The 72,089-nt window shown below is 37.6% G+C and overlaps 4 protein-coding genes across 5 annotated transcripts; all 4 read right to left on the minus strand.

Annotated features, from left to right (window-relative positions):
* Positions 1 to 18,935: 18,935 nt before the first annotated feature.
* On the minus strand, positions 18,936 to 26,477 carry LOC104219290 (uncharacterized). Its single transcript, XM_009769946.2, has 9 exons — positions 25,924 to 26,477; positions 25,199 to 25,246; positions 25,023 to 25,082; positions 23,538 to 23,621; positions 23,267 to 23,371; positions 21,535 to 21,648; positions 21,326 to 21,426; positions 19,488 to 19,599; positions 18,936 to 19,311 (listed from the first exon to the last, which is right to left on the minus strand). The coding sequence occupies exons 1-9, from the start codon at positions 26,422 to 26,424 to the stop codon at positions 19,183 to 19,185; spliced, it is 1,254 nt and encodes a 417-aa protein (XP_009768248.1). The 5' UTR covers positions 26,425 to 26,477; the 3' UTR covers positions 18,936 to 19,182.
* Positions 26,478 to 26,961: 484 nt separating this feature from the next.
* LOC104219291 (histone-lysine N-methyltransferase ATXR2) lies at positions 26,962 to 34,794 on the minus strand. Of its 2 annotated transcripts, none has more exons than XM_009769948.2 (15): positions 34,592 to 34,794; positions 34,421 to 34,496; positions 33,784 to 33,869; positions 33,318 to 33,667; positions 32,399 to 32,511; positions 32,261 to 32,292; positions 31,877 to 32,019; positions 30,683 to 30,770; positions 29,795 to 29,843; positions 29,641 to 29,695; positions 29,099 to 29,168; positions 28,946 to 29,015; positions 28,070 to 28,146; positions 27,516 to 27,572; positions 26,962 to 27,393 (listed from the first exon to the last, which is right to left on the minus strand). In XM_009769948.2, the coding sequence occupies exons 1-15, from the start codon at positions 34,673 to 34,675 to the stop codon at positions 27,286 to 27,288; spliced, it is 1,458 nt and encodes a 485-aa protein (XP_009768250.1). In that variant the 5' UTR covers positions 34,676 to 34,794; the 3' UTR covers positions 26,962 to 27,285. The 2 variants fall into 2 exon arrangements, with proteins under 2 accessions (XP_009768250.1, XP_009768249.1); XM_009769947.2 differs by having other exon boundaries at positions 27,096 to 27,393; positions 29,795 to 29,857; positions 30,670 to 30,770; positions 34,592 to 34,767.
* Positions 34,795 to 35,243: 449 nt separating this feature from the next.
* LOC104219292 (pentatricopeptide repeat-containing protein At1g71460, chloroplastic) lies at positions 35,244 to 37,841 on the minus strand. The gene has a single exon (XM_009769951.2). It carries the CDS (start codon positions 37,673 to 37,675, stop codon positions 35,645 to 35,647), a length of 2,031 nt encoding a protein of 676 aa, XP_009768253.1. The 5' UTR covers positions 37,676 to 37,841; the 3' UTR covers positions 35,244 to 35,644.
* Positions 37,842 to 38,208: 367 nt separating this feature from the next.
* Positions 38,209 to 48,123, minus strand: LOC104219293 (peroxisome biogenesis protein 22). The gene is made up of 8 exons (XM_009769952.2): positions 47,810 to 48,123; positions 44,311 to 44,547; positions 44,179 to 44,226; positions 43,148 to 43,204; positions 42,970 to 43,071; positions 41,806 to 41,871; positions 40,241 to 40,342; positions 38,209 to 38,564 (listed from the first exon to the last, which is right to left on the minus strand). Exons 1-8 carry the CDS (start codon positions 47,894 to 47,896, stop codon positions 38,460 to 38,462), a joined length of 804 nt encoding a protein of 267 aa, XP_009768254.1. The 5' UTR covers positions 47,897 to 48,123; the 3' UTR covers positions 38,209 to 38,459.
* Between the last annotated feature and the right edge of the window lie 23,966 nt (positions 48,124 to 72,089).

Consider the following 72,089-nt stretch of genomic DNA (forward strand, 5'->3'; position numbering starts at 1 on the left):
TAACTGGCCTGCCTCACTCAACATCTCTTCACGAACGCGAAGAGCAAAACTCTGCAAACACTGATCTGAAGAAATCTACAACTTTCAAAACAAGAATTTGATCCGTTTAACCACCCGAAACTCACCTGAGGCCCTCGGGACCTCAACCAAACATGCCAACATATCCCATAACTTCATTCAAACTTGTTCCAACCTTCGGAACGCTCAAAACAACACTAAACACCAAAATCACATCAGATTCAAGCCTAAGAATTCCAAGAACTTTCAAATTCTGCTTTCGTTCAAAAGGTCTACCAAACCTCGTCTGAATGACCTGAAATTTTGCAAACACATCACAAATGATACAACAGACCTACTTCAACTTCCAGAATTCCATTCCGACCCCTATATCAAAATCTCACCTATCAACCGAAAAAGGCCAAAATTCCAATTTCGCCAATTCAAGCCTAACTCTATTCCGGACCTTCAAAACACATTCCGACCATGCTCCTATGTCCCAAATCACCTAATGGAGCTAACCAAATCATAAAAATTCCAATCCGAGGTCATCTACTAACAAGTCAAATATTGGTCAAACATTTCAAATTTTAAGCTTCAAACTGAGAATTGTTCTTTAAAATTCATTATGGTTACCTTGAAAACCAAAACCGACGATTTACATAAGTCATAATACATCACACGAGGATAGACATGCCCGAGAACTGGCGAGCGAAGTGCAAAAGCTCAAAACGACCGATCGGGTCATTACATCCTCCCCCACTTAAACATACGTTCGTCCTCGAACGTGCCCATAGTTGTTCCAAAAGCCAACAAGTCATTATATAACCTTACCATGAAGATACCCGGGGGTGATATCACGTCACTCTATCTCATATAGGTCCGATAACACAATGTAACTGAAATTTCACAATCCAACCTAGCCCATAAACCTTAGAATAACATTTCTACTTCTGAAACCATCTACAAGATCAGAATCTCACATTTATACTCTCGGTAAGCCCGAACCAGCAGTAATAACCCATACCTGCAACCTCAGGTGCAATTACATGACGTACCACATAACTCAAACACTTATAGCGACAACTTCTAATTACAGCAGTTGCTTAAAACATTCGAATTTCGATAATAAGCCTTTTATCACATAAAGATTCATTCCAACACTTCCGTATGCTGCCAATGATAAATGAAACACATAGGAAGTCATAACGACTCCTCAGATCAACCATTCTGGAAGCCACTTCTCCTTTAGTAAGGACCATAGCAAATTTCTGAGCCGAACATCGATATTATCCCTCCAACACACTGAAACTGAATTCGTTTGTATTCATTCTAGATCCCAACAATCTCATCTAATACCAACACAACTATTATGGTGACATGACACATTAATACAATCTAAAGCCACAACTTGTGCAATTCGCGCACCAATAAGCAACGATCCGAACGTACTCGAATCATGAGAATGACTCCAATGATAGAGCTATATCGCAAGCTCACCAGTACCACCACACACAATGCTGAGAACCCATCACACATCATAGAACTAGAACACACGAATCTAACCCGAAGGTCATACCTCCACATAATTTCGCTGCAATATGCGACCCTATCCAAACACTATTCCATATGAAACACCTCCAGTCGCTATGCTCAAACCGACAACCACGTGCAATTAGATGTCTAGAACCAAAGTAAATCATCATAACCAATGCGAAGCAATTGACATAAAATTACACAAACCCGAAAGGACACAACCGATACACCATCAGTCGAGCAATACCCAATACTCCTCCCCCTCGAATTCCACTGAGAGACCCCAAATAAAACCGCACCACATGTGCCTATAACCAACAATTCCCAATGCCTCGCAAAATGGAAAGGTAACTCATAGATCTCCCTAGGGCACTAATAAGTTCAATAAAAATTGAATCAACACATCCCTTAACAATACAACTCGGAGTCAACCAAGCCGACTCGATGCTGAACACACATCCATATAGGTCTACCAATAAACCCCTTATCAAGGAGTCCCTGAAGCCGTTCCTTCAACTCTTTTAACTCCATCAGTTCCATACACTACGGTACCCGGCACCAAATCAATACCAATATCAACAACCCCGTCTAGCGACATGCCCAACAGCAGGAAACATATACGAAAAACCCCTCATCACGGGAACTAAATCAATGGTAGGAGTCTCTGCAATGACATCCACCACGAAGGCCAAATAAGAAAGACAACTCTTCCCAACCATCAGCTGGGTATTCAACAATGAAATCACCCTACTGAGAACATAACCCGTTGAAGCTCGCCACTCCGTCTGTGGCATCCCCGGCATAGCCAACATCTCCATCTTGGCACAATAGTCCAGAATAATACGACACGGAGGCAACCAGTCTATACCCAATATCACATCCAAAATCTAACATACCAAGCCACAAAGGATCCACTCGGTCCTCCAAACCTCCAATAGTTACCACACAAGATCGATATACGCGGTCCACAACCATGACCTACCCTGTTTATGAGAACTCCCAGTCTCCAAATCCATACAGAACGCGAATCACCATATCCGATCCCAACTCCACCGTCCAAATATACAACACACCTCTAATACCCAATCATTCCACGAGAGGTACTCCTAAAATTCTTATGTGCCACCAAGCAAACTCAAATATCAGCAGTCGATCCAACAAGAGAGTGCCGTAATACTAATGAAGTATCATCAACTCAATCACATTGCCCTTTTTCTGAAGTGTATACCCTCATCAAGCTACACTACTTAGTAATATCGTTTTCTCAATCATCTGAAGCTGCCCGTGCTATTTAAGAATTTATGACTTTTCCTTTCAGAACTGAACTGTGACCTTACACATGCAAATTTCAACCCTACACAACATACAGCATATACTATGCCATCCTATGATAAATATAATGACTTCATAACCCCTTATGAGCCACAAGAAGCTACGTACTCAACTACTCGAGAACTTTCCATTTGACCCTATCTAGAAGAAAATCACTATACATCACATGCTTCTCATGCTCGTAGAAAATATACATCTCTAACCGTGGTAGAAACCATCAAGAATTCTTTGAATTCCATTTGCACAAAACTAAACCGTCAGGACTGAATCCTTCTAACTCGACCAAGCTACGCAGGCCACTAAAACCCAAGAGCATTGCTGTGAAACACTTGTATAAACTCATTACCTCATAAGCATCCAAAGAACTAATCATATCCTTACCATGCCGATCCGGCCTACTACCAAGTTATCCCATCTATCCGAGTTTCCTTCTGATTTACCTTCAAATTGATACTCCTTCTTGCTCCACAATTCCTCAACCCAAACTCATCACACGAGACCCAAGCATAAAATCACACTGTCTAAGGCTCATAAGCCACTGAATATTCTCTGAAATATTTCCAAAAGCACAACATTCAAAATACCTACCATGACGAAACTTCCTATGAATCTAAAGTCATTACCTTCGCCTTCCTGATACTGATATATAGAATTCCCTAATTGATATAGAAATACCACAAGTCTTGACACCCTCCAATGCAAACCTCAGTTTCTAACCAACTACACTACCTGAAAATCTCCAATTATTACATGTAAAATCTTGAACCTATTAGAACCATTTCCGAGAGCCCTCCACTCTACTCAAACTGCAATTAGACCGATCAAACGGACCAGACGACCTATGCTCCATTAGCACTCCAACACCGCAAAATGTAACCTCACCATAATACAACCAAGTAACTTCTTGTTCTATACACCATACACCCTTTACTCATAAAAACTCTTCTTATATAACCATAAAGCATAACATAACCTTTATTGAAGTTTCCTTTACTCGAGACATCCTCGGTCTCAACCTCCTTAAGCCATAACTGATTCATCAGTACGCCTCAAACTGGAACCAATATAGCACATAACCGTGCAATCAACTAATCAATAGCAGACTCCCCCACTTGACTCAAATCCATAGATCAAAACACGCAATAACTCATAATGCATATACTCTATTACTGCCATAATACCATAGTGAGATTAAACTCAATCCTTCATAAGTTCGTGAAACACAGACCATCTAGTACTTTAAATCTTCTGCAATCCTCGCCTTCACCCTCATAACAGTCAAGTCCACTCTCTTAGGCAACCCAAATTCAAATTGCAACACATATATTTCCCTGGTAATAGAGATCTTCCAATAAACGACATAAAAGATCACACAAACTTCAGAACAATTCGCAGGAGATAGCCCACCTGCCTCGCCTCAAACTAACATGAACTCATATCACAACGTGAAATCCACTTCACTTCCCAACTAGGTAACATGAAAAGGTCATTCAACACGCCCACAACTCGGGCTAAACATTAAATCATGATGGAAACCAAGCACCGGATAGTTCTTACTACCCCCAAGCAGACTCTTCTTTTCTCGTTCAAATCATATGCACACATCTCGCAGTCACATCATACTCATTACGTAGCTATCCAGCCATCACTCCCGCCAATAGGGACACTATCAGACATACAAATCCAAAAGCACATGCTCATATAACCAACTCCTCCCCGCTCAACCTATAGGCAAAACCTGGCCTCAAGTCCTCCCGACTGGCCCAACATCAACACATAGAGATCACATTTCGCCCCTCGATCAGGGAACACAAGCCATCGATGCACATCTAATACTGAGCGCTCATGTGTGCATACGAACGCATGAAAGGAATTCAAAGAGTTACATTTCAAGCTGAATCAAAGACGCATGATAAGAATTCAAGAATGTGAAGTTTTTCCTAAAAGTTCTGCAGCCTCCCGAGGATAAGCACAGACGTTTCCATACCGATTCGCGAGACTCTACTAAACCTGCTCATGACTCGTGAGACCTATGTAACCTAGACTCTAATACCAACTTGTCACGACTCTAAACCCAGACCCGGTCATGATAGAGCCTCTCGTGAAAACAAGGTCAGCCGACACAAACCGCCAATTAAATTAATAGATAACAATTCATAATTAAGTCATTAAAAATGATAAATCCCATAATAAAGTGAAATATATCAACTGCGAAAAACCAAACATAGCCCGACATCGGGGTGTCACCAGTCATGAGCATCTAACATAGTCTAAGAGTATGAAAGAGTTTATACAATCTATTACATAACTAGAACAAGGGAAATAAAATAGGAGGGAGAAACATTGGGTTGCGAACACCGAGCAGCTACCTAGTGGACTCCGAATAGCATGCTGAGCAATCAACCCTCACTGGCAGGACCTGAAGCTACTGAATCTGCACACAGGGTGCAGGGAGTAAAGTGAGTACTCCAACTCAGTGAGTAATAACAATAAATGAAGACTGAGCGATAAGAAATCATGTAAAAACACAACAACATGCTATAAAGAAGCAGAGTAAAATCAAATAAACGCAATAAAATAGTGAAATCTTATAAAACACCTTGGTTTAGAATAAGTTTCTTTAAAACACCTTTTCAACAGTTAAACAAACAAATAAAAAATAGCTAGAAAAGACAAACACATAAAATCTGCCCCTCGGGCACAATGTCAACAGAATCAACCTCTCGGGCAATAACATGAAACAACACCAGTCCCTCGGGCTATATCTCGTATCACAATGGGTACTCGCGCTCACTGGGGGTGTATAGACTCTGGGAGGGGCCCCTTATAGCCCAAGCGCAATATCAAGCCATCTCGTGACATAATCAATAGGCTTTCGGCCTCATATCAAGCCACCTTGTGGCGTACAACTCAGGCCCTCGACCTCATAATGATAATCAGTACAACACTGTCGCGGCGTGCAACCCGACCCCATAATAATTGTCACAACACAGGCCCTCGGTCCTACTCAATTAGAAATCTCTAAAAGCCACTCGGGCATAGTAAAATATGATGCTCAGCCCAAAATAACATTTAAAGTGTTAAAACAAAAAAAACATGGTTGAGTTATGAAAATAGTATAATATAGCATGACTGAGTAAAATTAAAGCAGTGAGGAAATAATAGTAAAAATCCCCTAAGGGTCCAAATAGTTGGCACGAGGCCCAAATATGGCATTCAGCCCAAAACATGATGATAACAAATAGTTTTTAATCAAATACGCGGTAAAACAGTCATTCGGGATGGACTAAGTCACAATCCCCAATAATGCACGACCCCACGCTCGTCATCTAGCATGTACGTCACCTCAATATAACACAACGATGTAAAATCCGGGGTTCCATGCCCTCAGGACAACATTTACAATCATTACTTACCTCTATCCGGTCCAAACTCTAGCCCGTGATGCCCTTGCCTCTCGAATCGGCCTCCGTATGCTCCAAATCTAACAAAAATCAGTGCAAAACCATTAAAATATGCTAAGCGAACAAAGCTCACTCGAAAGAAATCAAATTACAACACAAATCCCGAAATTGGCTAAACTCGACCCCCGGGACCACGTCTCGGATCCCAATAAAAATTACATCAATAGACTCCCTATCACTCCTCGAGTTCATTCATACCAAGAACATCAAAATCAAACCTCAAATGGCCCCTCAAATTCCCAATTTACACTCTCCAAATTCAAGCCCTAATTCCCCAATTTTAGGCTTTAGTTCCCACATATTTCATGTTTAAACAAGTAAGAATCAACATAGGATCGAGTATTGAGTTCAAAAATCTTACCTCCAAGTGTTTTCCTATGATTCCCTCTTCAATTCTTCTCAAAAAGCTCAAAAATCGCTCAAAAATGGTGAAAGTTAGACCCAAAATCGCGGACAATGGCTATTTAAACATTTTGCCCAAGCCAATAGTTCCTTCTTTGCGAACGCAATCAAAGCCTCGCGTTCGTGAAGCACAAATAATTCACAGCTCAATTTTCCTCTTACGCGAACGAGAACACGATGCCTTACTCAGCTTAGGCTACGTGAACGCGTTACCTCAGTTACGAACGCGATGCTCAATCAGACTCAACCTTCAAAAACACAGGACCAACATCGCGAACACGAAGGTCAATTGGCCTACCTCACTCAACATCTTTTCGCGAACGCATGAGCCCTCTCGCGAACGCGAAGAGCAAAACTCTGCAACACTGATATGAAGAAATCTACAACTTTCAAAACAAGAATTTGATCCGTTTAACCACCCGAAACTCACTCGAGACCCTCGGGACCTCAACCAAACATTCCAACATATCCTACAACCTCATTCAAACTTGTTCCAACCTTTGGAGTGCTCAAAACAACATCAAAACACCAAAATCACATCGGATTCAAGCTTAAAAATCCTAAGAACATCCAAATTCCGCTTTCGATCAAAAGGTCTACCAAACCTCGTCTGAATGAGCTGAAATTTTGCATACACATCACAAATGACACAACAGACCTACTTCAAGTCTCGGAATTCCATTCCGACCCCTATATCAAAATCTCACCGATCAACCGAAAAATGCCAAAATTCCAATTTCGCCAATTCAAGCCTAACTCTTTTCCAGAACTTCAAAACACATTCCGACCACGCTCCTAAGTCCCAAATCACCTAACAGAGCTAACCAAATCATAAAAATCCCAATCCGAGGTCATCTACTAACAAGTCAAATCTTGGTCAAACCTTTCAAATTTAAGCTTCAAACTGAGAACTGTTCTTCAAAATCCATTATGGTTACCCTGAAAACCAAAATTGACGATTTACATAAGTCATAATACATCACACGGGGCTAGACATGCCCGAGAACTGACGAGCGAAGTGCAAAAGCTCAAAACGACTGGTCGGGTCATTACAACGACCCATTGAGGGTACTTCGATTCTCTGATAGAGCTGTTTTCCAGTAGTTCTTCAACCTCCTCGCAAACCGCATCATTTATTGCGGAGTGGAATTTTTGCCTAACTTGTTGCACTGGGGGATAAAATGAGTCGACGTTCAACTTGTGTGTCGCTATCACTTTCAGGATGCCCGACATATCTGCATGGAAAAAGGCAAACAAGTCTGCATTGTTAGCTAAAAATTGATGGAATTTACCTGGTTCCTAAAGTTTGTGGCCGACGTAGGCTTTTTTGCTATGGTCATCTTTGTCGAGTTGTACAGGGTCGAGATCCTCCACAGTCAACCCTATGGCCTCTATGATTTTGGGGTCTCTGATGACATATTTTCCTTCATCATCACTTGACCCCGACCCTGTTAATTGCTATGCGGCCTCTACTTTGCCTTTTAATTGCTGGGTGTATATGCATTCTTGGCGATGCGGTAGCATTCTCGGGCAGTGTGTTGCTCTCCTCAGATGCTGAATACCCCCCAAGGGTTGGGAAATTTGATGACTTGATATAAGCTGGAGGGGACGACTTTCATGGCGTGTATCCAGAGGCAACCTATAATGGCATTGTAGGCCGTATCCTGGTCCATGATGTGGAACATGGTCTCCAAGGTGGCGCCGCCGGCTAGGACGGGTAGTGTGATTTTTCCAGATGTCCGCTCAACTATATTGTTAAAACCCATTAGTGTGATGTAGCGTGGCACTATCCTATCCTCGAGATTTATTTGTACGAGAACTAGAGGGTGGACAATCCACACACCGCTCCCATCATCGACCATAATATGTTTTACGTTAGTATCTAAGATGTGTAAAGTAATAACAAGGGCATCATAATGAGGGAAGACCAAATTGTGGGTATCCGACTTATCCAAGATGATACACTCTTCGACTTCGTCATACCGTTCAAGATAGTTGACGATTTCAACTTGTGGGTGGTCATGTATTTTACGTTGTTGATTGACGCGTCGTCGCCTCCTCCGATGATCATTTGAATTGTTTGAGTTGGGGAGGGTAGTTTTGGTGGACCTTGATGCTGTTCGCATCCTCGAGCAAAGTTTTTCCTTCCTCGATCGCTTAAAAGTTCCATCAGATGTCCTTGGTGAAACATGTTCATGACCTCTTACCTAAGAGCGATGTGATCCTCAGTTTTGTGGCCCCGTTCCTGATGGAACTTGTAGAGCATGTTTGACTTTCTGGTGTTTGGGTCAGACTTCATATTCTGTTGCCATTTCACTTTTAGGCTGATCTTCTCCAGGGCGTAGACTATTTCTGAGGAAAAAACACAGAAATAGTAAGCAGATAGAAGTGGAGGCATACCTCTTTCGCTTAGGTGAGTCCCTGTTGGTGCCCTAGATAGGTCGTCGCCATGACGAAGAGGTGGTATAATGGTGGCTCTGACATATAGTTGATGTCTTTCATGGTTGAGTCGCGGGCTTGCATGGTCCTTTCTATTATCATTTCTTTGGCCTCTCCTGGATTCCATTTGTACTGAGTTTAGCCATTGAGTTGGCCCGTTGAGATCGTCCTTGCCAGCTCGCACTTCGGCGCAGTAAGCATTGTGTATCTCGTCCCAAATGGTTGAGGAATATTTCATGAGTTGGCTTAATAATTTTTTGGTCACCCTCGAACCGTTCCTGTTTAACCCGTTCTGGAAAGCTGTTATTTCCATTCCATCTGATACATTTGGTAAGGTCATCCTCACACGGCTGAATCAGGCGAGGAAATCTCTTAGTCCTTCACCGGGTGATTGTTTAATGGCAAATATGTCATTAACTCTTGCCTCTGCTTTCTTAGCCCCGGCATGGGCAATCACAAACTTGTCGGCCATTTCTTCAAATATTTTAATTGAGTGTGCAGGTAGCTGTGAATACCAAGTTAGTGCTCCCCCATTGAGGGTTTCGCCAAACTTCTTCAGTAATATAGAAGACACTTGTTCTTTGGAGAGGTCGTTTCCTTTTACTGTGGTGACATAATGAGTCACATGATCCTCAGGGTCCATCGTGCCATCGTATATTTTCACGTACGGTGGCATTTTGAAAGTTTTAGGTATGGCGTGTGGTGCAGCTTCTTCACTGTACTGTTTCTCAACGAACCGACTGATGTCCATTTTTGGTAAGAGTTTTGGGGCACCAGCTATCTTGTCTACCCTTTCTTGATGCTCTTTCATTTTGTCATGGAGCATTTTGTTCTCATTCTCCATCTCCTCCATCTTCCTCAAAATGGTTGTGAGGGTGTCGTTACCTGCATTACTAATGTTGTGAGTAATACCTATCATGAGAGGAGGGCCGTGCTGCTCGTCTGTCACTAGTGTGACGCAGGCTCTCGCAGTTTCCCTATTCGTCCTTTGGGCGGGCTTATCAAAAATGCTGGTCAGCGTGTTTATCAACTACGCCTCAAGCAGCTTTTTCACTGCTGGTGGTGCCTCTTCCTTTGTGGATGTAGAGGTCGTGTGAGGTTGTGATGCTGCCAGGAGGAGGGGGCGAGCTGTTTTGCCAGGGAGATGCGTTTGGTGTTATGTCCTCACCCTCTGTTTCATCGACTTCGTTGATGGTGTTGAGGAGATTAGCGGTGAGGTCGGCTATTGCTTTCCTCTTTTTCTCTCCATTACCTACCATGTTAGATTTGTGTGAACAAGGAAAGGTGTTTATTGCGTTTTTTTTGTGTTATAGATCTAGAGGAAACTAAAATTTTAACTAAAAAATCCTCACAGACGCTGCCAAATTGTTTGACCAAAAAGTATAAAACTTTTTGTTAAACTAATTAAGCAAAAATATAAGGGGTTAATCCTGGTTAAAGATAATGATCCTAGATCTAATATCAGCTTATGCGGGTAACATCGGACCACGCCGAGAATAATGACTAGTAACTAATAACAATGAATGACACTAAATATAAATAAGGAGGAAGATTCACCTAATATTGAATGAGGTGAACGATTCCTTCCTCTGATAATGATGAATGACAAGAATATGAAAGAATATTGGACACTTCATTAGATCTGGTGGAAATGACAATGGATAGAATATCAAGATCAAATCTCTTCAGAAAGTTATTCTTTGTATTTATCTAGGGAGCTTACTTTTCAAAAGTGTTCTTATAATATGGAATATTACATGCCTTTTACCTTATCTCTCCTACTATTTATATAGGATATTCCCAAAGAACCCTAAAAGGTACGACAAAGGGAATATTCCCTTTGAAGGTTCCAAAGCTATACTAGACGTTACTTATGTCCATGCTTCTCGACCTCGGCCCTGATGAGCCACACAACGGTTTGTTTTGTTGACCACTGATCGAACTTAGCTAAACTGCCCACGGTAAGTTACAAATCTCACGATAATCACCTCTTCGTGTCGAATTTTCTAGGTCGGATTTTGACCCATACAAGTACAAAAGAGACGATGCTGGATTTTTGTGTAAAATAAAAAAGTTAACAAACAAAATCATTACGAATGAAATAAATACTTCACAGTAAATTTTTTAAAATAATATCAAATAGTTAAACAAATTAAGTATTTATTATTAAGTTTTTAGTATTTTTTATATGAAAATTATTAAATATATCGAGATTAGTTAAGAAAATTAAATATTTAATTTTTTATAACCCAAAAATATCTAAAATAAAGATGACAGTTCAAACAAAACCCTGCCAAATTTTAGTTAAAAAATCTAAGAAACTAACATATAAATAATTATTTTTCTTATCAACCTAAGTAATAATATAGAAAATTTATCGATGAAATATTAATATTAAAATATTGCAATTTATTTAAAGATGTTAGACGATTAATGAGAAAAATACTTTAATTAATATTATTCAATTTACACACATCGTTATGGATCCTCCCATGTGCATCCTTGATATGTTGTTCGAGAGATATTGTTGCTCCAGTGTGGTCATAAGTCTTCACACATCTGGGATGGACGATTTCTGTCCCATACCGTCTACCCCAGACGTATAAACAATCTTTGGGAGTTCAGTAGGGACCATCTACTTCATCCCCATACAGTTATAAGCCTTGAGCGGACGGGGTTTTACCGGATTATAGAGATCGGCCGGTTGTAGTTTGACTGGCCCCTGATCACGGTTATGATAGAGAAGTGGCAACCGGAGACTCACACATTTCATCTACCTGTCGCAGAGGCTACCATCATGCTAGAGGATGTGGAAGCTCTATTCGGGTTTCCCGTTGATGATATGGTTGTCAGCTACCCGCAAGAGCTTAGGGATTATACGAGAGAGGACTATCTACATATGTTGCAGAGGCTCTCTGGTTTCCAGCCTCCGGAGCCGATTGCTATCAACAGTGCTAGTCGATTGCAGCTGTCACCCGTTAGGCAGCATCTGGTGGCGTTGCATATGGAGATCATGTATGACTCACCAGTAAAGGCTATTGAGCGTCAGACGAGGCTTTTGCTACTGCTGATGTTTGATGGTATTCTCTTCCCGAACACCTCAGAAAACCTAGTTAGCTTGCGACTTCTACATCATCTAGAGTGACTAGATGAGTTACCTATTTACAGCTGGGGTGGAGCTGTTCTAGCCTACCTTTATAGGCAGATGTGTCGGCCGTCCATGGAACCATGAGTAGAGGCGGATCTAGGATTTCTAGTACATGGGTGCACTACGAAAAAAAAGAGACAAAAATATACTTAGTGGGAATTGATCCCTATACCTCTTGGTAAAATAAACACAACCTTCAAACCAAGTGCACCATTAAACCTTCTTGAAGCATGGGTACCAACAGTTAATATTATACTAATTTTTAAAAATTGTACATAAAATATCTGATTTTACGGAGAGACCATGGGTTCACATGCCCCATAATTAAGCCTATAAATCCACCCCTGACCATGAGAGACGTAGCCGATTTTATTCCACTGTTGCAGGTGAAAACATTATCAATTATTTTCATGATTATAATAGGGATAGTACAAAATCACTTAAATTTTACGTCCATAATCAATATTAGGTTTGGGCCTGGGAGCGGTTCATGCAGATCCAGCCAGCTATCCCACTAATCGCTCTAGATGCACCACCTCCATTGATGGCCCAACAGTCGCTTCTACTGAGTCTGCTAGCTTTTCTAACGATCATGCTGCAAAGCATCCTCAGATAAAGAGGCGATATGATTAGGATGATCCCGATACCGTAGCCGGGCGGGATGGTATGCGCCTCAGGCCAACTAATGCTTTAAAGCAGACAGACTATGAGACTCATTAATATGTATTTTGATTTGTATATATGACATTAAATCTCTAATAGTAAAATTATTGATGTTTTACATAATAAGCGCATATGTTTTTATTTTTTGAGCTATTTATTAGTTTAAAACTAGAACACACAAAAATAAGACAAATTAACATAAATTTAACTTCGTTAAAAAAATACACATAATACATGACACATATAACATAAATATAAAAAACTACACTTAACGCATCCATGTGTTTGTTTAGTCACTATCGCCCATTCTTCTCTGCTTCAACCACTGAATTTTTTCTTCCAACCAATTATTTTCTTCTTCTGCCTCTTTCAGTTTCTCCTTCACTGCCGCAAGTTGTTCATGGAGTTTCAAGATCTGAAGTTCGTATTCACTGGTCAAATTCCAAATGTTCAGCAAACATGATTTGTAGTATTCCTGATTAATAGGATCATATGATTTTTCAAAACCATATTGATTTTGTTTCTACAAATGGGGATGACAACAAAAGGCTATTAATTAACATGTTATAAACAATCTATTAACCAACATAACTTTCAATAATAATAACTTACAATTTGTTTACACGTCCAACATCTGCGACCTAGATTGTAATTTGACCAACATGGATTCAAAATCGCACATTTGCCACAATAACACCTTAGTATGTCATTGCGTCCAGACATGTCGTAATGCTCGAACTTGAAAATTTTATGGAAAGTTGTTTTCTTCGTTAGGTCAAGCCGCAAATACTAATGCAAAATGCACGAGGTTTTTATAGGCAGCTATGAGTGATTTTAGGTTACATAACATATATTGTTGATGCGTTATGTTTTGCGTGCTAACGATTATTTACGGTACTAGTTCGTGCGGATTTTTTAGGTCGACATGACAATACACATAACACACATTATTGATGCGTTATGTTTCGCGTGTTAACGATTCTTTATGGTACAGGTTCGTGCAGATTTTTCGGGTCGACATGACAATACACATAACACATATTATTGATGCATTATGTTTTGCATGCTAACGATTCTTTACGGTACAAGTCTGTTCAACTTTTTCAGGTCGACATGATAATACATATAACGTATATATTGATGCGTTATGTTTCGCATGCTAACGATTCTTTACGGTACAAGTTCGTACAGTTTTTTCAGGTCGACATGACAATACACATAACATATATTATTGATGCGCTATGTTTAATGTACAAGTTCGTGCAATATAGTTCTTTTTAAGTTGACCAATATTCCAGTTTTCAAAAACCATTTCAAAAACCATTATAACATCCATTTCAGAAATGCCCTAACATTTAATAAGTGGTTTAAGAAGAGGCAAAAAGGTGAAAGTAGTTCAACAGATCTACATGGAACACGTCATAACATAATCGATCCCTACCTTAAAAAAATGGTAGGTTGCTATACCAATTTGGTGGATGACAAGTGGTATGGTATTCTATGTCCCTTGGAAAATAAGCTTATCAATATACATACTGATCTCAAAGTTGCAGGGCATATTATTGAGGAGGAAGCGCATTCTACAAAGCTTGAAGGTATCCGAATTTGGGGTGAAAAACTACAATCGGTTCCCCTTTACCCAAAAAGGTGTGATTATGAAGTACTATGCCATTGGCATGGGGTTGTAGTACCACAAGCACTGTCTGCAACACTCCAAACAAACATATACAAAGATGAACCAAAAGTGATTCGGCATTTGATGAAGGAGATTTTAGAGATGGAAAAGGCACAAGCCATTCTTCATGCACTGGATGATCTTAACTACCTGCAAGGAACGGAGGATCAGTATTGAGATTTATTAGAGAATAAAAAATTACTTAGAGACATTGATTATCCTGTATTTCCAACAGTTTTCAAGTGGGAGGGACTACCAAAATTTCTACCGTAGACGTTAGACTTAGGAGTCCCATATTGTTGTATAAATCAAGCAAGTGGTCTTATTGATGATAGCGATGAAATACGGGAAATGTGTGTCAACTAAGGCCTAGATTATGATGCTCTCGGTCTGGACAGATATGTACAGGATGTTGATGAAGAAGATGAAGATAATGACAATAAAATTGTGCCAAACAATGATGATAATGGGAAATGAAAATCGTTATTTATTTCTTGAAGTTTTTTTTAATTATTGTATTGAATCTTCAATGCTAATTGTCAATAGGATTTAAGACTATTGAAAACTTAATTTTATTTCATAAATATTGCAAACAACACCATTATGGACATTTGGCACAACAAAATTACTGCAACAAATCATTAAGTTTATCCTTGAAAATTGGGCACATTGGATGAACTGCAACCGAGAGCTGAATTACCGCCGCTTCCCAAACAAACTGAAGGACATTAGCGGTGATTGTGTCTTGTTTGGGAACATATACTACATTTACGCACATAAATGGTATCACCAACATCCGTTTGGTTCCGTATCCGCGTTCTTTTTGCACTCGATGGCCAATAATGCTTGGCACCTACTAATGGAAAGTAACCGCTATAGGTATTTACGTATGCAACAACACTATATTCTTTATCAACATACCTTTATCGCACCAAAATCGTCATGTTGAAAGTACTTCACGGCATGTGAGCATGGCAAGCGATAGATCGACATTTTCCCACACGAACATAATCTTTTGGATTCATTGATGGTGTGGGTATTATTACCGCAGTTTTGATGCAAACTAGTGCGAACTTCAAAAATATTTCGCTCATTGCAATATTGCAAATATGTATACCACAGTGCTCGCTTCCTATATTTCTCAAATCCTTTCATCGGTTGTGGCATAAATTGAACACTCATTTCCAACAAGGACGAAGAACTTGGGGGTCTTTCAACAAACCTCTCTGCTGTATGCTTGAATGACATCCGCACCATGGCAGTGACAAGCAATCCACGGGCAGACTTCAACAACTCATTGAAAGACTCTGACACGTTTGTAGTCAAAATTCCCCACCTTATGCCACCATCCTTATGCAAAGTCCACTTATCAAGCTCATGTTGCATCAACCAACGATAAACTCATGGGTCTTCCTTCCTAATCAATTCCATTCACCTCCTTAATTTATACTCTTGATGATCTATTACAGCCATCCCCAATAAATCATGTAAGCTCTTGTTCGGATGAGCCCGCTGCAAGTTAGCCTTCAAGTGCCTAACACAGTATCAATGGTAGGCATATAGTTCCTTCTATGCATCCAGTCTATTCAAAACTTAAAACTCCACCATGCCGATCAGATATTAGACAAATACTTGAACGCTGTCTGACAACGTGCTCCTTCAAGTGGTTCAAAAATCATGTCCAAGTCTTTTGACTTTCATTGGCAAAAATAGCAAATGCAAGGGGAAATATGCTTCCACTAGCATCTACTGCAACGACAATCAACATCTTAATATCAAACTTTCCACAGACATGAGTATCATATATGGAGATTACCAGCCGATAATGCACAAAACAATCAATGACCGGTTTAAACGCCTGAACACATATCTGAATATGAATTCTGGTATTCTGGGACTCCGCTTAAGCTTTCATTCAACAATATTCCCGGAGTTAAAGTGTTGCAAAATATTTGTGTACCAGGTTAGAGCGGCAAATGACTTATCCAATTACCATAAATAATCTCAAACGCACGTTTACGCCCGAGAAATATCTTTCTTTTGGTAATAATACAACCATATACCAGGTGGACAGATGTTATACACTCTTTAATCATGTACCATATGGACGATTCAATGTGTGAAATGAGAACTCAAGTCAACATTCAAGTTAAAATGATTCTCATTGAATATGTCCATATCACAAGTGTGGCTGCCAGTGTATTTTCCTACAATCCACATATTTATTTTCAACTTTCTCGCACACAACATCCATCTACAACCTTGAAACCATCTACCACAAATAACCTTATATACTTCTGGAGATGACTCATGAGCCTCGATCTCACGACACTATTTTATGATGTAAATTCGCACCCCCTGCTATGGTGCGCTTTATAAAAAAAATTCATATTTTTGGACAACACCATTGATCTGATTCATCCCACATTGTTGTTCGAATGTCATCAAGAACCCTTGTGAGGATATCCACATCCGACATACAGGGTAACTGATCAATGTAGGAAATCGCTCTTGAATGAAAGCGCACATGGGACTCGTACACTCTAGGTCTAAGGGGAGGTGAAGTCTGCATATATGGAGCATGCTCATTAGTGGCATCATGCTCCCTCGTCAAATCAGGATGTTCATTCTCATTTTTATCAGCAAAGCGCGTTTCCTCATCATTGTCGCCCTCATCAGGGAAGGGTATATCATCTCCAGACTCATTATCATTATTGTCATAATCAGTATCATCTTCCTGACTCTATGGATCCTGATTAAATATATCGTCTTCGGCCAACTAAGTAAGGACAAGACCTTTATGTTGCTCGTTTTCACTACACAACAATTAAAAAAAATGAGTTTCTCAAAGTCATCCCAACATTATATATTAACTTTATCTCTTAACTTACAATTTATAATCTGTTAATAACCCATGATGCACATAGTCGAGTTGCTGATGACTCCCGGATGGACCAGCATGATCCAAACCACTAAAATTGAGCATATTCCAACTATTGCCTGGTTCATAAATTGTAAAATTCATATCTGGCCGATACCTCCTTTGGAATATATGAGTGTTAGTCTGAATATGATACGTACAAAAATAATACTAAGAAAAGGAAAATTAAAATTTATAACTCAACATGTGAATTATGTATACTTGGGGAGAAATTATGTCCTTGCTCCTCATTCGTCCGTGGAGATAAGTGTAGATCTGGCCAGACTCTTTCAAATGGATCCTAATTTGGATAAAACTGCTCCAAAAACACTACCAGATGATTGAGGGTTATCCCTATTTTGCGGAACCTCAATATTGCGGACTCTTCAGACTTGACGTACATTTTCAGCATTTTTATCACAAGAAGTTCCTGGTGTTCATCCGGAGTCCTCAAAAAATCTTTTAGAGTTTCATCGTCTTCAATATTAAATATAACATAACAAGCAACCCCTTGCGGAGTAAGCAAATATGGATATCTTTCGGTTACATTAATATTAACCGAGCGTTTGCTCACACTCATTCTTTTACATATCAAAGATACCAATCTATCGTACTCTAATGTGAGTGGCAACTTAACAATACACGGTGAAGAATAACTATAGTGTACTGAGTTATTCTCCACGACAACCTCACCCGCTCCCAACCCACCCCGCTCCAAATATAATGCAACCCTAACTTTTCGCTCTTCAGACATTATGGCAAAATGCAGAAAAAGTTAAGTAAACAAATAGTTCAGAATGAGTAAGGAAAATAAAAAGGATACCGAAGACTAAATTTTTGAAGAAAGAATGAACCTCCTTAGATAAGCAAAAAATCTGTGCGAGGGGTACAATAATGGGAGGGTATAAATGCGCTATATATATATATATATATATATATATATATATATATATATATATATATATATATATATATATTATGCGCTATACTCTCCAATTATTGTGGGTCAGTCAATTAATGCGCTATACCTTAACGAACAAACATGTTAAGCTAAAGCGCATGTATTAAATGTGCTATACATTAAAAAAAAAAGTCAGGCAGTAATTTTTTTCACCTATTTTGGTGCTTCAAGTCCAAAAAAGTAACACTTTGGCTCGAACTCCTTTTTCGAGCATCTCTTAGGATTTGATTTGCCGAGTATCTCTCTCATTTCACCAAAAATAACTACGACGCCTGACAACTGATGGCTAAATGACGGAAATACAACTAAATCAAATTAAAAATGTGCACTGCAGGAAATGCGTAGAGAAGTAGATGCTATTAGAGAGAGACGATAGATCGAGTCAAGTTAGAGAGAGATGAAAAGCGGGCAAATTTTAGCATCAATATTCCTGTTGCTGTTCAAGAATTTGAGGAATCTTTCTCAAAGTCAAATTTGACTTACCATCCTCTCCCCAGGAAATTTTTCAAAAACAATAATTTTCCATTTCCAGCAGCAGGACAGATAAGAGATGAATCTATGACCTCAGCACCTAAGCGTATCAAACTTGTATGACCTCTATAAAATACATGAAATTAGAGACACTTCGATCTGAAACCACTGATTTTATTTCTTGCTTGAAGTATAAATGCCAGATATTATGGCCACTCCTGCGACTGCAACTCCGAACATTGACAAGATTCTTGTGACAGAGATGGCAGGTTTCTGTGAAGGAATTGTGAGTAGTTCCTTAACCTGTGGCAGCAAATTATAAACAAAGAATGTCAATAAATAAGTACAAGGTTCAAATTCAGCCTGTAAACTTTAAATATGCGACCAGGAAAGCCACAAATTTTTGCTTCCAGATGCTTTGCAATATACAGGAGGAAGCATAAGTTCAATCTAACTACACTACCAACAACTTTTATCACCTCAATGGGTTGTTTCCAGTTCTTCTTGATTCCTGGCAGGTGACCCTTCCCTACGACTGCTACAACAGAGTTGTGTTCACCAGCAACTCTTAGTAATGTCGATGACATGTACCTGTGGAAGAACAGAAAAAGGCAGATCTCTAACATTTGTAAAACAGTATTTACACCGATCATCAAAAGACAAAATAAAGTGTCAGGTTCAATGTCATCCTTCAAAGATTTTGACTTAAATGCAAGGAAGACCAAAATTACCATAGATCCCCAGAATTTGACTCGGCAAATAATACTGTTTGAAACATATGAACAGTACAGCGCGTGGGCTTAAATGCAATTATAAAAACTCCCGCAGTTGAATACTAGTGATTGATAGCGATAAAAAATAAGTAATCTGATAAGCTTAAAATGTATCTTGTTAGCTTAAGTTGCAACAACATCAAGAAATGTTTCATCTAATAATAGTCCGTCTCACCCCAGAACCCACCCCTTAACATTGGTACACATAATCCAACCAGTGTTATCAAAAGCGAAAAGCGCAGAAATAAGGTCCGTTGGGGCTTTAAGCGCAAAGCGCAAATAAAGCATGCGCTTTAATGAAGAAAGGCGCAAATGGAGAAAAAATACAATATATGTGTAGTCCAGGACTAATAATTATAAGCACGAATAAGAAATATATGGACTAATAATTATATCAATTGTTTTGTGTCGCCTTTTCAAGATTACGCTCATCGGCAAAGAAAAATATGCCTTAGAGCCCTGATGACAACACTGAAGTGCCACTAAGCAAGGCGAAGCGCTCAACATGTTTTTTTTCCATGGCTTAAGCGCGATTTTGACAACATTGAATCCAACATTATGTGATGAAACTTTTGATACAAGGAGTTAGTCTTTTTTCACTTGGCTAATTATTGACCAGACATTTTTTACACTTAACAACAACATAGGACGGAGTTTCTATTTAAATTAAACGAGCATGTTAATTCATTTGACTAACTTAGCATACCTTCTCATGCTAATTTCTACTCTAGCTAGCCCCCAAAAACAAAAATTCTGTTTAAGCCCGAGGCAACTCGGTGCACTAAGCTCCCACTATGCGCGAGGTCCCGGGAAGGGTCAGACCACAAGGGTCTATTGTACGCAGTCTTACCCTGCATTTCTTCCACGGATTGAACCCGTGACCTCCAATTAAATGCTTGCTTTTACTTAGGAAAACTGGAAGTGAACAAAGGATATAATATGCAATAACTGATGATTATACCTATATTGAGATCATGAACAGCTTGAGAAAATACTACTGACCAGAAAATTAATAGAGCTTATATTAAGGTAGCCCTTATTCCTATTTAAAACTTCCTTTTCTCTTTGACTTTTACAAAGAGACTAACACCAATATATGTGAAGCTACTTCTCCCAAAAGTATATAAGTAAATGTATCGTCATTGTTCCATACATTATTAAACGGAAATAGGCCTCCTCTAAACACATATTGCAAGTTCTATTAGTGCCAAACTACATGTAGAAAGCCAGATAGTTAGACACAGAACTCACTTTCGAGTATGTGGAGTAACAAATCAGATTCAAATTTTCCAAATTTGTGTTTTGAATGACAAATGCAACAAGCTCTCTAAATCTGATGCAACACTGGCCAGGACTTAATGACAAGTACCTGATTTTAGACCCATGCCAGTTAAAAAAACAAGAAAATAGCATAAGCCTATGGCAGGTAGCAACATTTTTTGACCATACAGACAAAAAGGAGAAGGAGTGGGGGTAGAGAGCTAGGGGCAGAAGAGCATTTTAATTACAAGCAGTGGGTTTTCTTGTAAGTTAGAGGTGCTTACAGATCTCGCTCATGAACTAGGGTAGTCCAAAGAGTGGGGAAGTGCTTGCTCATTTCCTGAATTACAAGAGTCAGCATGTCGACATCATCCATTTCCTTCAGCTGCTCAACAGCAGAAGTCCAATACCATGTAAGTAACATAAGATATTCTTCACAAATCCAATATGCAGAGAGGGGAAACCCCATAAAATATTATGCAAGGAAACCTACCATCTTGTTGAGATCTTCCGGATTTGGTAAGAATAATGCTTGGAAGAATAAGGAGAACAAAAATTTTGTTTTGTGCCAAAGCGGCATTTTTGCCCATGTTCTTCGCAATGTTATCTGTTCATAAAATTGGTAACATTTGACAGGTTAATAAAAAACCGAACTGCGTAATTTGAGTCATTAAATGGTTATAGCATCAGATAGGGATTAAGGATTAGGCTTCAAACTGAAGTTCAGAACTAACAAGTAGAGAAATCCACTCAATATATGATAAACTACTTCAATAAAATAAAGATGAAAACCAGGTTTCACATTTGCAAGAAAGCAAGACATTGAACAGGAACTATAAATATGCTTTCTCCTACTGGGAAAACTCGACAAAACAGAACGTAATTGTAGTCCTGCAAGAGCACTAGAGTATCAGGAAGCTTTATCTTTTTACAGCTCCAATTCCACAAGTGAAGTAGTCCATCTTTTTTCTTTTTTCTTTCTTTTTGGTATTTGATTTTTTTTTTGGAAACAAAATTATAGACTTAAGAAATTACATAGTCCAAAAAAATGCTTAGAATATATGACAAGAAAAGTAATTTAACAATTCTTGGTTAAAGAAAATGTTTAGACTCCCCAAATAGTAAGGATGGTCAAGAAACAATAAATAAGAAACAATAACAGGTCTGCAATCTCTCTTTTTTTTCTTTTTTGATAAGAAAAAAGGATCCGAATGATTTCGGGGGATTAACAGGTTCTGCAGTTTTTGGAAAAGCCAAATTATCAGAAGGTTAGTTATTGAGTTGGATAGTACTCATTCCGTCAAACTTAACATTAACTAGAATTTGTCGCACAAATTAATGGTTGGAGAAACCAATTAAGAGAGACCGTGGTAGTTATTAAGGTTACTGGGGCTTTAATTATGCACCTATTCCCGAGGTTTATACTTTCTCGGTCCTATAATTTCAATAGCATCCATTGTTTTTTAACTTGATCAATTTTTAGTCTAATACTAGATCAATTTATGTACTCAAAATACATGAAATTTTTAATAACTTACAATTGTTTCCAGCTAATTTTCTTGGCAAACTCTTGGGAATCGAAAAGGAAAATGATTATGGAATGGAAGGAATAGCTTCCTTTTTCTTTTTCAATCAAAGGAAGAACGTTTTGATATTTATTGATGAAAAAGTACTATCAATCCTAACAGAGAGTTAATACCGACTAAATGATACCACATTGCTAGAAATCAATCAAGAATGTTATTTTGAGTTAGATCCAAAAGATTTGCTACACATCAAAAAACATTTGAAAGACTTTCATAACTGTAATTCCCCGTAATTAATAAATCCCCAATGAAGCAATAATGCCATAAAACCACGCAGCATTCTTCCGGTAAAAGCCAAAACCACTTAATGTAAATTACTTTTTGCCCTTAATCGATCTACTATAAAAGCAAATTATTAGATGAAACTAAATTACTTGTTATTCAATTGTATTATCCACAGAAAGAGACCAAGAGACATGAATGGAGCATTTCGTAATTTATTTTAGTTATGATTTCACTAAAATGAAAAGGACAGCAACCCAATTTAGATCATGATTACTAGGGATATGTTTTAAGATTTGATGCAAAGTCATTTGTCCACCAGAGACGCCATACACTTGACAAACTTAAGATATTATAGAACGAACCAGAATTTAAGCTTAATATCTTCAAACGTTCGAATTGTGCAAAGCATCTTACTTGTACGGGACGGTCACCAAGTATCACCTTTCCGCCGTACTTCATTGCTTCTTCATAGGCCACACGGAACTCAGCCCCAGGCACAACCTCAAGCTTGTTAGCAACCTAAAACATGAAGAAAATCAAACTAACGATCCCTATGCCAACCCAAAAGGGGAAACAAGAGAGAGGGGGTGGAGGGTGGGGGTGGGGAATACAAGATGAAAGGCACTATATAGGAAGTAAAGTAAAATTTTCAAACCAGTACAATACATTTAGAGGTTAAAGATACCTTAGCAAGAAACCAGCTATAGAGTATCCCAAATGGATTTTGATTTTTCTTCCACATATCCATCATTTCCCCCATAGTTGGTACCTGGCACAATCAGGAGCGGCAGTATTAGAAATTAATCCAAAGAAGTGAAAGATAAAGACCAGCAATATCATCTCATACTGTACAGTGGTTTCGGGGAACAGGGTGAAATTAGGAGGTATGGAGTGACTGATCTCATCATATCCTTGATGCCAAAAGGTAGGCCAGCCACAGTCGTCCTATGCTTTCTGTTATCCTAATATATGGGACTATATTCCAAGGGGATTCATATTAAAAATCCCAGGATAAGAGTCCCAACATATAAGAACTTAAAAATAAAATAAAAAAGATGTCCTTGAATTTAGTGACCAGATGATAACATTCTTCTTAGTCTCCACTGGCATTTACATAAAGCATTTTTAGCTTTATAAAATTATAGTATATTTTACTGATAGGTGTAGGACCTCTTAGTTCTTCTTGGCAGCATATTTCTTTTTTACGTTATTTACCCAAACCAGGAAATTTATCTTTTATATGAGTATGTCCCATGATCCCATCCATAAATCCTTCCGCATTCCAAACAATAAAATGAGTTTTGCAGGAAAGCTCACTCAAAGGTTTCTATTTTGCCACTGATCAATTTTGTTTCAACATACCTATCCTATGCACCATGAGTTTCCTCCCCCATTCCAACAAACAACACTGACTCACCATAGTTCTCCTCCTCTTTCTTACACTATCTCACTAATATTGCATTTCACATGTGCACCAATTAAAGAAAGCTATTTTTCCTGGTGCTTTATTCTCCCATACTATCTTCAAAAGCCCCCTCCTACCCTAAATACCTATTAGCTCCTTAAAATAGAAACTTGCCATAAATGACTTTGCCCTTCTTCCCCTCCACGCCTTCCTATCTTCCACTTCATCATATATAGGCCACTCACTTCATTGTATGAAGAAATTCCACAATCCCCTCCCTTTCCCAGTATTAGTAGTGTCATTGAGAAAAACTCCTTTTCCCCATTCAAGGAATTTTTGTATTTTGGACCTTGATTACTTTTATAACAGATTTTTTCTTTTTATTCAGAAATATGAAACAGATTCCCAATTATGACTAACTTGTAAATTTTACCTTATCAAAAAAAAAAAAAATTATGACCAACTTGTAGTTCTTGAAGCACCAAAGCACAATAAAAAGATAGACAACCAAAGTAGGTACCTTGCAATGAGAAAGCAAACAATTGGACTGAATTATAAAGAGAAGGCAACAGGTACAAAAAGCACACTAACGGTCTGTATCAAATTGAAAACTAGTAAAAATTCCGAGAAGAAAAATAAATAACAGAGGAAACTTCTCTACATGGTGAAAGAAACTCAAAAAATAGAAACTTCATGTCTGGCTCAGATGAACTCTTTACGTATCTGGAGAGGGATAAAGATATATGTCAGAGATGAAAGTCCAACCTTTAAATTATGAGGTGTAAGTACAGCCACACGACCCGAGCATAACTCCAAGAAAACAACCTATCATCAATAAACCAGAATCAACAAAAACTATACTGTGGAAGCCTAAAATAGAAGAAAATTGGCAGCTAAAGCAGGCTGCTACCAATTACTCAATACAAAGTCAAAAGAAGCACCTGCGGTTTCAAAAAATTGATCACGGCTTCGACTTCTTGGCAGGATTCCTGTGACCATGCATTGAAAACTTATGTGATTATACAACCCTCTATAAGCTCATTCTATTCTATAATTCGATGAATACACTAAATTGCCAATATGAGCCATGAATGGTACTCCTAATAATAATATGAACAAAACTATTCGAGGAATATAAGTTGATCGATATTAGTTCAAAATTACTAACTTCTGAGAATTCATTTCTCAAAAAGAAATTCGCATAAATACAATAAATTATATTCAAGCTTCAAGATAACTTTATCTTACTAAGAGGGCGTTTGGCTAAGCTTATAAGCTGGTCAAACTTGCTTATAAGCACTTTTTGGCTTATCTACGCGTTTGGTAAAATTAAAAGTGCTTATAAGTTAAGTGCTTATAAGCCAAAAATAAGCCAAAAGTCATAAGTTGGTCTCCCCAGCTTATCAAATTTCAACTTATAAGCACTTTAGGTTTGATCAAAATATTTACTATTCTATCCCTAAAATACTTATTTTTAAAACAAAACTCTTCGTATGCCCAGTTGCTTATTATTAATTTCAGCATTTTTATCCAAACACGAAACTGCTAATTTTTAAATCAGCTTCAGCACTTAAAATGCTTTTCAGCACCTAATGCTTATCAGCTACTCTAAATCAGCTAAGCCAAACGGGCTCTAAAACATATGGAAGGAAAACGCGAAATTTACCGCAGAAACGTGAGCTGTGCCAACAACATACACATCGCAAATGCCTCCGTCGGCAGAAGATTCACAAGTGAGTGTCATTACATTCCTCGAAAGTTCCTCCGGCAAAACCTTCCTTTCGTATGGTTGACTTTGACCTTCACCTTCTTCATTCACCGACGAAACCTCATCAACCCCTCGTTCTTCCACTACGCTCTCATCAGAACCTTCTGAATTTGTAGAATTAACAATTTCTCCATCGACTCGAACAAAATCCTCGAATCCGGACGCCGCAAGCCGATCCGAATCCATTCCCGCCGGCGTAAAGCGGCCGGGTACGGCGGATAAAGTTTTGGAATTTGAGGCAATTGAGGAGGACTTGTGGCCGAGGTTTGTGACGGAGAATGGAACGGCGAGAGATTTGATGGTTGAAAAGCGAAGGCGGGAATCGCCGATGAATGAGTAGTATCGTTGTGACTCGGACGAGTTGAGATAGGTGAGTGTATTACGAGTCAATCGATGCATATGGAGGTTTTTCAGTTGCGTTGCTACAATAAAATAAACCGTTGTTCGGCTCTTATTGTGCCTTACTTGTACGATTGGATTTTCGCGACACGTGGCAACCGATTCTGATTGGATTATGTGCTCTCATACCTTACCAGAGTGTCAAGTTTTCTTTTGAAACGAAAATAAATAAGTTTTAATTTTTAGTGTAAAAAAACCTTATCATATGAAAACTTGAGCAACTTCCACTTTCGAAACTTTGTATCTAATCTGACCCTATTGTTAAAAAAAGTCTCAATTCAATATTTCCACTAACAAAGACAGGTATTTTTGACCATTATTTATTCCGATCAAGGAAAACTGTCTATATAAAAATGTTGAGGACATACTTTTTTCCCCTTTTTATTCATTATACCCCATGAATCATGATTTCTGTTTATCAATGTCTATCTTAGTTCTGTATGTCGTCACTCGTCAGTATGGATTCTCAACGTATTTTTTCTGATTTATTACAGTATTTTCCGTTTAAATAATTGGTCAAATATTATGCCCCAACTCTAAACTGTACGAAAATAAAGTATTTCATAAGAAAGAATCACGAAATCCGGGGTTTTACATCTTTGAAGTCTTTTCGCTAAACAACTTTAGCCGGACATTTACTACAATTTCATGGAATTTTATAGCCAATATGCTTTCCTGCAATCAACTCATTCGACAAAATTTTCTCCAGTCTACCTTTCAATTTTCTCAGGAAACAAACAATAGGTTAATCAAATTTTATGCTTAACTAGTTATATCAAGGAAAATTGTTTAATGGGAAAGGGTAAAAGATAGCCCTTTACTATATGAAATTCTCTCAAAGAAGCTGCCTTTAATCTTTAATTAGGCTTCCTCTAGACACTTGGAGCATCGACATCGAAAACCATAGTCTGCGAGTAATGCCTGTCTCTCTTCAAAAGGAAGGTCTTCGTCTATATATGAAATAGTTATCTGCATACATCAACACCTTTTGATAGTTAGAATTCTCTTCCCTTGTCCTGCGGATTGTGGAGTTTACAAAGAATTTTCCAAAGCATAATAGATTTATAACTATAAAAACAAGTTAAAGCTACCTCTTCTCCTTTGGCAATTGGTTGAAGAGCAATTATAGTTGCTTGGCCATCCCGATCCTAATAAAAACATTTTCACAATCGTCTTATAAATATGTTTCCCGATATTTGCAGAATATATTACTGAGCAACATCAACTGCAAATGGTTAAGAACTTGAAGCCTGTTTAAGCATAGGTTACAAAGATCCAGCCAGATTTTGACTAAATAGAAGAGAAATTAAAGGTATTTTCAAAGTACTGTATCCAAGAATAACTTTCCGACCTCTGCTATTAACTTCGATATGTGTTCAGAAAATGATTTGTCCATAAATTTTTTACTTTCAAGAATGTCGGAAACAACACCGAAACAGGGGCAACAAGCCCCAACCAAGTTGCAAACGCAATGCCTGCTTGCAGAAAATTAAATTCACTAATAATTTCTCTGCTTCATAGGTTTCATTTTTTGCCAGTAATGAAGTCTTCTTTTGTACGTCTAGTTCTTTCTTCCTATTTGAAGTGGTTATTCCATTGAGAGAAAAGAAAAAGAAAGTCAGAATTTGCAGATATCAGAACATACCTCTTCTCGCTTAAAAGCTTTTGCATTAGGTCTGCACGAATGGTTCATACAGCTTTGCAAGGGGAAAAATGCAGTACCTTTAATCAAAGATTGATTGTGGTTATGATTCAGCACAAGAAAAGCAAAGAGTAGGCATGGTGAGCAAAATAATTGACACAATTACATGCATAACTTTGAAAAAAGATTCCCTGCAGCAGGTTACATACTTCCCAATAAATAATTATTCTAAATAAAGCAACTAACATGTATAAACACTTCCAAATTAATAAAATAGAGAAAATCGGGTTTCATATTCTTTATCATATTGCAGAAGGAGAAAGGAAGCGCCATTGTACTAATCATGCCTTGTCAACTTCTGTATCAATTGAAATGCTGGCAGCAAAGGTCTATCCCTTCTCCCGGACGAACTTCTAAGATTGCCTAGGGCATACAAACGATATTTGTATCTTGCAGAATTCAAAAGCAATGCACAACTCAACAACCAATGCAGCTCAGAGAAAATGCACCATATCAGCTAAGAGATTGTCACAAAATGCAAGAGCCAGACACAGTTCCAAAACATGATGTCTCCTTTCTAAATAGAACTCAGATATTTAAGCTTGTGTAATCACAGTTATCTGTAATTGTACATTATCTCCAGACTCCACCCCTGGCACCATATATTTATTCCCAACTACAACTTTGTCCTTTTTAGATATTAACAATGGATGATATTTTTATTAATCAAAGAGAAAAAAAAGTATGGAAGATATCCAGGGGCAGCTTTGTGTTCAAATAAGGACCTAAAATGACAGTTCCTATGCCCAGATAAAAGAAAAAAGAAAAAAAAAGAAAAAAACTCTATATCTACTTTCTGTGTCACACATCATAGTTTACCTTGACAACAAATAGAATAGTCATCACCAAGAGCATCCAGGATAGGCTTTGTAGTTTGCTCAGCCTCTTCCTGCCAATTTATCGTAAAAGTAATGCTGTCAAATTTCTGCATGCTACTAAGCTTCACAAGCACATAAAAAAATTGGTTCTAACCTTTCCAGGGAGAGGAAGATCATCAATGTAGAGAAAGTAATCCTCCACTGGTGACTCTACCACCAAATCACTATTAACAAGCAAAGGCTTTACAAGTAAGTTCACAACAATTCATAAAAGAACAAACTTTAAATGGAATTAAAAAAAAGTATAAAAACGCAGCATTCCAAAGGACATCTAGCAGTCAAAAATCATATGTGCAAGCTCATCATCCGTCTATTTACGCTATTCCAAATTAATGTCCACTTTTTGAGAAGGAGCAAACTATATAAACCAAAATATTATCTGGACATGGCTCGTATACTTCTCACCGCTGCTTTTAATTATTCTGGCCCTAATAATTTCAAAGAATACGTTATAAAACAAAAACTCTCCTGCCATAGTAATAAACTTGGCAACTCAAATTAGGAGATTCATTTTGGAAGAGGTAAAATATTATTTTGTATGCTTCAGAGTTGCAGAAAAGTGAAACAATCATCAGGTTTATTGCACGCATGCTGAAAATAACATGAAGGCGGTAGTTTGATGGATCATGAACTTACAGGTTATTCAGCTCAAACATGCCAATAATATGACCATACATTTCAAGGGAGAGTACTGGTAAGAGTCAAGGATTCCATATTGAACCACATAAGTACCGAGAACAACACTACAGATAAGAGGAGCAGTCAACTGATTGAAAAGTAATCAGGATACATGGCTTGCATTCCTCGTCAAAGATAGCTGCCTTGAGGAGCTGCAGAGACTGGATAATACAAACTGATAAATCAAATTTCAGTATAGAAAGCAAAGAAGCAACACCAATGAAATGCAGATATATTAGAAAACAAAATATACAGGTACTAAGGTTCATATATAACGCAGTAACAGAGCACAAAAGTTTAACTTCTAAGCAGGACTTATACATCATAGCCTTTTCTTCCAATTGACTCGCTACATTAAGACCATAGTGTTATTACATCCTTGGAAAGCAATTGAACAATAGCTCTGTCAAAACTGACACTCAGATTAGGCGATACACAGTTTACTCCAGGCAACATCTGAACAATCTTGATTCTTAGGAGAAAACTGATGATGCATGAGATAATCAGAATGAAAATTCATCCATGCAATTTTAGCTTATGATCTCTTTGTATCTTGCACATTTATTTAGAATGAGGTTTGTAGCACGCAGCTTTCACATCAATTACTGTAGGAATAGTAGGCTCCATTATCTTCCGGAACAAAAAACCAGTCTATTCTTCACATCTAAATAAAATTAAGGAAGAAGGTTCTTCCTGCTCGAACTGGTCCCTGAAGGCCAAAGATGGAAGAGACCTTATAAAGAGGAGAGCTGCAACACATACATCTATTTCAGCCAAAATAGAAGATATCAGATCCTTTTTTGGTCTACTATAAGAGTCCATTTACCACCCCAAGAAGGGCAGTATAACAATTTTTACTGATGATTGATGACAGGTAGCAATACTACTCTTACGAGGCTGAAGCTGACAAATTAGAGATACTTCAGCACATTACTAGCAGATCGAAGTGACAGTTAAAAACGCAAGCAGGTTGCTGACAGAATTTACAAAGGAAGATGACCGTGAACGCCAGCTCTTTTATTTGCATTCTAAATGATGCTTCATCAGAACCATCAACATCGTCTGGCAAAGCAATGCAATCCCACCACCTACACAAAAAGTCACTTTACACCATGAGCAACTTGACAAGTAGGATAATCATGCATCAGCCTGGCACATAACCCCGATATTCCTCATAGAAAGATTATTCTATTTCAAAAAGTTAAACAAAACTTTTCAGTTTTAGAAAGTTGTGGCACTCTGAATCTTATTATAATAATATTCATAAAAAATGTTTGTCTGCTTGAGCCGAGGGTCTATCGGAAAGAGCCTCTCTATCCCCTTCGGGTAGGGGTAAGGTCTACATACACTCTACCCTCCCCAGACCCCACTTGTGGGATTTTACTGGGTTGTTGTTGCTGTTGTTGTTGTATTTATAAAAAATGTGTCACCCTTATACATTTTACCATTTCAAAAGACAAAAATAAAAAATAAACGTGTCACCCTTATAACACAGTTACACCAAAAAAATTCAAGTTATTCATCATAGACAAAAATGCAGGAGCCTTAAAAGACAAGTAATTTTGACTTGGAGCTTATAGGCTCATTGTTGTTATTATCCTTATGAAACAATTTAGGAAGGGCTTCTACGTTGATTCATGTTGTGGCCAATTTTGGTTTGTTGAAAAGGTAAATTTTATATATATGTATCAGCATCAAGTGTATGCCAGTATAGACATCTGTAATTGCCCTAATTTATAGAAGGGAAACCAAGGGAAAAAGCCTATCAAGGGACTAATATTAGCAACCGTAGAAGTTCTTGAAAAGGCCCACTAAAAGAGCCAATGGTTTCATTACCAAATATGATTAATCCCTCAGAGACTTGACCAAATTTTGAGCTATTTCAAATTTGCAATATTTACCTACTTCAATGTTACCATCAAAGGTGAGAATAGTATTCTTCAACACTTTGTTGCGCAGGAGACTATGAGTCGATCTTTTAGGAAAGGTGGTCCATAAAGTGGATTGATATAGCTGCAAGTTCTGCAGTCATGCTAGCCGTCATCATGCAGGATGTAATTCAGGTAAGACAAATAAGATATTAATATTTGGATTATAATTCGCACTTTCATTAAGACCGCATAGGTTTTGCATCAAAGGGGTCAAGCTTCATTTTATGGCAACTTGTGAAGAGTGACAAAAAGATTTTAAGTACCTTCTCTTGTATCCCACGGACACTGGCTTCCACGCCTCCAGCAGTAAAGAAAAATCCCTGCTTTCCGAAATATCCTGCTTCCCTTTTCCCTCATGACGACTTTCTTTCAACTTCCTGTGTCTCAAGATGGTGAAAGAAATCACCTATAACACAAGAATGTGTTTGCAAAAAAACTTGCTTAAGCAGGTTCCAGCACGTAGTAAGACATGCAAACACAGAGGTCTATGCCTTCACATATGCACCTCATTTTCCTAAGGAGATTTGCAGCATGAAAAATTAACAAGAGGAAAGATGCAAGACATAAGAAAGACCGGAAATGATCTATTCTTCTAAAACACTTTGCAGATTGACAGGAAAAGGAAACAAGAAAAGGAAAGGACTTACCTTTGCTGCAAGAAGGAAAATGTCATTTGTATCTGGCAGAAGAAATCAGAAAAGGAAACAGCTTGAACAACAAGATATACGGGTAGGCAGGTTATAAACTAGACTACATAACAGGTAGCAGCCACATTAGAGCCTTACCATTAGCATGTTCCATGAATTTCAGAAGCGCTTTTGTGCTTAATGACTTTGACCCCTCCCCTGTACATAGCAAAGAATGAAAAGACTCCCAATCAGCCTCAGCGCATGATTTGCTGCGAAAAAATGAAGAAGAAAAGGATAGCACACTATTCAATCAGTGACGGTCAAGTAAATTAACAACAAGAGTCATTAGGTGGTACTATGAGGAGCAAAAACATGAAGAAACAACTTCATCTCACAGAAGAGGTTTTCAATACCTAAAGCTATCTATCATTTTGAATAGCATATGGATACAACCAGAGACAATGCAGCACCGAGAGGTGTTCATCTGTTTTATCATTTACAGTTACAGTTCAATATTCTAATTTTAGCGGCTGAGGCAGACACCTGAGAAAACCCTGCAACAATGATTCTCATATAGCAACATGCAAGTTGTTCCTATCAGAGCAGCATTTGTGCCGAAGATCTATAATACTGTTACCAATTAAAAAAAAAAAACAAGTTGTTCCTCAATGGAGCCGATGAAAAGGAAACACACTGAAGAGAGAAAAAACCTTCAATTGACACAAGATGGCAGCATTAGGATGTTGAAAAGATCCTCTTAAACAAGACAAAAAATGTGCCAAGAACTTTTTATGTCATGCCATGCAGCGCCATTGGCATATTACAGTTAATTTTGACTGAACATATATATATATATATATATATATATATATATATATATATATATATATATATATATATATATATATATATATATATATATATATATATATATATGTATGTATGTATGTATGTATATGTATATTGTATTTTGAGAATGTATAATTTCAAATTTCAATAGAAAATGAAATTTTGATGCTTTGTAGTATTCAATGAAATTTTTATGCAAATTATGGAAAAATAGCTGAATGTCTACCTGCAATAGTAGTGCTCTTTACATCCACCAGGACAAGAAACAATTGGAGGCAATGGGAACTTCTCAGAATATGGTAGTTGCATCTCACCATTAAACAATGACTCGACCACATCCTTAGGGAGAGGAATTTTATCTTTTGAAGGGCTAGAAGCACATTCTCCAGAAACTTGCTGATCTTCTACATCAGAATCATCTTCACCAACAGATGAACCAGAGTTATAACAATCTTTTTGCATGTGAGACTCACTGTTTCGGGAGACACCCAGCTGTGCTAAATAAAGTTTCCTCCCAATTTGAAGTTCTATTGACCCAATAAAGCAGAAGCAATAACTACATACCAAACAGTCTACCTGCCACATGCAAAAGATCAAGGTGAAGCTTGTCAAAAAGGGGAGTGAAAAAAATACAAAAGTTGGATGATTACTGCAAGCAAGAACATGTGTATTGCTAGTTCAATCACCAATACCTTATTTGAAGAATGTTGGGCACCAGCAAGCATTTGATCCTTCAAAACAAGGTCCGACTCTTTGAAGTCTGTCTCAGCATAAACCCCTGTGGCGCCACTAGTCTCAATATAGTGCTCATTAATAATAAAACTCACAAAAGAACTGAACTCTAGTAACTACCACATCATGTTACTAGCAGATGACAAACCAAATATTAGTAAGCAAACCCACATTTTGAAATTCCCTATCCAGTGGTTAACTTTAGTCGCATATCAAACATTAGACAATCAATCAATCAAATACACCTCAACACAAAACTAGTTTGTGTGCCTATATCAATCCTCTATATCCATGCTGCTCTATTTGTGTCCATGGACAAACAACAATACAACAACTATGTCTCGGTCACAAACAAGTTGGGCTCGGCTATACGAATTCTCATTGAACATGTTTCCTCATTTAATTTCATATCATGCCAACATTGTACAAAATAAAAAAAAAATGAAAAGTAATAGAAGCTCTCAATATTTCCTACTAGCATAAGAACACACATAAAAGATAAAATAAGTGTCTCAACACTAAATGAAACTTTTTTATCCAGTCTTTCTGTTGATAAAACTGATCCAGCGGTAATCAAAGAAAAGGAGAAGGAATTACCCTTTCCATGGTATGCAGTAGGTTTAACTTTGAGGCGGCGGCATTGTCTAGTGGCTAATAGCTCCTCAAAATATTTCTGTGAACATTTATCAAACAGTTAACAGACTAAAACACACTTGAACTAAAACATTTACTCCAGAATAAAGCGAAAAAGGAGACAAGAATTGATGCCTGGACTTCGTGAGGAGGAGGTGGCTTGAGAAATGCGGCAATTTGGTCGGAAAACTGCTTATCGATTGGGCATATTATTTCCATCGATTGGACTCCGGCAGAGAATTGTGGAGTTTGCAGACAAAGCAGTGTCCTTTTAGCTGCTGCTAATGTATGACGGCGGTTCCCCTAGTTCCTATTTAAACTGTACACTCGTTTTTCCCACTAAATTGAGTAGACTTCCTCTAATGTTATAGGATTTACAGTTGGTGGGTGGACACGAAGTGGGCTCACTAACTTGTGTTCATCTCAATTATTTTATCGGTACTTAGGTTTGAGTCACCTAGTATTTTTTTTCCACCGATACCCATGCTTGGTCACCTAAATATTTCAAATGGGTACATATCATTACTATCTATTTAACTTCTACTTTAATTTATTTTATTATCACCTTTTCTGTTTATTGTAAACAAAATATTTCAAATGGGTACATATCATTACTATCTAAATGTAATTATCGATATTTTTAGTCGTCTTCGTACTATTATGAAAATCATCTCTGCGGTGTTGCTCCTTCAAAAAGAGATACCGTAGTACTTTCACAACAAAAAAGTTGCACATTTTGAAATTTCGCACACTATTATAAAAATGAGGATAGATGAAACATTGTGCATGAATAAAATGATAGAGATGTCGCCACAACTTAGATGAATGACATTGTGGATTTCAAATATTATACAACCTGCTGTTTTCACAGCAAAATTAAGTGAATATGATCATGGTGCTATTCTGATTTTTCTGAGCTCGCTTCCCTTGATCTTAACTGAACTGCCTTTAAAGGTATAACCTTAAGCCATCACTCAGTAGATTTAGATATACAGAGTTTTATACAACAAAGCTTTTCAAAGCAAGAATTGGTAGAGTGGCGCTATGGGAGGGTAAGACCAGCACCATTTCAATCTGTATTAACATCTCCCACTAGATGCAAATCCACTGCAGGCCACTGGTCTGGATCTACTGTATGCATAACCGCGTCTAATCAACATGCAATAAAGCCAATCTTTCTCCTCTACCTCACTCTAAGGATTGCTTAAGAAGCACAAACTTTTCAGCCTCCTCAATGCGACCAACATGATGTAGAAGGTTAATAATGCTAGTATAATGGTCTTCAGATGCCTTAATCTTATATTTTCGTGTCATCATGGTGAAGAATTGGCAGCCCTGGTCAGCAAATCCAGCTTCCTCACAAATAGAAAAAACAACTTTAAAGGTAAAATGGTTTGGGTTAAAACCCTTCGATATCATCTGCTTAAACACGCTTATTGCTTCTTCATATTGGCCATTCAATCCATAAGCCTCAATAATAGCAGTCCAAGTCATAGATCCTTTGACAGCTATTGCATCAAAGGAAATCCTCGATTTATCAATTGCACCACAACCCCCATACATTTTCACAAGTTCTGCAGAAACAAAAGGTACAGATGCTATATCTTTCTTCAGAATTTGACCATGTACTTCCCTCCCAAGTTTCAAAAGTCTCAACTTTCCACAAACACTTAAAATCCTTCCCATTGCAACAGAGTCTGCCCGGTGCTTTGACAACTGCATTGACTGAAAAACAGCAAGTGCTTCCTCCAGACACCCAGAGTCAATATATGAATCCATCATGGCTGTCCATGATATAACATTCCTCTTCTCCATGCTCGCAAAAACTCTAGATGAATATTGAAGCAAACCACACTTTGAGTACATCATCATTAGGGAAGTAGCTACAGATGCATTAGGCAAAAAACCATTTTTCACTGCATAAGCATGAATCCCTTTCCCTTCCTTTAATACTTTCAGTTTCCCACAAACAGGGAGGACGGTGGCAACAGTTACAAGATCAGGCTTAAAACCTTCTTGTTGCATCCACACAACTGATCTCAACGCCTGCTCGAGTCTCCCGTTTAAGATGTAACCCGAGATTAGAGCAGTCCAAGAAATTGCATTCCTCTCTTTTGACCCATAAAAAACCTTTCTTCCTGATACTATATCTCCGCACTTGGAATACATATCAACTAAGGCAGATTGAATGAACAACTGCTTAGAGTATTCCTTTGTCTTGATCACATAAGCATGTACCTCTTGGCCAAGTTTTCTTGCCCATACTTCTCCAATAACCGGAAGAATAGTTGTTAGAATAACAGAATTCACCTCTAGCCCTTCCTTTATCATCGATCTTGTATACTCCAACGCTTCCCTTTGCAGCCTATTATGAGCAAAACCAGCTATCATTGCACCCCACATAACTACATCCCTCTCCTCGACCTCCTCAAACATGTGATGAGCAAGCCTAACCTTGCCACACTTGAAATACATGTCAATTAAACTAGTCCTAATTATGTCACTTCCTAAAAAACCATTCTTGATCAAAATTCCATGAGTTTTCAAACCTTGAAAAAGCGCACTAGCACCAGCAAAACTCTTGATCAAACAAGAGAAACTATACACATTCAACTCCACTCCCGATACCCGCATATCCGAAAATGTACCCAGAACATCACGATACTTACGTCCACCCAATACCACATTACCCCTAAGCAACGCATTCCACGGGTACACACTTCTAACAGGCATTTCATCAAACATCTTCTTCGCATCTTCAATACACCCACAAGCTGTATACATGTTAACAATCTTAGTTTGTAGAAACTCATTATTTCCAAGGCCATTAATTCTTATATGGGTATGCACAATTTTAGCAGCACTTAAGGATTTCAAACGAACACAAGCAGCTATAAGGGAAGCAAATGTGGTGGGATTTACGGGAATACCACGATGGTCTAAATAGTCAAGAATAGTAAGTGCTTCTTTGAGCTTGTTTTGGTGGGCAAATCTCTGAATGTCTTTGTAAATGGCATGTGGGTTCTTTGTGTGGACTGATAATAAATTGGGCAAATTGTTGTGTTTTGGGTATTTTTGGGGGGGTGATTGTTCTTTTATGTGACGAGAGAAACGTAGATTGTTTACATTATTTGTACGAAAAGAGCGAGGGTCTTGGGAATTTGGAGGATGTTTTAGGTTGGTTTTTGAGGGTAGCGGAATAAGGTTGCAGCTGGTCATCGATTCAGTGAACAAAGTGAATACTTCAGAATTCTGTGGAACTGAAGATAAGATTTAGTGGCTAAAATAAAATAAATACCTGAATGTTTTTGGCGCTAGTGGTACTTGTACATACCGTAGCATATTATACTCGTACCATTTAGCCTTCAATGCTTTCTACCTGATCAATTCTTTTTACAGGGAAATAGCAGTCGAATTATTTCTTTATGCCAGCTTTGTAACTTGCATTGTCCGACAAAATACATTTTCTATTCAGTCAATTCAAACATACAGATTTGGCTCCTGAAACAAACGGAACTAAAATTCTACTAGTGGGATAATTATTTAAAATTGAAAATTTAAAAGGGAAAAACATTAAAGTTGAGAGAGTGGAGCTACGGTCTCCAAATCATTTAGATAGATAGCTCTTCGCTGATACCCTTTCTGTTTCTTTTAAACAAACGGAATAACAAGCTCAAGAGCAACGTAGGCTGATTCAGGACTTTGTAGAGTACGCGCAAAATAGTAGTACAATATAATGGCACTCGCGTCTATGCTTGAAAACAGATGAGATATTGATACACAGCAAATTGATGGATTTGTTCAGACAATACCAGTGTTACAAATAGTGCCCTTTAACCTCAAACTATGAAGCTGTAGGTACCAAGAAAAGCAATTAAAATGAGAAATCAAACATATGGAAATTTCTCACATGCCGAAGAGAGTTAAGAGGAGAAGAAAAGGAAAAGAAAAAAGAAAAAAAACTAAAATAAACGAAATTTGCTAGAGCTCTTGTTGGTTGCATCTAAACACTTCCAAAGAACTGCTCCAATGATGTTGAGTTGAAGACATTGATTGCTGTTCTTTCTGGCTTGGTAGCTGAAACGTGTAACTGATATTTGATGAATCTCTGCAACCATTAAAGAATTAAACATCATTAAGTATAACAAAACAGAAGAGACATTGGATCATTAGAATGATCCATCTAATTAGAAGGTTCCTGACAACAGAATTGACCTCAAAAATCTATCTTATAGTAAGCCACTGTATATTCACAAACACGCTTTGTAAAGAAGCAAGACAAGTAACTTCCTGCACGAATGTGGCATTCACATTGTCACAAAATAGTTTGTAAGCCGTAGAGACGGAAAATATCAATATGTTTTTAACTCTTAGCAGCTTATCTGCCCCACCAATGTATTAGCAATGGTACTATGGAACCGTTGTAAGACTAAACAAATTGCTTCTGCTCCAGCTCCACCAACACCAGCTTTGTTTTTAATACATCCAAAATAAAACCATGTTTCTCCCAACTTACCTAAAATATTGATTATAGATGCATGCGTTACACATGCCACTTGATATCAATGATCTTAACTGTATAAAAGTGCCATTATTTGCATAAGAAGTTTCGGGTAGCAGGTAAGGGGAAGAAAATGAAAAATTGAGTCTTCGAATATTTCACGTTGAGGAACCAATCTTAACATTTCTGTCTAATAGTGCACACACCTGCTGGTCAGCATGCACTCCCGTAAAAGAAGATACTCAAATGCAAAAACCACTAAACTATCCCTCTCATCTAGTCCCAATATCTCCTTCATCATGGTCTCTTCATTTACGACGAGCAACAACTATCACTTTAATCTCAAACTAGCTAGGATCGACTATACAAATCCTCTACATTCACTCCATTCTTTTTTTATAACCGTGGTGTCCGAGCCAACTTGTGCGCACCTCGACTAATCCCACGGGATACCTGCCATCTCCACCATCAACAGGTACCAGGTATCCACCAAGGCTTGGACAAATGGGAAGAAATCATCTACTGTTTTTTGCCTCCGCTGGGATTTGGACCTGAGATTTCTCACCCACTGAATTGACCAATCGGCCACACCCTTGGGTGCCTATATTCATTTCATTCTAGCTGGACCATTCATTCCAATACTCAATAATTATCTTTTAAGAAATATTAGAGGTCCTCTAAATCTTACACTTATCCTTGCATTGACATTTTATTTGATCTCAAACTAGTAGGATCGGCTATAGATCCTTGGCATCCATTCCATAACATTTGAACTATTTCATTCCGGTACTCAATAATTATCCATTAAAACAAATTAGAGGTTCTTAAAACAAGAGATTCTCAAAATTTTATGCTTATCCCGCACTGACATATTTCATTTACAACCAGCATGGAACACAAATTATAGCTAATGGATAAACTCTGCAATTACAATATGAATTGAATCCAAATTGCTAGCAAACTGCGTCTTTAACAAGAAGGTACGGAAAGATAAGGAAGTTTTAAAGATTAATTTGAGCAATAGTAGAAAGAGATTGCAAAAATTAATTAGAGCAGTAGTAGAATAGTAGAAAGAGACTGCAAAATTAATTAGAGCAGTAGTAGAATGATACCATTACAAACAGAGAAGCGGAGAAGAAACACATAACATATCAATTGGTTGGATTTATCATCAGAACTATTTACACTTTTAAGCTGATTAATTACTTTTATTGAAAGAACAAACAATTAACATGATGAAGAGCTCATTTATCAACTTCTTAGACAAAGGAAATGAAGAGTACCGCTAGCTGAAAAGTGATTTCCGGATTTGTATCTATGTGCCAATCAGGTTCTAGTTGTCGAACAAAGGATGTGCGTCCAATCTCAGTGCTACAAAATAGAACCTGCATTTCAGTATTATCAGTAACATATGATGCATAAAACTAGACAAAAAAATTATGAGGACAAAAATAAGTCTACTTTGACCAAGAACTTGATGGACATCAATTAGATGATAGAGATTTGTAAAATGCAAAGCATCAAGGGAAATCAGAATTTCCCTCGCAATCTACATTTTTCAAATGGAAAAAAGAAATCTTTTTTGAAATGGAATTTCCCTCGCAATTTACATTCTTGATGTGACATCCTGCCGACTTACTTTTGCACCTTTTCACATTTCAAACCAATATTTTTAACTCTTCTATGTCAAACTTGACATGATAATCAATTAGAACATTTATTCTTAATCTGCATCACACTAGGTCATTACTAGGGAGATGAAGGGCAGTACAACAGAAAAAAAAAAAAAAAAAAAGGCAAAATCTGAGCTTCTTTTAACTATTAATATGGTGAAAATTGTGAGACTTTCTTTTGCTTCCTCCTAGCTGCAAACCAACATATTCACATGAGCAATGGTATGTACCTGCCAACTAAGGATGTCCAATGAACTCTGTTGACAATCATTTATTAGGTTATGGCGCCTTAACTTTTGCGTTAAGAAGTTAATATGGCATCTGAGCCAATAGCCATCAATTACTATTCAGATGATTCAATTTGCAAATATTCAATCCTCACTCACACATAGACGGACACATTTTCTTCTTGGTAATCAATTCTACATATTCCCTTGCATTTAAAATGTAGTATCTGCAAACTCGGTGGATAATGGACCCATCCATCTAGCCATCTCCACTTAAATACCTGCCATATGTCTACGGTAGGTTTTGAACTCGTGACCTGCACCTAACCCACACATCATACACTGCGCTCGTATCACTAGACCAAAGCCCTATGGGCTTTGGGCCATCTGGAGTGTATTTCAATTTCATGTTAATTCATATTCTTCTTGCACTTACTCTGTAAAGTTTAACTCACACTAGTCCACTAAATAGTTTTAAGAGAAACAACACATAAGTTGAATGTGTGACATTCCATCATCAACATTTTTTAAGAGAATTCATTTACATTCATGGGATTCTGTTATTTCTTTCTTTTTGTTTTCATTTTTCATTTTTTTTTGGTGGATCATAAAGGGATTTCATCATTCTTGGATTTCAGGTAACATGTCTGCCTGGCTAGAAAAAGATCCCTCAGATGAAAAAGGAAAAGGGAACAGGAAAAATAGATTGTCGCCAGCCAAACAAAACTGGAAAAAAGTTCACCTATCCACACCATAGATGAAACTTCGATGAGCTCAGGTTATTACAGAAAGAACATACATTCACAAGCAACTATGCATCCCTAAATGTGCAGCAAACAGTTGGAAAAGGGAACAAGTCGATCTTTTCTCGCAAGAGAAACCGAAAGGTTAACAATGTATCGACACGGTTTGCTTCTTACAGATGGTTAAAAGCTATTTAGCTACTACCTTGTCTTTGACCAGGCCGCCAGATGTAAATACTCCAGCATTCTCTAAAGCCAGGAGGACCTTTCTCTGCACATATTGGCTTATACCATGAATAAGTATAGAAATAAACAATGTAAATGTTGATAGACATGCAGATTCATCATACAAAGCATTTACACATTCTGAAATAATGTCCACATGTTTAAGAATTTGTCGCTGCTAAAAATGACAAAGTGGCTAGCAAGCATAGTGCAAGATATACAACCCAACATGAATTTAAGCTTTTGCTTGAGGAAATCCTAAAAAGGGAACATAAATCTTAAAATTCCAGTTTGAGGATTCATGCAAGTTTAACAAAGCAAAATACTGAAAGTCACAACGTACTGTACCTGCTAATTGGAAAAACTTAAGTTGTGCATCCCCAAATAGAGTTTGAGTTCTGGTTCTCCTTTTAGGATTTCTCTAAGTCTCATTCTTAAGAATTTGGTCCATGTTTTTGTAAGGTTTTCTATTTTTTGGGTATACTTGTATATGGGCTTGTTTTCGCCCTTATTAATGAAATTTATTACCTTATCAAAAAAAAGAAAGAAATGGGTCCATGTTCCAAACTCCGAGCAGGCATAGAAAAGTTGCATGACCAGGAATTTGCAAATGAGAAATCCCAAAAGGAAAGCCAAATACAATGCCATCTCAGAGTCAATTGGCTCTGATTCCAATCTTGCATGGTGCTTCATGGTAGGGCACTTAGGCAAGAACAACATGGTCTCAAGTTTGAGCTCTAGAAAAGAAATTTATGAAAATTAACAAAGAACAATAAGTGAAGTCTTTGCCACTATAAAGGCACGGCAGGATGAATCTAGGTTGATCTAGACCATTGTCGAACTGTAGACTTTTTTATCTTGCTGAAAGAAACTAATTGCATCTCTTCAGATTTTCAATTTAGGATGACTTTAGAGAGCTAAGTTGTTCTGTGCAGAAAGCTAATGAATCATGCCCACAAAAGTTGGTATCCCCCCCCCACACACACACACACAATTTCTTCTGAAAAAAGGACATAAAATGGCATCTCTAATCTCTCCATAACATTATTCTCTCTGAAACAGGCAACCAGGATATAATAAGGGGTTGCATCAGTAACAATCAGTAATTAACAAATAGAATATATACAAAAGAGTGAGCACTTACTTCACTTTCATCATCAAGAACTCTTTCCATGAGATAAAGGTCACAAAATTTGGTGATTTCGAGCAACACTTCAAGCACAGAGGATCGTACAGTAGCTTGTTGCTGTCAAGACAAAGTGTAAACAATGTCAACAGCATCTATACACCGGTCCATAATCAATACCTGAAATAATAATTACCTGAAGCTCCTCTGGGTTAGTTTCCTCCAAGATCACTCCAAGCAACCTACATGTCACCTGTAATTAAAAACCATATCCAAATCACGTGTCTTATCGGTGCTGCCATTCAGAAATCCATTAGAATCCACCATTAGCAAACAAATTATTAAGAAACATTTTTATCTACTTAAGCCTGAAGAGAAGTTCTGGATTGATTCTTTCTCCAAAAATTAGGTCGAATAATATATGGTTCTCTTCAAATTGAGGTACAGACCAATCCCACCACATACTTCAAGATGTAACAGGAGCAGATTCACTAATTATATAAGCATTCTTATCAATGTTCCTATAAGGGCACAAAAAGATAAAGGATGACACAGAACAGTCCATAACCCTTCCCCCAACTTCCAAGAACCTGGATTGTCATGGGGAAAAAATTTAATTAATTCAGCAATTCAACAACATTTCAGAATTCCGCTACTACAGTCTTCAAGATTCGTGTTAAACATTAAGTCCCACTGGACTGTTGGAATGTCATCTCCTCCTGGCATAAATTTTACAGATGCTCGAAAGCGAAGTCTCCGAATTTTTCCAGCATCACATGTGTCCCCAAAAATTGACCCTGCTCCCTTCCTCTACCTTGAGAGTGATGTCACCTCTAAGTTCTTCCCACCCGTTCGAAATGTTTCTCTACAGGCCGCACCCGAAAGGGGGTGTGATGTTTTTAGTCCTCTAGCCGTTCCCCCTCCACATTCCCATATTTCTTTGCTATTATTTTAGAATGTGCTCCTCAATCCGGACTGTCTCTTTAATCCATATTATGTATGTTACATAAAAAATCTGTCATCACCAATCCATCATAAGCAAGCAAAACCTGGATTTCCAATAGAGTAATGCATTCTCACCTGTATGCTAGCTGAAAGGGCTGGATGCATTAAATAATTTCGAATACATTTTTCTATTTATTTGTGGAACAAAAGAAGGAATGCAATATGAGGTACTCAATCCAATCACTTAATACATAACAATAGAAGAAATAAGGAAAAATATACCTTCCTCCCTTCACTCAACCTTTGCCTAACTATCTGCCCAAGTGTTGGCTGCAAAAAGACAAGGAAAAGTCAGTTATACACCAATTACAATTGGTTAATACTGTGGTATTGTGGAGAACAGTTGATATCTACCTTTACTGGCTGAAAGAACTCATCAATAACATTTTGAGCATTTGAATCCTCAGAAGAAGGGGTAATTCCTGAAGTTGCTACATTTGCACTTGAATGATTTCTTACACCAGAACTACTAGACGTAGCAGCTTGTCGCTTTGGAAGCCTCCTTTGTGGTCCACTAGGTGATCTCCACAGTCTCCAGGTGAAAACTACTGCAAATGCAAGACCTGCTATAGCCCCTACGGATCTTGAATCCTGCATTTACCAAATAGCTCTTACCATCATATTACAGAAAAAAGCAGTACAATATTTTGATAGATCCTTCATGTGATGAAGGAACAGACCAACCTATTCAAAATGCTAGGAGGAGTATATTAAATGTTATACAGCAACCTATATCCAGAAAGTCTTTATTTGCAAAAAATTAGGGAAATAACAGATTATTGGATTGTGGAGAACACAAATTGCTAAGTTAACACCCACAGCCTTCCCCAGCTCTGCAAGTGGTGTGAATGATCTGGGCAGCCACACTTTAGAAGTGTTGCCTTTCTGCATCCTATGTTACATGCACTGCCTTCGAGAATGCTTCAAGATGTATGAACGATTTGGCGAGTCACACTTTAAAAAGTGTAGCTTAGAGTTAAAACTCTTCATGCCATTTGATTTGTAACTTGCTTAATTGACCCTTCAATATCTATCATTTTTATTTCATTTAATGATGATGTTTAATCTGAGAATTGCAAAAGAATGCACTTAACAGGGAAACCGCGACCCAAAAGAAAAAGGACAATTGAAACGGTCCAGGAAAAAAGAAACTCTGGAAAGATAAATAGGGGGCCATCCATATTGGCCCAAACCAAAATTTCATACTAATATTATTGCAGAACTGAAGTTCTATACTTTTGCAATTGAAAATGAAAAATAAAAATCAACTGAATTGTGAGAATGCACGGGAGAAAAATCTATTTATTGACAATGATACAATGAGCCCTATATATAATACATATTCTATCCTACTACATATGGGACTAGGACATATTCTATTTCTACTACATATGAGACTAGGACATATTTACACATAACTATCTAACACTCCCCCTCAAGCCGGTGCATACAAATCATATGTACCGAGCTTGTTACATATGTAACCAATACGAGGACTAGTGAGGGACTTGGTGAAAATATCTGCAAGCTGACCATTCAACATACAAGGCCACTAGACTCCCCCTAAGTAATAAAACCAGATGGTTGTTGATGCCGAAAAGTCTCCCGAAAAATTTGAAAATAGCGAGACTACGCCAAATTCCACACTACAAAATAGATTCTAAAACACCACTATAAAACAGAAACTTTTTTTGAAAATTACTGTTCATGCCGAGAAATCACTATTCACACAGGAAAAGTGCACTGTTCACGCCGGAAAAATAAGTTGTCAGAATTTGATGTAATTTATATGAGTAGGCTCGGAATCAATGGACGAGTAAGTTGTCCGGAAGAAGTTTTGTCAAAAAGTGGCCGGAATGGCTCACACGCACCAGAAAAGTTATTGTAGCTCGTCGGAACCCTAGTTCTGGCAGCGCGTGAGGGACTTTCTGCCGGAGTGATTGACTGGGGTTTTGTCACTTGACTTTTTCGAACAAGATGGTAGTGTTGGTTTTCGCATAACACTTACCGGTGCGGAGATAATGCAAATCAATCTTGAGTCGTCAACCGGAAAAATGCACGGTGACTGACTTTTCTGTTTTGATGGGACTGAGATTTCTGGGATTTGGTCGCATAAGGATTTCGGATCTGATGGTGGTATGGGTATATGTACAGTAACATTTTAGCAGTGATGAATCCCGGGAACAAGATGAAGTTGCCGGAAAATTGCACGGCGATGAGATCTTTCTTCCCGGATGTCGCTAGAATGACGCACAATGATAATTTTCTCACTGAAGCTCTGATACCATGTGAGAATGCACGGGAGAAAAATCTATTAATAAATGATACAATGAGCCCTATATATAATACATATTCTACCCTACTACATATGGGACTAAGACACTTTTACGCATAACTATCTAACATGAACATACTAGAGAGTCCTTGTTGAGTGACATCATTCTCTGGTTACCTCAGGATGTGGTAATTAAATAGATAACAAAACAAGAAGTTATTTGCAATCTGATGAACAAACAAAGCTACAATAAGTATCATAGTCAAGAAAATAGTTGGTAATCATAACTTCACCCGATCTCTTAATCTGTGAGACTAAAACCAGAAACCAGCAATGTTATCAGATAAGCCAGTGTTTCTCAGTTTTTTCTTTTCCTCCTTTTTTTTTATAACCGGGAAATTCCCAAGGGCCAATGACGCACGATTGGAAACCCGAGTCTCTCAACTTTTTTCCCTTACTTGTTTTTCTCCTCCACCCTCAGCTTCGGCAGCTTAAACTGCCTTTAGCAGCTACAAAATCGTAATCTTTGCATCCAAATCAGCCTGGCCAGCATCAAGGTCATTGTGGAAGGTTAATTAAATTGCCAGAACGCAAGTAGCGGAGAGGTTATGCATAGGGATATAATGAGGTCATGAAGATAAAGAAAGAACGGATTTGGCATTTGAAAGAAATGCTTAAACATGAGAACGTGTGAAGATGAACAAGAAATAGTACTGTAGAGAACAACGTGAGACAAGAACTGGAAGAAGAGAAGACAATGGAAAGACCAATAGTCGTGGAGAAAAAAACACAAAATTAAAGAAAACAAACACCCATCAAATAATGAGATGCATTTTATTTTTTAAAAAAAAAATGGGAGAAACTCTATTGGAACCGTAAGTCTTTAACCAGAAATCACAACTTAGCAGTAAGAATAGAAAGCAGTATTAGTACCAAGAATAAGGAACAACTTTCACTAGACATTTTCAAGCTTAATCAATTTAGAAACTTGGGGACTACATTTAACCAAGATTTTTTCTTTTGTTAACTAGAAATCTCCACAAGCCATTCGCGTACGGTATGAAATAATGAGCCTGCTCCTCTACCAACCCTTTGGCTCCTAAACTCTATGAACAGGTCGCTTTCCAAATCTACATTAGTCTAAGCTTGAAATGACAAACAACCTTATCGCAATTATAACTTAATATTACTCCTATAACATTTGAGCTACTATTGTTAGCGATATTTGATCATAATCATCTCTTCATCATTTCAAAATTAACCCTTCGTAATCTGAATTCCCCAATTCAAGCGTCTATTAACTCATAGAATAAGACAGGCACACTCCTCACGCTGGTCCTAAATACTAAGTAGTACTTCTCATCCAAAAGAGACAATACTACGTTAAGCAAAACAGAACTTCAGTGACCTAACTAGCACATTCCAGATAGAATTTCTAAACTTTATAGAAATCAAACATAAATAACTGGATTTCAAGCATATTAAAACCTTACATTTTATCAATTAAAATTATTCAGTGCTTAATTCACAAGGAAAACATATTAAAATTGGAGAGGGGGAAAGAGAAAGAGGAAGAACCAGAGAGTGGAGGAGATTAGAAATCTTGACGGTCAAGAAAGCACCGAATCGCTTGATGAGCTGAAGGAAATCGTCTTTATCAGCCATGTTTTATTGTACTAGTAATTATTACTATATCAATTCAGCAAATTTGGTTCCTCGTCGTCGTCGGGTTGAGCTTTCCGATGATAAATGAATCAAGCTTTCAGCTTTTCCGGTGGTCTCTACCGTGACTTTGTAGTCCAAGTTTTGATCGAAAGCGGTGAATATGAAATTGACAGCCTTCCAGGTAAACTAGAAAGCAAAAAGACACAACCTTCGAGGAGAATGGGGATAGCATATTCTCTTTATAGTTTCTTTTTATTTCCCCGAAAATAAAAGAAAACAGATAAAGGGTGTGTTTGGTACTTGCAAAATATTTTTCGAAAAATATTTTTCAATATTTTCATGTTTGGTTGACTTAAATATTTTATTTATCAATTTATTTTCCAGAAAGAAAATACTTTCCAAAATACTTTTTAACATTCACACCCTATTTCTTATCCCCACTAATCCACCCCCCCATCCAACCCACCCTTGCCCTAACCTCACCCTTTCCCTAATTCCCACCCTAAATAGAAATATTACTAATGGTACTTTTTTTATATTATATATAGAGTACTTTTTTTTTTGCATTAGAGTATTTTTCTTTTCATGATATAAAAAAATATTTTTTTTCATTTTAACAAAAAATTATTTTCTTTTCATAATGTGAAAAAAGTATTTTTTTTTCCTTTCAACAAAATGATATAATAAAAAATATTTTCTTTCATTTCAATAAAAAAATCATAATGTAGAAAAAATATTTTCTTTTATTTCAACAAAAAAAGTATTTTCTTTTCATGATGTAGAAAAAGTACTTTCTTTCATTTTAACAAAATGAGTATTTTCTTTTCATGATGTAGAAAAAATATTTTTTTTTCATTTCAACAAAATAAGTACTTTATTTTATATTCTCTAACTAAATACTGAAAAATATTTTCCGAAAAAAGTTTTTCACTCACCAACCAAACAAGAAAAAACAAGTTATAAAACCACTTATTTTTCATGAAAAATATTTTCCTCGGTACCAAACACAAAGTACCTTCTTATTCTCTCTCTCTCTCCTTATAATAACTACTACCCTTACTCTGTATTATATGATACTACTGTACTAGTTTTAGAGTACGCGTTTGCGCGTGTACCCTGTGTCATGAGTAAAAACTTTTTAAAAATCGCATAAATACTATTAAGAAAAGTGTATTGAATTATAAAAATTTAAGTGAAATAATATAATTTCCTAAAAATAATATATATAATTCTGTTTAGTTAATTATATAAAAAATAAATATTACGCCACAGAAGTCCAAGCAGAGTAAGTATAATATATTAATTTGTATTAACAATGCTTACAACAACATTTCAGTTTGTCTATAACTCTTAAACTTTTTTAGGAAATAACTTAAAATGGTAAGTCTAAACATAATTTTCAAATACCCTTTTCAACTTAACTTTAATTTGCAAACTAAAAGTATGCTTTAGCTTTACCTATTACTTCATTCACTGTAAATAGTTTTGTTATTGTATATGCATATTGTTGTAAAGAAGTAGTACATAATTGAAGGGTAAGACATAAGAGAATATGTCAACATTACAATAATATGGACATCCTTAAATAATTGTTTGAATTATAATATTCTGAGTTTTGTGGATAAATTCACGTTAAAAATAATTTTATAAAGAAGTACGGATGGTTCTTTTCTTATATAGAATTAAAAATAAACTTGGCACTTTCTAAGAAAAAATTAAATTGTTTCAAAGTAAGAGCACAACATTTCTACAATTCAAAATATAGACAAAAATGAGTGAACAAATGTAATGACCCGACTGATCGTTTTGCTTTCTAGAACCTTGTTCCCCTAAATAAGACTTTTCATACTTGCTTTTACTGATTTATGACTTGCCGGAATTGTTGGTTCGGGATTTGGAAGAGTTTGGGTTGAAATTGGAACACTTGGTTCCTTAAGGTTGGCTTCAAAGGCCAAGTTTGACTTCGGTCAATATTTTGAGTAAACGACCTCGGAATCAGGATTTGAAGGTTCCAATAGGTTTGTATGATGATTTCAGACTTGGGCGTATGTTTGGATCGTGTTTTGGATGATCCGGGAGCGTTTTGGCGCGTAATAGTGAAAATTGGTTCTTTAAGAATTTTTAACTTCTTGAAATTTGGTTTGGAGCATATTTTTGTGATATCGAGGTCCGGACATCGAGACTGGGAATAGTTCCGAAGTATCATTTAAGATCTGCACGTAAAATTTGGTGTCATTCCGAGTAGTCTAAGTATGATTCGACGCATTCGGCGAATTTTGAAAACTTGAAGTTGAAAGTTTGATTCATTTTGGGTTTTGAGGTATGATTCTTGGTTTCATTGTTATTTTTCGCATTTCGAGAATTCGAGCAAGTCCATATTATGATTACAGACTTGTTAGTGCCTTTGGACGGGATCCCGAGTGGCTCGGGTGAGTTTCGGACCCCTCGGAGCTAATTGCATAAAATCAGATTTTGCCCAGTTCTGGTTTCCTTCTTCGCGAACGCGAAGAGACCATCGCGTTCGCGTGGAAGGATTTGGGCTGGGAGGGGAATGCACTTCGCGTTCGGGATAGCTATTCCGCATTTGCGAAGTTCTGGGTCAGTGACGTTCGTGTTTGCGTGAGGGGACTCGCGTTTGCGTAGAGTAGAGTAGTTGGGCCTGGCCAGCTTTATTCTTCGTGTTCGCGGAGTAACTCTCGCGTTTGCATAGGTTTAGCCAAGATAGCCTTCACGTTCGTGAGTCCATGGTCGCGTTCGCGATGAAGGGCCATCAGAGGGCCTGAGACAATGGCCTTCGCGAACGCGAGGCCCCTGTCATGTTGCGATGAAGGGGGCAGCTGGGTAGTAAGTTTAAAATCGGGACTTAGGCTTAGTTGGGGTCATTTATTGCATCCTTGGGCGATTTGAGAGCTTTCAAAGAGGGGAATTCAACCTAGCATTTGCAAGGTAAGTTATTGCTACTCAATGTAAGTTTAATACTTGTTTTGGGGGTAGATTAACATACAAAAATTATTAAAAATCATGGGATTAGAGTAAAACCTAGGGTTTTGATAAAAACAAGATTTAACCATGAAATTTATTATGGGGTAAAAATCATATATTATTGATCCTTAGGTTATGGATAACAACTTTCTTCAAAAAATTTTGGAATCCGGGCACGTGGGTCCGGAGATTAATTTTAGGAATCTTGTAATTTGGGTTGGGGAATCACTCTAATGGTTGGGATATGAACTTCTAAGCCTATATTGATTAGTTTTTATGCTATTTGGATAGTTTTGGAGTATTTGGCGCCAATTTGAGGTTTTGGGCATAAGCTTAGACCGGAAAGTAGACCGTGAAGCACGGTAAGTCTCCTTTCTAATCTAGTAAGAGGGAATTAACCCCATAGGTGAGTTTAATAAATGTATGTGACTATCTGTGGGGGCTACGTACATACGTGGTGACGAGAGTCCGTACGTAGCTACTGTTATGCTAATTGTCCAGGTAGTTTAGTATTGTATCATGCTATACTTGCAAATGTTTGCTTCCTTACTTGCTATTGAGATCACTTAGGACATACTAGATATTGGTAAATAAATATAGATGGTAATACTCACTTACTTGAGAACTTGTATGAATTACTTGACTATAAATGAGCAATGTGTGCTTACTTGATATTAAATTGCTATTTGTGGATCGGGCCGATTGCCTCAGTAGTAAATAGATGCATCTATGGTTCGCGCCATTCGACTCTCTGGCAGTGCACAGTTTAATATTACGTTGGATAGGGCCGTATGACCTCGGCATGATGTGTGCATGATATTTATTTGGAACTTTTCGTGATTTACACTGCTTAAATACTTGGAATGTAAGTGCCACATGATATAACTGAAATTTGACATGTTATTTTCACGACCCTAAACCCGGACCCGGTCGTAATGGTGCCTCTCGTGAAGACAAGGCCAGCCAACACTTTTCGTTTCAGTATTTAATAGTTAAACAGTAAGAAACAGTCTAAAGCATGATAAAATAAACCAAAGTTTAAGCAGATAATAGCATAATTTGCGGAATACAACCCAACACAGCCCGATATCGGGGTGTCACTAGTCATGGGCATCTAAACAATCCGTAATACTCAGAGAAATCTACAGAGTTTAATACAGTAACTAAGAACATGGAGAATAAGATAAGAAGAAGCTCCGGGCTGCGAACGCCGACAGCTACCTAGAGACTCCTCGGATCCGCCTAAGCTGGAAAGATCAGCACTCGGGAGCCAGACCAGATGCGCCTGAATCTGCACACGGAGTGCAGGGAGTAAAGTGAGTACTCCAACTCAGTGAGTAATAAACATAAATAAGGACTGAAAATAGGAAATCACGTAAAGCCTGTTTGCAGACTATAATGAAGCAGTAAAACCAGTGAAAGATATGTGAAACTCATTTAACTCGAATTAAACTTCACGAAAGCCTTTTTCAACAATTTAAGCAGGTAAATGACAGGCAATTAAGGAAAATAAACACATAACAGTTCGCCCCTCGGGCACAGTATCCACAAATCCGCCCCTCGGGCAATATCTCAGAACAATACCAGCCCCTCGGGCTATATCTCACATCACAATGGGTACCCCGCGCTCACTGGGGGTGTGCAGACTCCTAGAGGGGCCCCTTACGGCCCAAGCACAATATCAAGTCATCTCGTGGCATCATCATTAGGCTCTCGGCCTCATATCAATCAAGCGACCTCGTGGCGTACATATCTCATGCCCTCGACCTCATAATCAATATCAAATGTTTTCTCACAACATAGGCCCTCGGCCTTACTCAGTCATGTTACACCCCAAGTTTCCATACGTGAGAGTACATCATCAGTCATTGATGTAAGCTCGGAAATGAGATTATATTTGGAAGAAAATAAAGTAAGTTAATTATGTTACCTTGGAGGTTACAAATATTTAAGATCATGAATAACGAGTACCAAGAGGGTTGGAAATCTTAGAAGCTAAACCAATTGAAGAAAATAAGTTTCGTCAAAAGTCGACAAGTTTGGAATGTTATAACATGTACTTTGGGGTGAGACTAGGGTTCTTACATGATAAGGAGGTTATTCTATGAGTTATTTTAGTCGTATGATATTCATTTTCTACATTTTGAAGGCAAGCAAGTTGTGGAACAAGAGTTGGCAAAGGTCATCACAAGTTACATTCATAAATTTGCTGAAATTTAGGTCAAATGTATCTGAGAATTTCTCCAAATATACTTGGAATAATGGGGTGTTCTACCTACCAAATTGAAGGTCTACGAGTCTAGTTTCTAACGCATTAAACCGCTCATCAATACGACATCGGGGTAGAGAGATATTCGTGTTTTCGCGAGACCGCGCAAGCAGCTCCCAATGGGACCCACTTAGGCGGTGGTTGACCTACTTCAATTTATAAACGATTTGGACGCCTATTTTTGCTCATTTTTCAACTAATATTCGTCTCCAAACTTCTCCTAACCCTCCTAAACATATACCACAAGGGTTTGAAGTGATTCCAAAGTGATTACACCATATTTCAACATCAAAACTTAGTTCTAGTGAAGAACAACACCTCTTTGAGGTTGTGTTGTCATTGAGGATTGTTGTGGGCTGTATTTGGATGAAATTCCAAGTTGTTGCTGCTGTCTAAGGTGAGTATAACAACCTACTAATTGTGCTTAAGCTTGCTTGTATGTTGGTTAAGTTGTTAGGATGATAAACTATAAGATAATACTTGGACTAGCTTAAGTCACTTCTATGGTGTTGTATTGCTATTAAGGGTTGTTGTAAAATGAATATAACTTGGATTTTGACTTGAAGTTACTGTAGGAGGTATGTATATTGTGTTCTTGCTTGTGCCTAAGGTTATCTTGATATTGATTAAGTTAAATGGATGGGCTAGACATGAACTAGTGAATAAAGTTGCTAGTTGGGGATAGTTGAAGTTGTGGATTATTTTCGTTGTTATAAATATATGGTATAAGGCTGGAATCATTGATTAATGACTTCATTATCAAGTTAATGATACTTTTATGTTGAAGTAAGAAGTCTATAAGGATTGATAAGGGGTATACGGATTCCAATCGGAGCTTGCCGCTCGTCGTAATGTAGTTGTGACTTGTTGTTGTTATATGGTGTCTTGATATTGATAATTATGTATTGATGGATTGCTCTGGTCATTGTTGTTTGTATATGGTATTGGAGGAGGCCCTTGTTACAAGGGAGATGCTGCCAAAATTTACGTAAACGAGCTACTAGCTTAAGTTATAGACTTAGCCTTTGCTCAGCACTGATTTTGAATCTCCTTATACTATGATAGATTGAGTTGACTTGTTTGAAGAGTTGCTTGGAAGGGATTAAGGACTCAACGGGTTTAAGGTATGTTAAGGCACTTTCTTCTTTCTTTTGGCATGGTCTAAAATGAAATGAACATAAACGATACGCTATTTCATAATGACTCTACTCCTAGCAACTAAGGTTGTCCATGTTGTTCTTTCCTTATAAAATTATTCTAAACAAGTGTGTATGATCCTTAAATCCTACTAAGGTTCATATTGATGGTAGGGATGTCCATAATGTTCTTAAGTCACTCCAAAAGGTTTAGAATGTGATTCCATGAGTCGAGCATGCATTATGTATATGTATCTATTTTACTCTACCGAGCCGCGCTATAGTCGATCGGGTACGACACATATTGTGCAACCACTGATCAGTTGGTTTACCGAGCTCCACGTGGCCGGGTACGATTCTACCGAACCTTATGATAGTCGGGTACGCTTTTACCGAGTCCTCTTTGAGGCCGGGTACGATCTGATGATGATGATGCCCACAGAGGCGAATGTTTTTAAATTTTTTATGTATATATATGTATTATGCATTTAATATCATAGTCCCTAGAGGCACTCAAATGTTACAGGTTGTATCTCCTCTATCTCTCTCTTTACATTATTGTTCTTGTTTATGCTTTCCTGCCTAACATACTCGGTACTTTATTCGTACTGACATCCCTTTTGCCTGGGGACGCTGCATTCCATGCCCGCAGGTCCCGATTGATAGGTTGACAGTCCTCCTAGTAGGCTATCAGCTCAGCGAAGGTGTTGGTGCACTCCACTTGCTCCAGAGTTGCCTATTTGGTCAGTATACTTTGGATATGTATTGATTGGTATGGCGGGGCCCTGTCCCGACCTTTATGATTTTATGTACTCTTAGAGGCTTGTAGACAGATGTAAGGTATATGGATAATCATATGGCCTTGTCGGCCTATGTTTCGAGTTTACTAATGGTCATGTCGGCCTTATAGGCCCGTATGTCTCATATATAAGTTTGTATATCATGTTGGGTCTTCATATGTTGAGTATTCCCTTATGTTTTATTCTTGTTATCTCATGACGGGTTTTCTGGCTCATTTACTCATGATAATATGATAAGAAAGATATGTTACGTTGGTACTCGGTTGAGTAAGGCACCGGGTGCCCGTCGCGGCCCTTCGGTTTGGGTCGTGACAGAAGTGGTATCAGAGCAGTTCTGTCCTAGGGAGTCTACAAGCCGTGTCTAGTAGAGTCTTGTTTATGGGTGTGTTGTGCACCACACTTATAAGCAGGAGGCTACAGGGCATTTAGGTCTGTCACTCTTTCTTCTTACTCTAGATCGTGCAGTAGAGCTCAGTTGTAAGAATTCAAACTCCTAAATTCGACTTTAGTCGTAATACAACGATACCTACATCCACAAAGACAGTTGGTAAGAGATTGCATGTGGATGTGGAAGAGTTGAGTCAGAGGAACTCGATTTCACATCATGCTTATGATGAGTAAATATGAGGTCTTCAACAGATCATGTGTGTACTAAGATGTGTATGCTTCTTAATAAGGAGCCTTAAGGCACGGATATCTATTCACGAATATGGTGAAAATCTATGAGGAATTCAGAAGCTAGATACAAGTTTTAACAAGTAAAAGAAGTAAGGTGAAGAGGGGTACGAGGCACCCAGATAATGAAGATTATCAATATTTTCAAATCAGGCAGAGAAATATAAGCATTTTGGTACCTTCATCAATGACAGAGGTAAGTACAATTGGCCACACCCATCTCAGTTATGTTCTATGGGAGCTAACAGATATTATTTAAGAGAAAGATGGGATATCAGGATCCAGTTGGAGTTAGAGTAACCCAAAAATTGTGGATAGGTTGTTATCATTAACTAACGTTTCCGAAAGATGGTGCAAATGTGGTAATAGATCTCCTTCTAAGACACCCAGATGGTGAACTCTAGAGTAGTACAATCAGATACGAATACTGGAATATTCAAAAATTTCAGAAGATAGGCAGTGAGATCCTAGAAGGGACAAATATTTACCTTAGTATGACTCTAGCCCCGAGTAAAAAAAAGAATGTTAGGCATTCCAACGAGCCAGTGAGATGAAGCTAGGGGAGCTTAAAGGGAAAGAACTTTTTGTTGAAATTTTCAGAATAAAGTGATAGACAAAAGAAATATTATCCGGAGAATAAGAAGAAAATAAATGAAGCATCATGAGTAAGATGTGATATATGGGTGATAACAGTAAATCAAAATATGACACGATGATAGAGTCTATAGTCAAGTGAAGGAAAATACAAGAGGTGACAAGCCTTAAGGCAATAAAAGAGTATAAGCCATAAAGTCATATTCTTATTTCGAGAAATGAGTTGGTGACTTCAACGTGATTACCAGGAGGAAAGGTTAGACCCCAGAGTAATAAAAATCAGTATGGGCTGGTGAACAAGATAAAACCGAACATGAATTAGGGACCGGAGGATTTGATAATGGTCGACATCGTGAGAATTTCAAAGATCGTGCTCCAACAATAATAGAATAGACAACAGACGAATAACCTTTAAAGGCCATTTAGGAAGTCGCTTACCTAAAGCAAGCACTCTAAGCAGAGTTAATCTTAAGGGACTAAGTGTGCCAGTTACAGTAGGTGTCACCTTCGTGCATAAGAAATTTAGTTATCCCTGGTACAGAAGGTTACCATAAGGTGATTAGGGTTCATTGATAATGTGAAAAGACGCCAAATATGAAAAGGTAAAACAACTATATGTAGATGGTCGTAGTACTAAATCTTAGTACTCCCCTAAAGGGGGGAATATGGTGTGAGATGATATTAAGTCGGAGTTAAGCGGTTCAGTTAACTATAGAATGGTAAAGAAAGAATGTGGTAAAAAGGAGAAAGGGATGATGTTGCATTTATTCAGTTCCTGCAGATATGTTGCGACTCCAGAACATTATACAAGCACGACACCGGAGAGAGGCAGTAAAAGTTTCTGGCCAGGATGTTATTGATAAATAAGTGTGAATGGACACTTGATATATTAAGAGCTAGTGGCGAGAGATAAGTTAAGACAAAGGATATATCCCAAGAGGGATTATGTAGAATATATATATATATATATATATATATATATATATATATATATATATATATATATATATATATATATATGAGAATGGACCAACGAGTAATTAGTAGTTGATTCAGGAAGAGCCCAGTTATGGCTAGACAAAAGGTCACAGATAAATCAATAGATCATGCAAGATAAATGTAGTGAACCACAGCATAGTGAATTCAGTCTCGCAGATACGAGATCGCAATCATTTGAAAAAATTTCAGATAGGAGTTGAGACAATTAAAGGTACCATTTTTAAGGTTTATGAAAATAAGAGAGAGTGTCACTAAGGAGACAATAAAAATTTAAGCTTAGAAGTAACCCTACGAGCACAAAGGCATAAATTTATGTAACTAAGGATTATTATAGGCGAGTAAGAATAACGAAAATTACCTTCGGGTGTACGATATATCAAGCTCGCAACTTTACAAGAGCCAGAAGGTCTCCCTAAGTACTACAATGAAAGACTAGCTGAGGAAATAAGGAAGAAGGTTTCCACCTAAGCATAGTGAGCTAAAGAGTAAATGATCCTGTAACAACAGTCTCACTACAATATTGTATACACTCCATAAGAAAGTGGCACCTATCATGGCTAATGAATGGTAAAAAAAAGCCATCAAAGGTGATGTTTGAGATCATATGAGGTACAGGAAATTATAGTATTCGTGGGCAAAATGACAAGCCAAGTATTCATGCAACAAGTGATAGAACGACCAGCAAAAGTAATTGCTTACATTTAAGGACAACTGAGAAGGCACGAAAGGAAATTTATGGTGCTAGCAAGTTAAAGGAAGGTTGCGAGTAGTATAAATAGATCGGTGTAGGTCCTAAGGTAAAGTATTGTAGAGCAACAAGGTTTTAGGTTGATAGGAGTAAGGATATGAAAAGGTGAGTGAGAAGGTGACGAGAATATGTATGTCCTCGGGATTAAACCCATCAAAACAAGGGAGCTGATGATTTCCATATGTAATAAAAAGCTCGGTACAGCTTGAATGAACACAGAGGAGTCTGAGACTAGGTGCATTTGGAAGAGATGGAATGCTGCCCTGGCAGTAGAATAAGGGTCTAATTGTGATAGATAAGAGGATGATGCTTAGGCCTTTGATTGAGTAACGATTAAACGAGAAAGGGATTTCATTAATTGCACGGGATTAGAATACCCCCCATAAGATGAATCGCGTTGGGATGCAATGAAATACGGTTATTGAAGTATAGTATTATCCCTAGGTGGATCGGGAAAATCACTTCATATATTCCCCGATAAGATGTGAGCCCTAGTGACAGTGTATTACGTAAGAGTTTGCAAGTTATCAGTGATAGATTATAGATCAACATTAAGACGAATAAACAATAGATGGGTACAAGTTCCAAAGTAAGAGATGAGATTTGTTTGTTATTTTTAGATGAATAATAATGAGGAAGCACTAAAGGACTTAGATTTATACATATAGGATAAGCAACGAGAGAGTAACCTGGAGTTGGGTAGCAAACCTCGGTAATAATAAACCGAAGTAAGTTTTATGGTATAGTATAACCTACTTAGATGTAGTAAATCCATAAGGATAGATATACAAGGCTATGAAACAAGAGATAGAAATAGTCTTAAGTTTGATAAAGTACCAAGCGAAAGACATCAGTACACCTATAGATGCCTAGAGGGACAGTTTGTCATAATTCTGTATATGTTCATAAAGTGAGGCTTAGAGATTGGCTAAAAGATGGAGGAAAAAGAGAAGACGAGTCGCTAGGCGCTCATACAAGGACACAGTCGTACATACTGCATGACATAAGGTATCAAATGTTAAGATGTTGGAAGAATTCCAACCATATGTCATGGTGTGACAAAGAGGCCTAAAAGGGGGGAATGCCCAAGCATTTGGATTTATTCACAAAACAGTTGCTTAGATGGAAAGATGAGCATTAAAGTATTCGTAAGAGCCATAGTTTATGAAACTGATAAAGCGCATCAGTCAACATTCGAGGACGAATGTTCCAAAGGGGGGAATGATGTTACACCCCAAGTTTTCATACGTGAGAGTACGTCGTAAGTCATTGATGTAAGCTCGGAAATGAGATTATATTTGGAAGAAAATAAAGTAAGTTAATCATGTTACCTTGGAGGTTACAAATATTTAAGATCATGAATAACGAGTACCAAGAGGGTTGGAAATCTTAGAAGCTAAACCAATTGAAGAAAATAAGTTTCGTCAAAAGTCGACAAGTTTGGAATGTTATAACATGTACTTTGGGGTGAGACTAGGGTTCTTACATGATAAGGAGGTTATTCTATGAGTTATTTTAGTCGTATGATATTCATTTTCTACATTTTGAAGGCAAGCAAGTTGTGGAACAAGAGTTGGCAAAGGTCATCACAAGTTACATTCATAAATTTGCTGAAATTTAGGTCAAATGTATCTGAGAATTTCTCCAAATATACTTGGAATCATGGGGTGTTCTACCTACAAAATTGAAGATCAACGAGTCTAGTTTCTAACTCATTAAACCATTCATCAATACAACATCGGAGTAGAGAGAGATATTCGTGTTTTCGCGAGACCGCGCAAGCAGCTCCCAATGGGACCCACTTAGGCGGTGGTTGACCTACTTCAATTTATAAACGATTTGGACGCCTATTTTTGCTCATTTTTCAACTAATATTCGTCTCCAAACTTCTCCTAACCCTCCTAAACATATACCACAAGGGTTTGAAGTGATTCCAAAGTGATTACACCATATTTCAACATCAAAACTTAGTTCTAGTGAAGAACAACACCTCTTTGAGGTTGTGTTGTCATTGAGGATTGTTGTGGGCTGTATTTGGATGAAATTCCAAGTTTTTGCTGCTGTCTAAGGTGAGTATAACTGCCTACTAATTGTGATTAAGCTTTCTTGTATGTTGATTAAGTTGTTAGGATGATAAACTACAAGATAATACTTGGACTAGCTTAAGTCACTTCTATGGTGTTGTATTGCTATTAAGGGTTGTTGTAAAATGAATATAACTTGGATTTTGACTTGAAGTTACTGTAGGAGGTATGTATATTGTGTTCTTGCTTGTGCCTAAGGTTATCTTGATATTGATTAAGTTAAATGGATGGGCTAGACCTGAACTAGTGAATAAAGTTGCTAGTTGGGGATAGTTGAAGTTGTGGATTATTTTCGTTGTTATAAATATATGGTATAAGGCTGGAATCATTGATTAATGACTTCATTATCAAGTTAATGATACTTTTATGTTGAAGTAAGAAGTCTATAAGGATTGATAAGGGGTATACGGATTCCAATCGGAGCTTGCCGCTCGTCGTAATGTAGTTGTGACTTGTTGTTGTTATATGGTGTCTTGATATTGATAATTATGTATTGATGGATTGCTCTGGTCATTGTTGTTTGTATATGGTATTGGAGGAGGCCCTTGTTACAAGGGAGATGCTGCCAAAATTTACGTAAATGAGCTACTAGCTTAAGTTATAGACTTAGCCTTTGCTCAGCACTGATTTTTAATCTCCTTATACTGTGATAGATTGAGTTGACTTGTTTGAAGAGTTGCTTGGAAGTGATTAAGGACTCAACGGATTTAAGGTATGTTAAGACACTTTTTTCTTTCTTTTGGCATGATCTAAAATGAAATGAACATAAACGATACGCTATTGCATAATAACTCTACTCCTAGCAACTAAGGCTGTCCATATTGTTCTTTCCTTATAAAATTATTCTAAACAAGTGTGTATGATACTTAAATCCTACTAAGGTTCATATTGATGGTAGGGATGTCCATAATGTTCTTAAGTCATTCCAAAAGGTTTAGAATGTGATTCCATGAGTCGAGCATGCATTATGTATATGTATCTATTTTACTCTACCGAGCCGCGCTATAGTCGGCCGGGTACGGCACATATTGTGCAACCACTCATCAGTTGGTTTACCGAGCTCCACATGGCCATGTACGATTCTACCGAACCTTATGATGGTCAGGTACGCTTTTACCGAGTCCTCTTTGAGGCCGGGTACGATATGATGATGATGCCCACAGAGGCGAATGTTTTTTAAATTTTTATGTATATATATGTATTATGCATTTCATATCATAGTCCCTAGAGGCACTCAGATGTTACAAGTTGTATCTCCTCTATCTCTCTCTTTACATTATTGTTCTTGTTTATGCTTTCCTGCCTAACATACTCGGTACTTTATTCGTACTGACGTCCTTTTTGCCTAGGGACGCTGCATTTCATGCCCGCAGGTCCCGATTGATAGGTTGACAGTCCTCCTAGTAGTCTATCAGCTCAGCGAAGGTGTTGGTGCACTCCACTTGCTCCGAAGTTGCCTATTTGGTCAGTATGCTTTGGATATGTATTGATTGGTATGGCGGGGCCCTGTCCCGACCTTTATGATTTTATGTACTCTTAGAGGCTTGTAGACAGATGTCAGGTGTATGGATAATGATATGGCCTTGTCGGCCTATATTTCGAGTTTACTAATGGTCATGTCGGCCTTATAGGCCCGTATGTCACATATATAAGTTTGTATATCATGTTGGGTTTTCATATGTTGAGTATTCCCTTATGTTTTATTCTTGTTATCTCATGACGGGTTTTCTGGCTCATTTACTCATGATAATATGATAAGAAAGATATGTTACGTTGGTACTCGGTTGAGTAAGGCACCGGGTGCCCGTCGCGGCCCTTTGGTTTGGGTCGTGACAAGTCAAAATCCTCATAAGCCACTCCGCAATAGTAAAACATGATTCTCAGCCAAAAATATCATTTAAAAGGTTATTTAAGTGTTAAAACAGAGTAAACATGGCTGAGTACGAAAACAGTGAAAACATGACTAAGTTTAGGTATAAAGTCAAAACAGTGAGAAAATATCAATAAAAGTCCCCTAAGGGTTCAAATAGTTGGCACGAAGCCCAAATATGACATTCAGCCCAAATAATTATGATAGCAAATAGATTTCAGTCAAATACACGGTAAAATAGTCATTCGGGACGGACTAAGCCACAATCCCCCAACAGTTCACGACCCCATGCTCGTCATCTAGCGTGTGCGTCACCTCAATATAGCACAACGATGTGCAAGTCCGGGGTTTCATACTCTCAAAACATCATTTACATTCATTACTCACCTCGAACCAATTAAATCTCTAGCTTGCGACGCCCTTGCCCCTCGAATCGACCTCCACTCACGTCGAATCTATCCAAAATCAGAACGAGGACGTCAAAATATGCTAAGGGAACGAAGCCCAAGCAGAAATAATCAAAATACGACACAAATCCCGAAATTACCAAAATCCGACCCCCGACCCACATCTCGAAATTCGATAATTTTTACATCAATAGATTCCTCATCTCCCCACGAGTTCATACATATCAAAAGTTCTGAAATCCAACCTCAAATGGTCCTTCAAATCCCCAAGCAAAGGTCTAAGTTTTCAAGCCCTAATTTCCCCCCAACTTTCACCCTTCATTTCCATGATTTCTAACTTTAATCCGTGTAATAATAGCATAGGAACGAGTTTTAGGTCCAAATTCCTTACCTCAATGAAGTTCCCTTGAATCCCTCTTTCAAATCATCCAAAAAGCTCCAAGGCCGAAGTCAAAAATAGTGAAATAGCTCAAATTTTGCGAAGGCCACAATTTATACCTTCTGCCCAGACCTTTTCGCATCTGTGGTCCCATAACCACTTCTGCGGTACCGCATATGCAATTCTTCCTCCGCTTATGCGAAAATCACTTAGTGCCCCTTTACCGCACCTGCGATCCCATACCCACATCTGCGACTTCGCAGATGCGGTCCTCTTAGTCGTTTCTATGGTTCTTCTCCTCAAGCCCCTTTTCGCTTCTGCAGCCGATCTCCCACACTTGCGGTGTCGCACCTGCGGTCCCCAATCCGCAGGTGCGGAAATACCAGAAGCAACAAGGTTCAGCAGCTGCTTATTCAAACTTGTACCAATCTTAATACCTTATTCAAACTTGTACCAATCTTCAAAATACCTCAAACAACATCAAATCAACCAAAACACATCGGATTCAAGCCAAACTTTCTAAAATCTTCCGAATTCCGCTTTTGATCAAAAACCCAACCAAACCACTTCCGACCTAAAATTTTGCACACACATCCCAAATGACACCACATAACTACTGCAACTCTCAAAATTCCATTCTGACCTCTATATCAAAATCTCACCTACCAACCTGAAATTGCCAAAAATTTACTTTCGCCAATTCAAGTCTAAATCTACTCTGGACCTCCAAAACTCATTTCGATCACACTCCTAAGTCCCAAATCACTTCCCGAAACTAACTGAACCATCGGAACTCACATCCGACCCCTCTAACACCTAAGTCAATTTCGACTTGGCCCGAACACGGACACTTCTCGACAGGTCTCTTGAGGGATATAAGTCGAACAACAAAAAATAGGAATATGGGGACTCTTCCTGATGACGGATCTTTTAGACAGTTTCTTAAGGGAAGTAAATCTAAAGAAAATACCAAAAAGGTTTTTTTTTATTTTAGGTAGTGTAGTAACTTCCCCTTGGTTTTTCTTTGGGCCACAGTTCTTTTCCAAGAGTTTAGCTTGAACCGGGTGTAGTTAGTTTTTGTTAATTTTGTTTTTAGTTTTTAGTTAGTATTGATGGGTTACGAGCTGAAATAGAAAGAAAAACCCTTGGCATTGATATACCTAAACACAGTAGACACTAGAGTGTAACGCTTAGTCTCAGTGGTTGATTCTTGCTAAAGTGCCTTAAATTGTATGTTTGTAACTGACTTGAACACTCAAACAAGAGTGTCTTGATAAGCCAATTTGGAGTGAGTCATGTGTCATGTGTGTGTGAGTTGTATTGTATTCTATGCTTTATATTTGATGCCTAGAACTTACCCGGTGTATTTGCAAAGCAAAATAGTAGCTTTATTCAGTCTTAGAAGTGATATAGGCATTTCTTGTTTAAGACAGATATATAAAGTAGACCCACCTAAATGTAATACATCGTAGTCAACCCTGTTGAGCCTATAAGCATGTTTCTTTGGCAACCACATTGCGAACCTTACCCAATTATTTGAATGGCCCGTCTATTTGAACCCCTTTACCTCCCATGAGCACTTGAATGGTATTGAAATATGTAAAAGTTAAAGTGTGGGGTGGTGGTCTGGCTTTTGAGTGGAACCGATGAAATAGAGGAAAAGTGCAGTTTTTGGAAAAATAAAAGAATAAGCACCACTAAAAAAAAGTAACAAAAAATGAGTAAACGTAGTAGTTGATAAGTGGTGACTTGATACAATTGCACCTAATGGAGTGGGATGTTATAAATAAAAATGCGGTGGAAGGTCTGGTTGACATAAGTATGGTTTTGAAGGTTAATGTGATTGTATTAAAAGTGCTTAGGAAGGTTAGTCACTATATCCAAATATATCCTACCCGTCCCTTAGCCTACATTACAACCAAGTGAAGTCCTAATTGATCTTAGACTGAATGAGCTCGATGAGTAGAGTAGTACACTACGAGCAAGCCTATGGTGCATCTTTGTGGCATGTGAATGTTCTTTTTGAGAGTGAGCGAAGTTTGTCTATCTGAGTTCCATTGTTCTTAATATTATTATTTGTGGAACTACTCTCTTGTGTGATGTGAGGGCATGTGATTCACGAAGAAAAGGTAAGTCTTGACTTCTGTATAGAGTAGTTTGAGTAAGTACGAATATTGCACGGCACGTGAGAGTCGACTTTTGAGGCAAAGATTGTTCACTACTAGGCGCAACTTTAGTGAGTTATTCTTGGTATGATAAGTTAGGGGAAAAGCTTAGTGAAGGAACCTTTATAGAGTGTGGTGGATTACTCGAGGACTAGCAATGATTTAAGTGTGGGGTGTTGATAATAGGCTATATAGACGATATTTACACTCTAGATGTACCATGCTTTATTGTTGTTTTAAAGGCTAAATGATAACAAAATATTCTAATTGGTGTTCTTTTCCTTCGCATGGACTAATCCAAGTTAGGAAGAGACTATGGAGTGTTTTGGAGTCAATAATGTGGATAAAAGGCCAATCAAGAAGCACCGAGCGAAAATAAGCAAGGAAGAGGCAGAATGAGGACTGGGTTGGATGCCACCGCGACCACGGTCGACCGTGGCTGGACCGCGATAGGCCAAGAAAGCGAGGCAGAATAGTTGTGTTTCACTGCGGTCGCGCCGCGTTTTGCCGCGGCCGCGGTCGACTGTGTAACTGCCCAGGAATTTTGGGACTAAAGTGTAAATCGGAGGAAACTTATCCCAACCCTTTATAAACCCAACAAACTCGCCCAAGCAAAGTTAAGCTTGTTTTTAGACTGATTTGGAGGCAAGAACAAGTGTGAGAAGAGCAATCAACCATTGAAGTTTTTCAATTTTCTCTTTATTATTTCAATTGCACATTATGAATACTTTTGTAGTTTTATCTTGCTTTGCTATGAGTAGCTAATTCCTTAGTCTAGGGTTTTGATGGAACCTGTTGAGGATGAACTTCTTGTTATATTAATATAATTTGCCCAGTTTAATCTCTATTTGTTCAACTACGTTCTTGTTGTAGTTAATTGATAGGATCCTCAATTAGCTGTGCCTATTTAGTATGTATTACTTGGGAGAGAGTGCATATTTAGGTAATCGTTGAACATCACCACTCCCAAAGTATATGAGGGATCAATAACCGAGAGTTTAAAGGCGGGATTAGGGATAACGAAGCCTTGGGTATAATCTAAAGTGAGCTGAAATCAAGGTCAGCTAGCGTAACTCGGGAGAGTGCGTTTAGTAAATTATCGTAATTACTCGGGAGAGATTTACGGTAATAAGAGTGCTCATGATCGATAGAGATGATTAGGCAAATCTGTATGAAACGTAACAGGACGGGATTCCATCAATAGGGGAAATCATAACCTTAGATCCTTCTCTTAATTGCTTATAACTTAATCATAGTTAGTCTTTAGTTACTTAATTGTAGTCAGTTATAGTTAGTAGAAATATCCTCAATTGTTATTCATAACGTTTGGGAAGTTGATTCCGCAGAATTTAGTGAGTCTAACAAGAGTAATTGATAGGTTAATTCCTTGTGAGTTCAACTCTAGGCTAAATACTCAGATTATATTTGCAACGTCCGCGTGTCCTTTTTATAAGGCATAGTTGGGCGTGACCAACCCGTCATAACTGTCAAATACCATTATGTGAGTCGCATAATAATTCATACAAAATTTATGTTAGAAAAGGGAGAAGGACTAAGACTCGCTATATAGTATTTAATGTGTCTTTTAATATACTTATGATCTATACTCATAAGAAATAGTATTGAATAAATATTTATCTAATTAGAAGAATTAACACTTAAGTACGTATTATGTACCATATACTATATATGAATTTTTCTATGTGTATGGACTAATTATGTGTATCATATTTATTAAGTTAATTTTCGTACGGAATTTATAGATATGTCATAGTAGTCAGTTTAATTTGGTCATTGTTAGTTAAGCAAATACACTGTTAGTATAAAACGAATTGTATCAGCTTTTCATCCATCTTTAGAATATCCTTGTTAAAAGCTTTTAAATCATGTAGGTCTCAACCTTTTCATTGTGTTTCCTCCGGCTATCAGGCACTAACTCACTATTGCTAATGTTTGCTCCTGAGTCCTGGCATTGAGATTGTAATCTTAGGAGAATCAAGTTTTTAATATATAGTTAATTCCGTGGGATGAGTAAATTATCGTTCTATTGCAATGAACTACTCTATTTGTTAAATAAATTTTCGAAATGACTAATCGTGTTATGTAAAGTGAGCGCAATGAAAATAGAGTCTTCAATATTTTAATTGATTCTTGCCTTAGGAATATTATCAAGGTTTGCATGGTTGATAATAGAAGTTAATTAAACTAACTTCTCGATCGAGTAATTTTCTTTTAGAACGTGGATGTTGATTCTTAGAGATTAAATTAATTAGAAAATTAAAAGTTGTAGGCAAAATCAAGACTAAAGTAAAAAAGAAACAATGAAATCTCGTAAATCTATTTTTTAATAATTACACTTTTTTGGATAAAAAATAATAAACGTATTTTAAGATATAGTAAATGTTGCTCCCAAACGCACACGCAAGTATACATGGTCGACAAGTAATATAGGATTGTAAGTCCAGATATCGTATTCACAGGGACTTGTGATTAACTATCAACTAAATTAAACTAAGCAATTAATCTATTCAAGCGAATCCTAATGTATGTGTATTTAACTAAAATTAATCTAAAGTAACAAATTAAGAGATTAAAGAAAAAAACGACAAGCTTAACGACGAATTCAATGTGGGTGAATATTCTAGAGTTATGGGTTAGCTAACAATCCCGTTGAGTTTTTCACTTAAATCGTCTAATTAATTTATCTGGTTTATTGGTTGAGAGGATTAATATTGCTCGTAGCCTTCTCCCGAAGTACAACTCGCCTATTCAAGCTAATCTAACGCCTATATTCCTATGGAATTAAAATTAACAAGAACGCATTAATAATTCCTATATAGTAACCAAGCAAGGCGATTAGGTATATTCCTATCCTAACCGCAAATCCGCTCTCCCTCAGAGTTAAGATCTTGTTCTACTCAATCTTATATGCAATCTAGAATTCTCTCTCCCGAGTTCAATCCTAGATTCGCAGATAGTATTCAATTGGTGATCAAGCAATCAAATAATTAAGCGCAAGATTTAATAAATAAACCAATATGATAAAATAATAAGAACAATTCAAGATTCAAACTACAACGTTCATGTAGCACCCAAAACTCTAGAACTAATAAACTATGAGATTAAAGGAAGAGAAGAGAAGAAAAACTAGTTAGAAGCCTCCTCCAAGCGTGGTTTGTGTTCCCCCATGTCTCCTCTCCAAAATAGCTCCCAAGGTCTAAGATCTGTCAAAAATCCTCAAAATAGTGTTTTTATATGTATTTATACCAAGTAGAGTCAGGCCCAGACAAAAACACCTTCTCCCACGCGAAATAGGACAATCACTATGTAAAATTTGTACAAGCATGCCGCACGCTGTGCTGCACAGTGCGGCGCGGTAGTGGAAAACTTCAAAGAGCTTGTTTCTAATGCATGTCGTGAAATTGCACTACTGCGGCGCACCTTGCGCCGCACTGTGCGGCGCGGTAGTGAGAATTTATGAAAATACAAAACACGAAAGTTGTAGCCCTTTCAAATAGCTTTCAAATGATATATTGTGGAGCCCAAATGGAGTTCTGGGGAAAAAGTTATTTGCATTTTACTAGATAATGCGCTGTATGCCCCCTCGATTCTTCGTTTCGTTCTTAACTATCATCCATTGATCCCCGAACACGATCCCGACTTAATTCTTTGGGCTTTTACTCAGATTTCAAAGCTCCAAATTACTTGAATTCATTCCATAACGCCTACATAGATCAGAATCACTCCTACAAGGCATAAAACACATATTTAGTGCAAAACACTAGCGATTAAAGCTCAAACTCAATTAAAGTGCAGTAAACTAGAGTGTAATAAGTGACTAAAATACGCAATTATAGCCTATCATCAACACCCCACACTTAAACTATTGCTCACCCTCGAGCAATCAAACTACACTTCATATAGTCACGACCTCTTTAAATAATTCTCCTAACTCATCACACCAAGAATATTTAAAATAGACTAAGCACAAGAGTGTAACATCTTCACCTCAAGATTTGACTCACAAGTACCATGCATTATTCGCAACTCACCCACTTACTCTAACATAGAGGTCATTGAAATTACCTTTCCTTCATGAATTAAGTGCCCTCACACAACAAAAGAGAGTAGTTCCACACAATAAAATTTAAGAACACTTAGGAACTCAAGATAGAAAGAATTCACTCACTCTCAGAAATAACATTCATATGTCACAAGAGATGCACCATAGGCTTGCCCATAATGTATTACTCTACTAATCGAGCTCATTCAGTCTAGGATCAAGTAGGACTTTATTTGGTTGTAATGTAGGCCGATGGGCGGGTATGATACATTTAGATATAAGAGTGACTACACCTCCCTAAGCACTTTAATTCATACACTTTTATATTTAAAACCCCATACTTATGTCAAACCATAACTCCACCTTCACATCAATATATATTAACTCCCCACTTCTTTAAGCACAAGTATATCACTAGCCACCACCATCTAGAATTAATTTTCACAACCATACAACTAATTTTTTTTCTTTTCAATTCATGTAGCTCTTACTTTTTCAAAACAGTGCACCTTTTTCCTTATTTCATTAGTTTCACTCAAAAGCCAACCCAACCACCCCACACTTTAATTTTTATACAGTTCATAACAATTCAAGTGCTCATGAGAGGTGAAAAAGTTCAAATAGATGGTTAATTCAAACAAATGGGTAAAACTTGTAATGTGGTTGCCAAAGAAACATGATTACATGCTCAAATGGGTTAATTATGATACATAACAATGATAACTACGACACATAACAATTAGGCGGGTAAAATATACATATCTGGCTCAATAAAGAAACACCTATATCACTTCCAAGACTGAACAAAACTACTATTTCGCTTTGCAAACACACAGGGCAAGTTCTAGACATCAAATGCAATGCACAGAATAACACAAAACTTTACACACACATGGCACATAACTCACTCAGGATTGGACTCATCAAGACACTCTAGTCAAATAAGTTAAGCAAATTTAAGATCATACGATTTAAGGTACTCATACAAGAGTCAAAAACTGAGCCTAAGCGTCACAACCAAAGTACTCACTATTCTCAAGGCATAACAAAGTTAAAAGATATTGCTTCAATTTAATACTCAGCAAGTTTTCCTAGTTCTAAAAAATAAAAACTAACTGTACTTGGTTCAAACAAAATCCTTGGAAAAGAACCGCGGCACAAAGAAAAACCAAGGGGGAATTGCTACACTACCTACAAAGAAAATCTTTTTGTCCTTTTTCTTTAGACTTAAATCCCTCAAAAAAATTGTCTAGGAGATCCATCTTAGGAAAAGTCCAATTTTTTATATTATTTTTTATTTTTTTTAACAAAAACTCTACACTAAGAACGAGTACTACAACTAAGCTAAAATAGCATAGAAAATCGCTCAAACAATTTCCCCACTCCACACTTAAAATTGTGCAATATCCTCAATGCACACTATAAGTAACAAGAGGGTAAAAGAGACTCCCTGGTAGGCCAAAGACCGAAATATTAGTAGCTCACGGGATACTCAGACTTCTCCCAGGTATGACTCTTTGTGCGGGTACCTCACACACAGTTTCAAACATATGCTCGCTTTTGCACTCGCCTATTGGCTTGACTCCATGCTCCTACTCCTACAAAACACAAAAATATTATTACAAAAAAAAAAATAACACAATAAAAAAATTAAAAACATAAATAAATAGAAGAAAAAGAAAGAAAAAAATAGAATTGGGTTGCCTCCCAACAAGCACTTGATTTAACGTCACGGCACGACGCCATCACTTTCACCACTTTTCCTTTCACTTTGAGGATATGAATTGCGCCCCCAATTTTATATCAATTTTTCTATCACGTTCATGAGGCGGTGGTGTAAAAATAAAGAAACCAAGTAATAGGTATCACATCTTGTACTTCTTGGCCTTTAAGTGAGGAATGTCATTTTGTCTCCTTGGTGTGGCAAATTTCAGAATATAAACACTTTGTTCCTCATCCATTGACTCCTCCATATGATCAACTGGATCAATTCCCATTTCACCAATCAAATACAATGTTGAAAAGTATTTAGAATGAGGTCCAATACGCTCTAACTCCAAAATTGCATTATTTTTCGCATCCTCAATTCTTGGAATCATTAATAATATTTTGTTCGAATACTTGGGATTCCTCTTTTTTCTTCACAAGTTGGCCAGTATCAACAACAATTTGTTGTAAGGCATCAGACGCCTCAACCTTTTTATTCAATTGAGCCTGCAGGTCATGAATATATGAGCCAAATTGGTCTATCTCTTTCCTGAGCTCAGTTCTTTCGTCTATCAGCTGTTCTGTCATATTTGAAAGACCATCACGGAGAAACTCATGAGATTTTATCAGTTGAGCTTCTCTTCAGCCACTTCCTCTGCCTCGGCCTTCATTCTCATGATTGTTTCACTAATTCTTTGTATAACCTTTCGATTTTCATCTTGTTGCTCGGCTATTTGCCTCAGAATATCCCTAATGCATGCATCACTTTCCATATCCTGCACTTCATTGCCCCTATCAAACTCACAAACACTGTTAGAAAGATCATATAAAGGGCTCAAAAAATGATGAAAAGAATTAGGACAACCATCCCAATGGCCACCTTGACCACCACACATATTACAAATATTCCACCCATAAGATTGAGATTCACAATTTTGCCATAAGTGTAATCCTCCACAATATAGACATGAATCACCAAAATAAGAATAACCAATATTCGACCAATTATCATTCCAAGATGCTATATCAACAAAGATAGTAAATATTAAACCAAGACAAAAATTTAAAAACTTAAATAGACAAAGAGTAAAAATCTAATCTCGTAGGCTAGTTAATTTCTAAGTCCCCGGCAACGGCGCCAAAAACTTGTTGCTCCCAAACTCACACGCAAGTATACGTGATCGACAAGTAATATAGGATTGTAAGTCCAAATATCGTATCCACAGGGACTTGTAATTAACTATCAACTAAATTAAACCCAACAATTAATCTATTCAAGCGAATCCTAACGTATGAATATTTAACTAAAATTAAT

The sequence above is a fragment of the Nicotiana sylvestris genome, chromosome 7 (assembly GCF_000393655.2).
Source record: "Nicotiana sylvestris chromosome 7, ASM39365v2, whole genome shotgun sequence".
In the NCBI taxonomy this organism is placed as follows: domain Eukaryota; kingdom Viridiplantae; phylum Streptophyta; class Magnoliopsida; order Solanales; family Solanaceae; genus Nicotiana; species Nicotiana sylvestris.

Coding starts and splice junctions, on each gene's coding strand:
- LOC104219290 (XM_009769946.2), bottom strand. CDS start 26,424: ATGCATCGATTGACTCGTAATACACTCACCTATCTCAACTCGTCCGAG. Junction 25,083..25,198: donor TCAATTTTTTGAAACCGCAG/GTGCTTCTTTTG, acceptor TATTGATGATAG/GTTGTTTTCTTGGAGTTATG. Junction 23,372..23,537: donor ATAGCTGGTTTCTTGCTAAG/GTATCTTTAACC, acceptor TTCATGTTTTAG/GTTGCTAACAAGCTTGAGGT.
- LOC104219292 (XM_009769951.2), bottom strand. CDS start 37,675: ATGACCAGCTGCAACCTTATTCCGCTACCCTCAAAAACCAACCTAAAA.
- LOC104219293 (XM_009769952.2), bottom strand. CDS start 47,896: ATGGCTGATAAAGACGATTTCCTTCAGCTCATCAAGCGATTCGGTGCT. Junction 44,227..44,310: donor AGTTCTTTCAGCCAGTAAAG/GTAGATATCAAC, acceptor GTCTTTTTGCAG/CCAACACTTGGGCAGATAGT. Junction 38,565..40,240: donor AAATCACTTTTCAGCTAGCG/GTACTCTTCATT, acceptor TAATGGTTGCAG/AGATTCATCAAATATCAGTT.
- LOC104219291 (XM_009769947.2), bottom strand. CDS start 34,675: ATGGAAATAATATGCCCAATCGATAAGCAGTTTTCCGACCAAATTGCC. Junction 30,771..31,876: donor TCCGTGGGATACAAGAGAAG/GTACTTAAAATC, acceptor CTTTTTGTGTAG/GTGGTGGGATTGCATTGCTT. Junction 29,016..29,098: donor ATCTTCCTCTCCCTGGAAAG/GTTAGAACCAAT, acceptor ATAAATTGGCAG/GAAGAGGCTGAGCAAACTAC.